General features: G+C 42.3%; 1 protein-coding gene across 3 annotated transcripts; it reads right to left on the bottom strand.

The window, feature by feature from the left end:
• Window positions 1-19,557: 19,557 nt before the first annotated feature.
• On the bottom strand, window positions 19,558-49,959 carry LOC126191037 (allergen Tha p 1-like). Of its 3 annotated transcripts, XM_049931745.1 has the most exons (3): window positions 49,737-49,959; window positions 46,840-46,910; window positions 19,558-19,830 (listed from the first exon to the last, which is right to left on the bottom strand). In XM_049931745.1, the coding sequence occupies exons 1-3, from the start codon at window positions 49,915-49,917 to the stop codon at window positions 19,711-19,713; spliced, it is 372 nt and encodes a 123-aa protein (XP_049787702.1). In that variant the 5' UTR covers window positions 49,918-49,959; the 3' UTR covers window positions 19,558-19,710. The 3 variants fall into 3 exon arrangements, with proteins under 3 accessions (XP_049787702.1, XP_049787700.1, XP_049787701.1); XM_049931743.1 differs by lacking the exons at window positions 46,840-46,910; window positions 49,737-49,959 and adding an exon at window positions 20,513-20,723 and having other exon boundaries at window positions 19,558-19,901; XM_049931744.1 differs by lacking the exon at window positions 19,558-19,830 and having other exon boundaries at window positions 46,606-46,910.
• Between the last annotated feature and the right edge of the window lie 22,130 nt (window positions 49,960-72,089).

Genomic DNA, 72,089 nt, shown 5'->3' with positions numbered 1-72,089 from the left:
TGATACAGACAGCCTTACTGCAGGTGCAGCCTCAACAAAGGGTTACAGTGGCAAGGGAGGACTAACCTGGGTTTCCTGAAGAACTTCAGTGGTATTTACAGTTATAGGGGCAGCAAGCTAGTAGATAGTTCAATCGTGCCTTGTGACATTACTCAAAATGCCCTTGCCGTGCTGGTACTGCGAACGGCTGAAATCAGGGGGAAACTACAGCGGTTTTTTTTTTCTTTAAGGCATGCAGTTATCCTATACAGTTTCATGATGAAGGCATCCTCTTGGGTAAAATATCCCGAAAGTAAAATAGTTCCACATTTGGGTGGTGCTACTCAGGTGGGTACTGTCGTCAGGGAAAACAAAATAGCATTCTAACAGGTGTACTAGAATGGTTAATAACTGATTGACAGTGTAGACAAACAATGTAGCTAAGGACTCTCTGAATTCAATACTATCTGAATTCTATTAGCAACATTACGTATGTAGATTGTGGACAGCTGGGAATGTGGGTTCACAGGAAGCGTGCAAGGGATAAGTCCCTGCAGTCCCGCTCTTCATCTGCGTCCTCGGTGGCCCAGGTGGATAGAGTGTCTGCCATGTAAGCAGGAGATCCCGGGTTCGAGTCCCGATCAGGGCACACATTTCCGGCTGTCCGCATCGAGGTATATCATCAACACCTGTCGGCAGCTTAGGGTTTCAACTAATTATCGTTTATTCTGATAACAAGGTTTTAAAGTAATTGATATTCACAGACTGCGATCACAGAATGTCCAACACAAATTAAATGAAATCTTTTGCAGTCTATTCTTCACATAATAAGTCAATACATCTAGGTCGCGTAATAAGTGTAATATTCACTCTACCGCTTTCGGCAGTTTGTACTATCTTCACATATGAGTAATTCCCTAACAAGTTTACGATGGTATAAATATTCAAGTTGAACGCTCTAACATTACGAAATGGTATGGAATACCTCAAAGAACTGTGCATTATGTCGTCACACTATGCAGTTCACCAGCTTCAGTGATGGGGAGCAGTTATAATACTTCTAGGTGTCACAGAATGGGACGAGGGAACAGGAAATTGGTGGAATGTAGAAGTAGACTGCGCTTGACGGTCGTCGACAGAAAGGTCCCTATAGGTGGAGCGTAAGTTAGTCGGACAATAAATGGTAAGAAAACCGACCATGAAATTTCAGAGCAACATGCCTGAACTGCGCTTTAGGGACATCGTCGAAAATCTAAACGAGTATAGACTGATGGGGATCCGAAATTCTTCCATTGACAATCGAAGGAGAAGCAAAGGGGGACTGGATCCTTACCTTCGTATCTGACTGATAAGCGTTGGGACACGAACCAGAATGCTATTCCCCGTACCACGACACAGTAGTGTAAGGCAAATATTCATGACTTTCAGCGACAACAAATGTAAATGTACACTGAAGCAAAACTTTATTTCGCTCTAGGCGTTCGGAATATGTTCGTTATCGCACATTAGTTTCTTCATACGAAGGGACCTCAAAAAAAAAGTTACACGTGACTGCGGTAAGTCAGTAACTTTTATTGGATGCTGCACTACACTTGAAAGTGACAAAGATATACAACACAATTTTTCTCCACAGCAACAAAATCTTTGTGAACAAAGCTCGGAACGTTCTGCCTAGGAGGCCTAGTTCTACAAATCGTTCAATTTCTCGATGACAAAAATTTGCTCCTTGGTCACACAAAACTTTTTCATCTTTGGAAAATTTCTATCTCCTCAGATGTTCTTTCAGCTTGTTGAAAAGATGGTAATCGAATGGTGCAAGTTCTCGACTTTACGATCAGCGTCATCCACGTCTGTGTGGCCTAGACTAAATTGTTGGCATCTTTTTACAACAGTAGGGCGCAACATTGCATTTGGCCCATTCACCGCCAGAATTTCATGGTAGGTCTGTGTGCGATTCAAACGTTTTGTCCATAGCAGTCGTACTCTTCCGTGTGCCTCAGGTCTGCAGTACGTTTCCAGCTGCCGTGCCACATCAGCCCCACACAATGATGCACCTGTAGAAAACGCAGAACATTTTCTCTTCTGAGAACGCAACGCCCTTGTAGCTCAATGGTCTTAGCGTTGGTCGATATGTGCAGCTTACTTTTGTGAATTTCGTGCGTAAATTAATCATTTTTGAAAACTTCCTAAACCTGTGTCTCGTCTCTAAATATGCTTCGCAAAGTAAAACACTCAGTGAAAATTAGCTAAGGAAGTTTCCGTCGATGGTTTCATACATAGGGAGGAAAAGAGCAGTTAGAGTGTAGCGTTCAGGGAAGATCGCTGTAGACCAGATGAAAACTCAATTTTGTCGAGGATGGGAAATCTATCAACACGTTTTAAGAGATACCTATCTGGTATACCCCTTGGGTGATTTAGGGAAATCGAGTGAAGCATGAATCTAACAGTATGGCGATTTCAAGCCCATCCCTTACGACTCGCTTGTGTCTGATGTTTATCACAACTGGTGACAGCTTTTGATGGAAATAATAGCCAAACATAACACAGTCGCGACAATCCAGTGCGTTTTTGTTGTACGCTGTTACGGTAAAACGATAAGCGGCCACTGTGTGATATCCTTAGGTTAGTTAGGTTTGAGTAGTTCTAAGTCTAGGGGACTGATGACCTTAGATGTTAAGTCACATAGTGCTTAGAGCCATTTGAATTTACTTCACAAGTGGTGCAAACGGCTTGTAATCAAACTGCGTGCTTATGGAATACCGTCTTAGTTGTGCGACTGGATTCGTGATTTCTGTTCAGAGAGGTCATAGTTCTCATTAATAAAATGGCTCTGAGCACTATGGGACTTAACATCTATGGTTATCAGTCCCCTAGAACGTAGAACAACTTAAACCTAACTAACATAAGGACATCACACACATCCATGCCCGAGGCAGGATTCGAACCTGCGACCGTAGCAGTCGCGCGGCTCCGGACTGAGCGCCTAGAACCGCTAGACCACCGCGGCCGGCTTTCTCATTAGTAGACGGAAAGGTGATTTCAGGCATATCGCAAGGTAATGTTATATACCATCTGCTGTTCCTTATCTATGGAAACGATTTAGTAGACAATCTGAGCAGCCGTCTTACGATGTTTGCAGATGATACTGTCGTTTATTATCTAGCAAAGTCATCAGAAGGCCACAAATTGCAAAACTATTTAGAAAAGATAACTGTAAGGTGTGAAAACTGGCATTTGACCCTAAATAATGAAAAGGGTAAGATGATTCACACGAGTGCTAAAAGACACAAGTTAAACTTCGGTTACAAGATAAATCAGTCAAATCTAGAGACCGTAAAATCAACGAAATATCTAGGAATTACAATTACGAACAACTTAAATTGAAAAGAACACACGGATAATGTTGTGGGGTAGGCGAACTAAAGATTGCGATATATTGTCAGGACACATTGAAGATGCTACAGATCTACTGAAGAGAGTGTCTGCGGTACGCTTGTCCGCCGTATTTTGGAGTACAGCTGCGCGGTGTGGGTCCCTAGCCAGATAGGATTAACGGAATATATCGAGAAAGCTCAAAGATGAGCAGCATGTTTTGTGTTATCAAGAAATAGGGGAAGGGGTGACAGTGGCATGATACAGGATCTTGGATAGACATCATGGAAACAAAGACGTTTCTAGTTGCGGGGAGATATTCTCACGAAATTTCACTCACCAACTTTCTACTCCGAACGCGATAATAATCTGTTGACACCGACGTACATAGGGATAACGATCACCATGATAAAATAAGGGAAAACAGAGCTCTCACGGAAAGATATAGGTGTTTGTTTTTCCGCAGGCTGTTCGAGAATGAAATAATAGAGAATTATTGTGAAGGTGGTTCAATGAAACCTCTACCAGGCACTTAAGTGTGATTTGTAGAGTATCCATGTAAACGTGGATGTAGATGTTGTTTGTTGATGAACGGGAATGATGCGACACAGCTACGTAGAATCCACATTTTCAGCATAGTTAGATATTTACAGAGGAGAAATACATTTTAGTTAGAGATTGTGTAAGTCTTTCCAGTTTACACTGTTATGTCAGATATTTGCCCTCCTCTACAGTCGCATATTGTTAGTATTGCCGATTACTGAGACATGGGCTGCTCAATGATGTAACTAGAATGTTACAGGCAGTCAGAATATTCATAATATCAATATCTCTAGCCATAAAAAATCATAATAAATGTATAAACTTGTAACACATTTATGTAAAGAAATAGCGCAACCTCTGAATTACTGTACATGTTCTGTATATCAAACTAATGAGTTGTTTTACAACAGAAGCGTCAGTCCACCTTCGCCGCTCTCTTTTTGGAATCTATGCACAAACGGTTCCAACGAGCGGAAGTCTGCCATGTTATTACTGTGGGTGTTACGTGTTCAATATATGTGATTACAGCGAGCAATAAATTTGGGCTCCAAATTGAACTTCTTTTCGTAGTCACACGATCATTCATTTCAGAATGGGATGTTCGTGATTTGTCAGACTCTAGAGCTGCATTTCTTTAGTATGACCGGTTCTTCAGGCGTGGACTGACCGGTTATGTAACATGGACAGTCCAGGATCAAGCAGTATATCCTCTACAAGTAAAAATAGGTGAAACGCCATCGGTGCGTATATAAATGATTACATCTGAATTTATCTGTAACAGACAGAACGCTCACCAGAGTGCGTTAGTATTCTTGTTCAGTATTGTTCTCAAAACTCGCTGGATATATCAGTGTCGTAAAACGATCACAGTGGACACGGAGATGACGCGTAATCGTGTGAGGCAGTGTTACCAGCACCTCACCGAGTTTAAAGGGCCACATTCTAGGTCACAATTTGACCAAGGGGTGACACCGTGCAATGGCCATGACTTTGGGATATTCAGTAACAACTGTTGCTCAATGTATGACTGCGTCGATATGTGAGGGCATGCGTTGTCAACAATCTGGTCGACCGCGTCTGACCATCACAAAAAAAGTTCGTGGTATTTTGTACTAAACACATGTTTACCATATAACTTCTGCGCTTCCTATTCATGACGAAGAAGCGGACCCCATGGAACATGCTGTATCATCACGCACCATGAATCTCACACTAATAGCTACCCAACTTGGGAATTAACCTCCCAGGCGTATTCTGCCATAAACACTACAAAACACACGGGTGACTCCAGAACGAATTTTTCTCTCTGCAGCAGAGAGTACGCTGATATGAGACTTGCTGGACTCGAACCCAGACCTATGCCTTTCACGGGAGTGTGCTCAACCGACTGAATCATCCAAGCGCTGCTTACGACTGGGTGAGTCGTTCATATTTAGTGTCGTTAGTAAGCCTTTCAGGTTACATAAGGCGCGAGAACAGCGTCGTATGTTGAATGATCACAGTGGACAACGTGGAGATACCACTTACCCATGCGAGACAGCGTTATCAGCACCTGACTGATCGACAGGTGCTTGACTGTGGGTCGATACAGATCTGTAGGGCATTCAAATGTGGCAATGGCCCGATTTGGGACTGCATGGGGACTTGATTGCTAGCGTATTCGTCGCGTAGAGTCAATCACGTCTGACGACCATAAGGACAGCCCCTCCTATTGTGAACCAAGCACTCTGCAACCGTTTTGCAGCCCTGAAAACCATCCAGGAACAGATAATGGACTTCCTGTAACATCTGTCTACCCACTCAACTGGTCGGAGACTACCAACAACTGCACATGGGCATTAACGTCCCATGTGTGCTCTGCTATTAGTACCACAACGCTGACGTTTGCGTCTGAAGTGGCAACGTGACGGGAAAGCGTGGATTGCTAATGAATAACGTCGCACTGAGTTTAGCGATGAACTGCGATTCTCTACCACACAACGTGACCATTACTGACGAGTATGACTACAACGTAGAGTGAAGTGCTAGTCTTCGAATATTTTGGAAAGGCAAAGAGGTATTACAAAAAAAAAAAAAAATTGATCTGAGCACAATGGGACTCAACATCTGAGGTCATCAGTCCCCTAGAACTTAGAACTACTTAAACCTAACTAACCTAAGGACATCACACACATCCATACCCGAGGTAGGATTCGAACCTGCGACCGTAGCGGTCTCGCGGTTACAGACTGAAGCGCCTAGAACCGCTCGGCCACATCGGCCGGCTGAGGTGTTACATCTTGCGTGAAGGTGTATGGAGCCATCAGGTATGACTTCATGCCGCGACTAGTAACGATTGAAGGAGCTCTGACGGTACAATGGTACGTTAAGGATGTCCTTTGTTCTCGTGCTTTATTTCTCATGCAACAAAATCGTGTTGCCATTTTTTAACAAGACACTGCTCGTGGACACGTGGGACGTGCTCCTATAAACTTCCTGCGCAAAGCTGAGTTGCTTCCGTTACAAGTAGAATACGAAGATCTGCCACTAATAGAAGAAGTGTGGGACCAGCACTGACGTCAACTATGTCCCCACGCCAGTATCCAAGACATCAGTAAATATTTTATGACAGTTGTGGGCCAACTTGATTCAAGAGAGAATACAACGTATTTTTGACAACGTTGTCCGCAGAATCAAAGCATGTATTCAGGCCAGAGTCTGCCCTCGGTCATAATGGAAAGTTCTTTGTAACTTTGACTGGATTATGAAATCGCTGAAGTAACAGCCCATACCCTTTTAAACTCGTGAAACTTCAGTGCGTCTCTTCCTCTTCTTGTGTGTGCTTCACTTTCTGTCTACTTCATGTGGGTATCTCTAGCCTTCAAAGAACATGATAAAATTGAAAGTTCTTGGCAGATTAAAACTGTGTGCTGGACCAAGACTCGAACTCGGGACCTTTGCCTTTCACCGGCAAGTGCTCTACCATCATTTTTAATGTCATTTTGTTCTATATTGTTCGTTGAATTTGTTCGGGGCAGACGTCCGATGACACCCATTTAGGTTCTTCGTTGATTCATTCACTCAGCTTTTGTGTTACAAAGGGTAGCTAACTCTCTGACCGAACATGCTGACCTACCGTGCCGGCACCATCTGAACTACCCAGGCACGACTCACGCCCCGTCCGCACTGCTTTACTTCTGCCAGTACCTCGTCTCCTACCTTCCAATCTTCACAGAATCTGTCCTGCGAAACTTGCAGAACTAGCACTCCTGGAAGAAAGAATAAAATTACCATTTCACAACACATATACATGTTAAGAACTAGCGTAATCTCTTAATTACTAAACGTGTTGTACATCATCAGACCAATACTCTCTTTTCGGGCATGTTACTATGGAGGTGCGGTACCCATTGCGCTATCCGGGACCCAGCCCTATCGCCACTGCAGTAACTACCTCGGTACGCCTCACGGCCGATCCATACTCCCACTGAGCGCCACGTGTCTATTGTGAGTGAAATCTTATGGGACTTAACTGCTTAGGTCATCAGTCCCTAAGCTTACACACTACCTAACCTAAATTATCCTAAGGACAAACACACACACACATGCACGAGGGAGGACTCGAACCTCCGCCTTGACCAGCCGCACAGTCCATGACTGCAGCGCCCTAGGCCTCTCGGCTAATCCCGCACGGCTGTCTATCGTGTTCCTGATTTTATGCTGCATCAAAGTTTATTTTGCAGTTACGTAATTAACGGTTTATGAAGCTCTCGGAATTTCACTTGAACGTTTACAAACTCTCAAAAACTCTACTATTCTGGTATGGAGTGTTGAAGCAAAACGCCCAGCTCTCTCGGTTTTGTTCATGGGTATTAGAAATTAGTTCAGGATAATACATCAACTTGTGTAAGTTACCTATTAGCTCAGGAATGTTCTGATACTGTGATCATCATGATAAAACGATGATACAGATCATTCAACATAAGAAACTGTATCCAGCTAACGGGATACAGAGTTATAGGCGTTGCTGATAGTTTTCACATTTAAATTCATGTTCCTGATAGTTAAAGTTTGAAGTGGAACAGTAGGCACATAGAACAGACCTTCACCTAGCTAGTATCTGGGACCAGACAAAGTCTTAAAAAACGTTACCATTGCATGAAATTTCGTTCCAGGTCTAATTATCGTGTTATATCAGTCACTTATGATAGCTAAAAACTCACAACCGTGCCTTGCTGGTACTTTATAGTCTGAAAAAAATCGATACAATATCGACCTTGCATTACCCATGAGTCTTAGGATAATTTAGCAGTTTTTTTTTCCCATATGAGTCGTATCAGCCCCCTGTAATATGGTGCCGTTATTGATTTTGAAATTTAAATTTGTCTTCAGGTCAATCTAGTCGCCTCCCTGCCCACCACGGAACCTTCGTACTCCACAAGGAACAGCTCTTCAGAGCCGCAGCGTCACACGCTGTGTGTGTAGGGTCGTCGTTGTCATCTCGGCTTCGAGAGGAGGCTGCCAGGCTGCTAGACTGGCCGAGTTCGAAACTGCGGTCAGTGTCGCTAGGATCCGCGATATCCGATGTAACATATATGCGGATTGATGAAACGACATGGTCTCATTATTTTATTCCGAGGAAGTTGGTGACGTGGTAACACAAGACGACCGCATTCGGGTTGACGGTTGTTCAAGGGCCCTTTCGACCATGAAGCTGTTGATTTTCGGAGGTTTTTGTAAGCAAGTTAAAGAAAACTGTTGGATAGTTCCTTCCTAAAGATACACAATTTTCTCTCCCAATAACAGCACCATTTGTTACTCCATCTTCGTTGATGGACGTTAGTTCCCAATATTTCGTACCGTCTTTATTTCCCGTATTTCAGTAAGAAACTGATTTACAAAAAGTTTTTTTAATATCATCACTCCATTGTCCTCTAGTTACACCAATACAACAATTACGAACTTACAGGAATAACTTTCCTAAATTTCCTAAGTGATTAAAAGACAAAATTATATACACTAAATACAATATTTAAGACATTAGTGTTCATAAAAGGTCTCGCATCTAAGGATAAGAAACTAGTTTCTAAATAAGCGGATTCCGCAGGAGCATATACAAACACAAAGGTATACCCATCCACCCATCCATTCATACACATATGCACATACACACACACATACACACACACACACACACACACACACACACACACACACACAAACACACGCAGTAGAAATGCGCGTTAAATATTTCTGTTGTATTAGTGTATATCAGCTGAGATACAAAACCCTTGTAATCCCGATGCCTATTTATTAAATGATTAATCTACATGGAATGTAAGCCTAAGCCATGCAGCAACCAAACCGCAATCAATATTTGACACAACAACACACAAAGTTCACGGCACATTTACTCGTAGGTAGTAAATTTTATGGGCGTGACGTAGTAGGTAGGTGGAACCAATCAGCATCTGGTCACTGTAGAAGCTTGAGGAATGTGTTTCCATTCAGAAAAAATAGGTTATAACACCCTTATTGTAATCAAATTGATGCTGGTTTTCACTGAAAGCCATTGTGCGAAATACACGTACGATTAATTAGCACAGCGTTACAATATACATCTACATCTACATAGATACTCTGCAAATTACATTTAAGTGCCTGGAAGAGGGTTCATCGATCCACCCTCACAATTCCCTATTATTCCAATATGTTATAGCGCGCGGAAATAATGAACACCTATATCTTTCTGTACGAGCTCTGATTTCCCTTATTTTATCGTGGTGATCGTTCCGCCCTAAGTAGGTCGGTGTCAACAAAATATTTTCGCATTTGGAGGAGAAAGTTGGTGATTGGAATTTCGTGAGAAGATTCCGTCGCAACAAAAAACGTCTTTCTTATAATGATTTCCAGCCCAAATCCTGTATCATTTCTGTGACACTGTCTCCCATATTTCGCGATAATACAAAACGTGATATCTTTCTTTGAACTTTTCCGATGTACTCCGTCAGTCCTACCTGGTAAGGATCCCACACCGCGCAGCAGTATGCCAAAAGAGGACGGACAAGCGTAGTGTAGGCAGTCTTCTTAGAAGGTCTGTTACATTTTCTAAGTGTCCTGCCAATATAACGCAGCCTTTGGTTAGGCTTCCTCACAACATTTTCTATGTGTTCTTTCCAATTTAAGTTGTTCGTTATTGTAATACCTAGGTATGTAGTTGAATTTACGGCTTTTATATTAGACTGATTTATCGTATAACCGAAGTTGAACGAGTTCCTTTTAGTACTCATGTGGATGACCTGACACTTTTCGTTATTTAGGGTCAACTGCCACTTTTCGCACCATTCAGATATCTTTTCTAAATTGTTTTGCAGTTTGTTTTGGTTTCCTGATGACTTTATTAGTTGATAAACCACCGCGTCATCTGGAAACAACCGAAGACGGCTGCTCAGATTGTCTCCCAAATCGTTTACGTAGATAAGAGACAGCAAAGGGCCTAAACACTACCTTGGGGAACGCAAGAAATCACTTCTGTTTTACTCGATGACTTTCCGTCAATTACTACGAACTGTGACCTCTCTGACAGGGAATCGCAAATTCAGTCACATAACTGAGATGATATTCCATAAACACGCAGTTTTACTACGAGCCGCGTGTGTGGTACAGTGCCAAAAGCCCTCCGGAAATCCAGGAATACGGAATCGATCTGAAATCCAATTACTTGTCAATAGCACTCAGCACTTCATGTAAATAAGGAGCTAGTTGTGTTTCACAGGAACGATGTTTTCTATACCCATGTTGACTGCGTCTTAATATACCATATCCTTCGAGGTAATTCATAATGTTCGAACACAATATATGTTCTAAAATCCTGCTGGATATCGACGTTAACGACATGGGGCTGTAATTTAGAGGATTACTCCTAGTACCTTTCTTGAATATTGGTGTGACCTGTGCAACTTTCCAATCTTTGGGTACGGATCTTTCGTCAAGCGAACGGTTGTATATGATTGTTAAGTATGGAGCTAATGCATCAGCATACTCCGAAAGGAACCTAATTGGTATACAGTCTGGACCAGAAGACTCGCTTTTATTAAGTGATTTGATTTGCTTCACTACTCCGAGGATATTTACTTCAACGTTACTCATGATGGAAGCCGTTCTCGATTGGAATTCTGGAATATTTACTTCGTCTTATTTTGTGAAAACATTTCAGAAGGCTGTGTTTAGTAAATCTGCCTTGGCAGCACTGTCTTCGATAAAATCTCCACTGTTATCGTGTAGAGAAGGCATTGATTGTTTCTTGCCGCTAACATGCTTCACATAAGACCAGGATCTCTTTGGATTTTCTGCCAGGTTTAGAGACAAAGTTTCGTTGTGGAAACTGTTATACTGAACAAGATTACTAACGCACTCTGGTGAGCGTTCTGTCTGTTACAGGTAAATTCAGATGCAATCATTTATATACGCACCGATGGCGTTTCACCTATTTTTACTTGTAGAGGATATACTGCTTGACCCTGGACTGTCCATATTACATAACTGGTCAGTCCACGCCTGAAGAACCGGTCATACTAAAGAAATGCAGCTCTAGAGTCAGACAAATCACGAACATCCCATTCTGAAATGAATGATCGTGTGACTACGAAAAGAAGTTCAATTTGGAGCCCAAATTTATTGCTCGCTGTAATCACATATTTTGAACACGTAACACCCACAGTAATAACATGGTAGACTTCCGCTCGTTGGAACCGTTTGTGCATAGATTCCAAAAAGAGAGGCGAAGGTGGACTGACGCTTCTGTTGTAAAACAACTCATTAGTTTGATATACAGAACATGTACAGTAATTCAGAGGTTGCGCTATTTCTTTACATAAATGTGTTACAAGTTTATACATTTATTATGATTTTTTATGCCTAGAGATATTGATATTATGAATATTCTGACTGCCTGTAACATTCTAGTTACATCATTGAGCAGCCCATGTCTCAGTAATCGGCAATATTAACAATATGCGACTGTAGAGGAGGGCAAATATCTGACATCACAGTGTAAACTGGCCAATGATTTGTTCATGGAAAGACTTACACAATCTCTAACTAAAATGTATTTCTCCTCTGTAAATATCTAACTGTGCTGAAAATGTGGATTCTACGTAGCTGTGTCGCATCATTCCCGTTCATCAACAAACGACATCTACATCCACGTTTACATGGATACTCTAAAAATCACACTTAAGTGCCTGGTAGAGGTTTCATTGAACCACCTTCACAATAATTCTCTATTATTTCATTCTCGAACAGCCTGCGGAAAAACGAACACCTATATCTTTCCGTGAGAGCTCTGTTTTCCCTTATTTTATCGTGGTGATCGTTATCCCTATGTACGTCGGTGTCAACAAATTATTTTCGCCTTCGGAGTAGAAAGTTGGTGAGTGAAATTTCGTGAGAATATCTCCCCGCAACTAGAAACGTCTTTGTTTCCATGATGTCTATCCAAGATCCTGTATCATGCCACTGTCACCCCTTCCCCTATTTCTCGATAACACAAAACATGCTGCTCTTCTTTGAGCTTTCTCGATATATTCCGTTAATCCTATCTGGCTAGGGACCCACACCGCGCAGCTGTACTCCAAAATACCGCAGACACTCTCTTTAGTAGATCTGTAGCATCTTCTATGTGTCCTGACAATATATCGCAATCTTTAGTTCGCCTACCCCACAACATTATCCGTGTGTTCTTTTCAATTTAAGTTGTTCGTAATTGTAATTCCTAGATATATCGTTGATTTTACGGTCTCTAGATTTGACTGATTTATCGTGTAACCGAAGTTTAATTGGTGTCTTTTAGCACTCGTGTGGATCATCTTACACTTTTCATTATTTAGGGTCAATTGCCAGATTTCACACCTTACAGTTATCTTATCTAAATAGTTTTGCAATTTGTGGCCTTCTGATGACTTTGCTAGATAATAAACGACAGTATCATCTGCAAACATCCTAAGACGGCTGCTCAGATTGTCTACTAAATCGTTTCCATAGATAAGGAACACCAGATGGCATATAACATTACCTTGCGGTATGCCAGAAATCACCTTTCCGTCTATTAATGAGAACTATGACCTCTCTGAACAGAAATCACGAATCCAGTCGCATAACTAAGACGGTATTCCATAAGCACGCAGTTTGATTACAAGCCGTTTGCACCATTTGTGAAGTAAATTCAAATGGCTCTAAGCACTATGTGACTTAACATCTAAGGTCATCAGTCCCCTAGACTTAGAACTACTCAAACATAACTAACCTAAGGATATCACACAGTGGTCGCTTATGGTTTTACCGTAACAGCGTACAACAAAAACGCACAGGATTGTCACGACTGCGTTATGTTTGGCTATTATTTCCATCAAAAGCTGTCACCAGTTGTGATAAACATCAGACACAAGCGAGTCGTAAGGGATGCGCTTGTAATCACCATACTGTTAGATTCATGCTTCACTCGATTTCCCTAAATCACCCAAGGGGTATACCAGATAGGTATCTTTTAAAACGTGTTGATAGATTCCCCATCCTCGACAAAATTGAGTTTTCATCTGGTCTACAGCGATCTTCCCGGAACGCTACACTCTAACTGCCCTTTTCCTCCCTATGTATGAAACCATCGACGGAAGCTTCCTTAGCTAATTTTCACTGAGTGTTTTACTTTGCGAAGCATATTTAGAGACGAGACACAGGTTTAGGAAGTTTTCAAAAATGATTAATTTACGCACGAAATTCACAAAAGTAAGCTGCACATATCGACCAACGCTAAGACCATTGAGCTACAAGGGCGTTGCGTTCTCAGAAGAGAAAATGTTTGAATCGCACACAGACCTACCATGAAATTCAGGCGGTGAATGGGCCAAATGCAAGGTTGCGCCCTACTGTTGTAAAAAGATGCCAACAATTTAGTCTAGGCCACACAGACGTGGATGACGCTGATCGTAAAGTCGAGAACTTGCACCATTCGATTACCATCTTTTCAATAAGCTGAAAGAACATCTGAGGAGAAAGAAATTTTCCAAAGATAAAAACGTTTTGTGTGACCAAGGAGCAAATTTTTGTCATCGAGAAATTGAACGATTTGTAGAACTAGGCCTCCTAGGCAGAACGTTCCGAGCTTTGTTCACAAAGATTTTGTTGCTGTGGAGAAAAATTGTGTTGTATATCTTTGTCACTTTCAAGTGTAGTGCAGCATTCAATAAAAGTTACCTGACTTACCGCAATCATGTGTAACTTTTTTTTTGAGGTCCCTTCGTATGAAGAAACTAATGTGCGATAACGAACATATTCCGAACGCCTAGAGCGAAATAAAGTTTTGCTTCAGTGCACATTTGCATTTGTTGTCGCTGAAAGTCATGAATATTTGCCTTACTCTACTGTGTCGTGGTACGGGGAATAGCATTCTGGTTCGTGTCCCAACGCTTATCAGTCAGATACGAAGGTAAGGATCCAGTCCCCCTTTACTCCTCCTTCGATTGTCAATGGAAGAATTTCGGATCCCCATCAGTCTATACTCGTTTAGATTTTCGACGATGTCCCTAAAGCGCAGTTCAGGCATGTTGCTCTGAAATTTCATGGTCGGTTTTCTTACCATTTATTGTCCGACTAACTTACGCTCCACCTATAGGGACCTTTCTGTCGACGACCGTCAAGCGCAGTCTACTTCTACATTCCACCAATTTCCTGTTCCCTCGTCCCATTCTGTGACACCTAGAAGTATTATAACTGCTCCCCATCACTGAAGCTGGTGAACTGCATAGTGTGACGACATAATGCACAGTTCTTTGAGGTATTCCATACCATTTCGTAATGTTAGAGCGTTCAACTTGAATATTTATACCATCGTAAACTTGTTAGGGAATTACTCATATGTGAAGATAGTACAAACTGCCGAAAGCGGTAGAGTGAATATTACACTTATTACGCGACCTAGATGTATTGACTTATTATGTGAAAAATAGACTGCAAAAGATTTCATTTAATTTGTGTTGGACAGTCTTTGATCGCAGTCTGTGAATATCAATTACTTTAAAACCTGGTTATCAGAATAAACGATAATTAGTTGAAACCCTCAGCTGCCGACAGGTGTTGATGATATACCTCGATGGGGACAGCCGGAAATGTGTGCCCTGATCGGGACTCGAACCCGGGATCTCCTGCTTACATGGCAGACACTCTATCCACCTGGGCCACCGAGTACGCAGATGAAGAGCGGGACTGCAGGGACTTATCCCTTGCACGCTTCCTGTGAGACCCACATTCCCAGCTGTCCACAATCTACATACGTAATGTAGCTAATAGAATTCAGATACTATTGAATTCAGAGAATCCTTAGCTACATTGTTTGTCTACACTGTCAATCAGTTATAAACCATTCTAGTACACCTGTTATTGCCCTTACACATATTAATAACCATTTGTTTGTTAATACATCAGGGGAATTATATCTGAATTTAATGAATACTAGTTGACGAACCTGACTTTGTCTGGTTATTCTTCTACCGATTTTCTATTAGAAATGGGAAGAAAACATGAACTGTGTTTGGAGTACAATCTCTAAAAGCTTCATTTACATGTAATCATCTTTTTAATTACAACTAAACGAACACCCTTCGCTGCTTACAGGCGTTGACATACGTCAACGGGGACAGGTGAAAATGTGTGCCCCGACCGAGACTCGAACCCGGGATCTCCCGCTACATGGCAGACGCTCTATCCATCTGAGCCACAGAGGACACAGACGATAGTGCGACTGCAGGGATTTATCTCTGGCACGCCTCCCGTGAAACCCACATTCCCAGCATATTGTCCCGCACTGTATTCGTAGTGCCCCCACCCAGTATACACATTGCTCGCGGCGCGTTGCCGATTCCCGTAAGAGTTCGGGAACTGTTTGTGCACTCGCACAGAAGAAGAAGATGGTCAAGTGGCCGGTGAGCCTTAACTATATATATACTAAGATGGTATCTGTTCATTCGGACAAATCCGAAAGAACAGATTCCATCTTAGTATACAGGGTGTTACAAAAAGGTACGGCCAAACTTTCAGGAAACATTCCTCACACACAAATAAAGAAAAGATGTTATGTGGTCATGTGTCCGGAAACGCTTAATTTCCATGTTAGAGCTCATTTTAGTTTCGTCAGTATGTACTGTACTTCCTGGATTCACCGCCAGTTGGCCCAATTGAAGGAAAGTAATGTTGACTTCGGTGCTTGTGTTGACATGCGACTCATTCCTCTACAGTACTAGCATCAAGCACATCAGTACGTAGCATCAACAGGTTAGTGTTCATCACGAACGTGGTTTTGCAGTCAGTGCAATGTTTACAAATGTGGAGTTGGCAGACGCCCATTTGATGTATGGATTAGCACGGGGCAATAGCCGTGGCGCGGTACGTTTGTATCGAGACAGATTTCCAGAACGAAGGTGTCCCGACAGGAAGACGTTCGAAGCAATTGATCGGTGTCTTACGGAGCACGGGACATTCCAGCCTATGACTCGTGACTGGGGAAGACCTAGAACGACGTGGACACCTGCGATGGACGAGGCAATTCTTCGTGCAGTTGACGATAACCCTAATGTCAGCGTCCGAGAAGTTGCTGCTGTACAAGGTAACGTTGACCACGTAACTGTATGGAGAGTGCTAGGGAGAACCAGTTGTTTCCGTACCATGTGCAGCGGGTACACTTCTGCGAATGGTTCATCCAACAATGTGTCAATCCTCATTTCAGTGCAAATGTTTTCTTTACGGATGAGGCTTCATTCCAACATGATCAAATTGTAAATTTTCACCATCGACATGTATGGGCTGACGAGAATCCGCACGCAATTGTGCAATCATGTCATCAACACAGATTTTGTGTGAACGTTTGTGCTGGCATTGTTGGTGATGTCTTGATTGGGCTCCATGTTCTTCCACCTACGCTCAATGGAGCACGTTATCATGATTTCATATGGTATACTCTACCTGTGCTGCTAGAACATGTGCCTTTACAAGTACGACACAATATGTGGTTCATGCACGATGGAGCTCCTGCACATTTCAGTCGAAGTGTTCGTACGCTTCTCAACAACAGATTCGGTGACTGATGGATTGGTAGAGGCGGACCAATTCCATGGCCTCCACGCTCTCCTGACCTCAACCCTCTTGACTTTCATTTATGCGGGCATTTGAAAGATCTTGTCTACGCAACCCCGGTACCAAATTTAGAGACGTAATGTGGACGGCTGTGATACAATACGCCATTCTCCAGGGCTGCATCAGCCCATCAGGGATTCCATGCGACGGAGGGTGGATGCATGTATCATCGCTAACGGAGGACATTTTGAACATTTCCTGTGACAAAGTGTTTGAAGTCACGCTGGTATGTTCTGTTGCAGCAACGTGATTTTGTAAACGTCTGTATGGAAGCGCCTCTTTAAGGCTTTACAGACAGCTGTTGTTTTCGGCTACAACCGTTTGCGCTTCTCATTTGAAAGTTGTCAAAAGTGCTGCCAACCGTCAGGGTGTTCCTCAGTTAAACTCTACTTTAGGAGTGCATTAATAAGAATAAATATGTTAGGACTTCATGCACGATGCTGCATTTTTTCAGACATCTCAGCGTTTACAGTGCATTTTATCTTGAGCTATTTGTTGTACAATGATCTATTTGTGTAGATACATTCGGCGACATGTGTGAATACTGTCTGCGAAATATGTTGCGAATGGTGTTAGTAGCAAAGAAATAATAAATTTAAACATCGTGCAAAATGCGGCGGTTCTTCACCCATTTCACTGTTTATTGCATACTATCTGCTGATCTATTAGAGGTAGATGGTTCTTAAGCCGACAGAAATTGCTGCCTGGCAGTAGGGGATATGTGTAAGAAATTTGGTTGAAATGGGTACAGTGGTTTAGGACGAGATCTGGAAACACACACACACACATATTTTTTTATAACATGTGTGGACATGCTCCAGGAAACGTCAGCATGTAGCATCCTAGAGATATTCTATAGAATTGTTTGCCGTTTGCAACTGGCTTTCGTCATACTGATATATGTCCACTGCGTCAGTGGCTGATGTCTACAGTGGTGTTGCTGGCTATTTCCCATCACCAATGTACGTGGTCTGAATTGAACTGAACTGTATTCAGTTTCCTGTGACCTTGTAAACTTCCAAAGGACAGATATCACTTACAAGGTTAGGGCACGGCATTGTGTTCATGGATTTGCTTCAAACTTTGTACATCTTTAGTAGGCCATTAATATAACGTAATGTTCAAGAAGTAAGGTGTACTATTCAGAGAAAATCGCAAGGGAAGTTTTACGCATCTTTTATGTAACGTGTATCCTTGCGAATGGGCTGACTGCAACAAGTCATTGTGGTCAAGTGTTTAGCGTTCACACGTGGTAAGCAAGTCATTGGCGAGGTGACGGTTGAAATTCTGCGAACACATATGTTTCAGTCTATATCTCTTTCATCACTGCTGACATTTAATTTATATGACCTTTGAGAGATAATATAATGAAAAAACCCAATTGCATTTACATGAAGTTGTAGTGAATTACGTACGTTATTTCACTACATAATAATTGGAATTAAATTTTCAAGGAATATGGACAGGCTTAGAAAGGCGAAGTCAAACTTCGATAAACAATGGTGCGAATGACACTATTCAGTAGTATAGTAAGTCACAATGTGCTATACCGACTAATACCATCAAATGAAACGGCATCTACTACATGGAATGAACACAGTTTTCCCGCATCTGCAGGGGGTGTTCAGAGTTTCTAAGAGAAAATACAGCTCGTTGACATCTTGAAAAAGTTCTGTCTTTCAATAGTATAGATTGAAAACTAAGTTTGCGGGACAACCGAACCGTCTCCTCATAAACATTCGGCTTTCGTAACTCTAACGCTAAGCATTGACCACCATGAACTCAAACGGGCAGCACCTACACACAGATACGTAAGCAGGTAACAGACGCGTAAAACATCTCTCGATTTTCTCGAAATTTTCAGCTAGTGAATCTTACTGCTTACACATTATGTTGTTTTCGTGGCCTACCAAAAGTGTACGAAGTTTGAAGTAAATCTGTGATCTTAACGTCGCGTCCTCCCCTTGTTAGACATGGAATGGAAATGGTGCTTCTTGACAGAGCGTAGGGGAACGATGGGGGAGACGCGCACCACCTTACTACGCAAGGTCCTAAAGGAGGTAGTAGGCCGTTGATTTCTTGCGACCGTAAGTGGTATGAATGTTGATGAAGAAGACGACACAACACCCAGTCATCTTAGGGCAGGTGAGAAGCCCTGACCCGGCCGGGATTCGAAACCGGGACCCCGTGCTCAGGAAGTGAGAACGCTACCGCCACACCAAGAGCGGCCGACCTTGTTAGACATAATGAAGGTAATTTGTTAATTTGTTGAATATGTCGTGATGGGCCTGTTTTTGGGTTGACATGGTTTCTACAAGTTCTTATATGTGGTAACTGCAATAATGTATTTTGCATTAATAGGGTGTCACATTTTGAGAACTGTTCAGAAACAATGTTTCCGTTTTTTCTTACAATATTACAATTAAAGAGACTTGTATCAAGTTTAAGATCTTGGAATGAAATTCTGCAAGGTCTTTAATTTTGGAAGAGGAATAAAAACTATTCTTATTAAAACACCTTTATTTTAAAATATGTTGAACACAACAAATGTTAACAATAATCAAATAAATTAAGGTTGTTTGGTTGTATCACAGAGACTCAACCCGAAAAATGTTCTGGAGCTGCCACAGTGCAGTGCAAAAAGTGTCCTAGTGTTTAGGCGGAGACCCTCTTGAGCTCCTCGCCGTACTTCTGCCTGTAGTTGCCGGTGGGGTCGTACTTGCTCTCCAGCGGCGTCCACAGGTCGGGCTTCTCCTTGATGAGGAACCTGATCACCTTCTCGGCGCCAGCCTTCTGCTTCTCGTTGCACTTGGAGCACTCGTTCGTCAGTGCATCGGGAATGGCAGCTGTTAACAGACACGGCATACAATCAGAAAAATAACGACCATCAAAATATCTCCAAATTAAAAGCATCGCGAGATCCATATCCGGTGCAAACATCCGCTTTTTGTTAGAAGAGAGTAAGAGAGTTCATAACGATTCTCCCAGCTTGCTTTTTGAGGATGTAGCAACACACTGATAGGAACTGTCGACGTTAAGGTGTTTCTCACAGGTAATCTGTAGCAAATATACGGTGCAGCACACGTAGCCATAAAGTTAGAATTCATAAACTACTGAAAGCGGTGTACACTAATGGTACCCCTTCTAATTGTCTGAACAATAACGATTTTAGCAAGATGTAATGAAGTAATGTATGCATCGAAGTTAGCTTTTGCCTTCAACAAAATTTGTAATGTATGCAGTGCAATCTAATTGCTGCCTATCAGCAATATAACTGAAGTTGACACGTCATTTAATTTAGTGCAAGAGGTGTTACGAAACGTAAGAGGTTGTATGGAATAAATTCCTAAAATTAGTGAAACAAATTGATAGGGACGAAAGGTATTTAGAGGTATTGCAGAAAGATAAACGCCGTGCAGAAACTGACATACATTTTTAGTAGAAGAACTACACTCACCCTTCAGCTCCTTTCCGTCTGGGGTACAGGATGTGTCGCTGTCAGAGAGGAGGCACTCGTGGTACTTCTTGAGCAGGCGGTCGTTACGCAGGATGTCGTCCAGGTCGATGTTGTCATACTTGGTGGTATACGCAGCGGCAGCCGCCAACAGGCAAGCGAGCAACAAAGCGAGAGTGCACTTCTGCATCGTGGCTGTAGGAAAGTTTGACGACTGCGGCTATCCAGTGATGTGCCGACAACAGCAACAGCGGCGTCATATATACCTGTGCATGACGTCACAGCGACAGGCTACGCAGACACTGGGCAGTTGCGGCACCTCGGCTGGTCCACGCATGTGATCGTTTCTCAGAGCTGCTACCGGTTCAGTGGGCAGCCGCTTGATTCCCGGGAACGCCGTTACCGTCATGGCTTACTGGGAATTCCTTCACCTCCTCTGTAGGATAATAAAGCACTACTACATTTACAGTTTTGATTTTTCCGCTGACAACAAGTGTATCAAAACAAGCCAGACGGAGGAAAAATTTTGTATGCCGAATTCAGCAGAATTAGTACTAGTGATGATGTATTATTGAGTGCCACAATACTGTACAACTGCACTAACAAGTCAACAGGAAATAAAGAACCTTATATGCGGCATAAAACATCTGACAGTAATTCATATTTACAATACGTTATGTAATATCCGTTTTCAGATGAAATACGCTAAGCGACATAAGCTATTATCAAGTATTAATTACATGGAAGACAACTGCTCGCTAAAACAATTATTAAATTAAATTTTATGTTTCAGAAAAAATTTCTCGATATAAAATGTGTTGTTTTCTATGTATTTTTATTGCTTGATTTCCACTCTGTGTAAGACTCCTTTGCGGTAGAGCTAATAGGCCACTATCGTTTTCCAAGACATTTCTAGAGTTTAGAAATGGAATCGGATCATCAGTACTCATCTATGGAGTAGCACTGCCTCGTCGGCTCTCGATCCTGTCATTTGTCATTATTCTTTAAAGCAGACGTTCTATTTTGTGGAGCAGCATTGTCACAAACTGTGGATGCTCTCATAAACTGCATTACTACTACATTCATAGCTGTCTCAAGGAATGCACTCGTAAAAGGGTGTCATAAGACCAAAGGAATGTGTATTGATAATCTGAGTGAAAGTGTCATGGATGACTACAGATCTACGAATATAAAACTAGTACTGTTTCATGGGGTTTGCTTTACAAACTCATGGTATATTAAATTCCATAATTCCTTTCCACTTACCATGTACTTTTAAAGTAAACTAAAAATTTCATATACGATACATACACTTGTGACGGCATTAATCATGAGAAGTATAAACCAATTCATGCTAATAAGTATAAAGATGTAGCAGACGTTTAGTATGTGAATAGAGCACTAATGACACGAAAAACGAAAACATAGCTAGACTAATGAATAAACGAACGCCCGGTATGAGAATACTGAATGGTTAATGGAAATGAAGCTGACCTACGGAAGAGAATCCGTGTGAATCTCTTCCTGTGTCTCTGCAGCAACAGTGATAAGGTCTGCAAAAACAGCGGTTACCTAACGAGTAACAAATAAGCACAGTGCAATTTCTCACTTACAATACATCAACAATACACCACTTCTGTAGCCGTTAAATGTATATATTAACGCAACGAATTCTCGGAATCTGCTTGTTCCTTCTTCAGGTGGTAGTGAGGATGTTGCACGTGGAGCACGGGTGGTCTGCTTACAGCACAGAAAAACTGACAGACTGCTCCCACACAACGTCCTCCTGTACCATGACAGAAATAAAGCGAAATTTGTCTTCGTCTCATGGATGTATTGACAACTGAACAAGCTAACTCCTGGAGGAAACCAACAGATTCTGCGTCTGGTATATGATGGAGCAACTTTCACACTTTGTCCTAGAATGTAAATACCCCTCAAGTAGGAAGCGTGATGTCAGAGTACCACATTAAAGAAATTGTATAATTTCATTTTCACCAAACCGACGTGTTCGCTACTGGCAGCTACAAATGGACAGCTCAGGTAGAGAGGAACCAACTACATTTTATTGAACACAATCACCCCATATACAGAGTGTGAATTTTAAATTGACAAACCAGAATAACTCGAAAAATAAACTTCACACGAAAAAATGTGTAGAATCCAAAGTCGATTATTTTCGAGGGGGACATCTTCTGGTGCTAAAATTAGCCCGCCACCCCAGCCCGCAAATATTTGGGTCAACCTTCGTAAAACTCTAATTCGTCTCTTTGAAACGCCATCCTATGGGGAGAGAGGGAGATTTTAGTTTGAGCGAATCAAAATTTACGAAGTAAATAAGTACGTTTTATTTATCCGTAAAATGAGAACTTGGATTTTCTTGAATTACAGCGCTAACTACCAAGAATCAAGACAAATGTTAAAGATAACATGTACGTAGGTTTTTTTATGTAGAATCTGATTCTGCAATAAAAGAATGGGGGTTCCCATTTGAAATTTTAAAGTTGCCTCCCCCCCACCTCTATGGGGCTGGGGTGGCGGGCTAATTTTAGCACCAGCAGATGTACCCCTCTAAAATAATCAACTTTGGATTCTATACATTTCTTTTTCGTGTGAAGCTTATTTTTCAAGTTGTTCTGGTTTGTCAACTTAAAGCCTGCACCCTGTATATTCTCCACAATGAAACAAAGGAAGGATGGTTCTTCCATATGTGAAACAAAATAAATGATGGTTAGCAAATAATGGGTCTCCTAGATCCAGAATTACACTTTTAATTAAAACCTTCGGTGTTACTTGAATGATCTACACACACTTCAGTGAACACTATCCTATATTACATCAGAAACAGTGAGTTCAGTTTCTATAGTCACATGCTCTTCAATAAGCGGAGTCTTGAAGTTGTAATAACCTTAGGTTAAAACGGAAAAGTAAGTTTCTCACTTCGGGTTTAAAACTAAAGACAAAATATGAGCTTCAGTCAAGAAGAATAAATACTGAACTGTTCTTTTGGTGTAATTCGCTGAAGAAGTACTGAGAGCCAACAGTAATGAAATACTGAAGTCCGTCACCGACAAAGAGAGAAACTTACATTCTGACACTATTCTGTCAGCTAGAGCAAATATTCATTATACCAAATCGCTACGGCCATATCGCTGATAGCTTAGAGTTCCAGCTTAGAAGGCGAGGTGCTTTCCAGAAGCCGATGGCCCGGCGTTGTGGAGATTTTCAGGTTGCTGGCTGCGATGGCATTCTGCACTCCGGATCACGTGCCCTAGCTAGCCCAAGCAGCCGCCTTGCAGGCAGATATGTGCTAGCCTACTTTTGGGACATAACAAGGTGGATACATGAAGAGGTACGGTTTGTCAGCGACCTCTACTGTCGCCATGTACGCCATCAGGTAATATTGATGGAGTTATGTTAACGTCCGCCACTGGTCGGGCTGTGGATTTCTGGAGTTGTGAAATTCCATGTCGTCTGCACTGTAGGCGCTGAGCTAATGGCCTCCCGCATGATGAATAAGTTTTGCGTGATGTGTACGACGCCTAGTTTCACGGACTCCAGCAAAAATAACACTCCACGGAGTGGTATATACTGAAGCGCCAAAGAAACTGGCATAAGCATGCGCATTCAAATACAAAGATATGTAAACAGGCAGAAAACAGCGCTGCGCTTTGTAACGGGTATATAAAACAAAAAGTGTCTGTCGCAGTTGTTAGGTCGGTTACTGCTGCTACAATGACAGTTTATCTAGATTTAAGTGAGTCTGAGCGTGGAGTTATAGTTGGTGCACGAGCGATGGGACACAGCATCTGTGAGGAAGCGATCTAGTGAGGATTTTCCAATACGAACATTTCAAGAGTGTACCGTGAATATCAGGAAACACGTAAAACACCAATTCAACATGTTTTATGGTAGTTTTGGAGACCCAAAACCTATTGTATGAAGATCAACACAGATTCCGTAAACAGTCACCTTGCAAAATTCGTCTCACTGTCTAAACAGTCACCTTGCAAAATTCGTCTCACTGTCGTTGTCCACGAGGTAAAGAGTGCCGTAGACTACGCGTTCATTCACTTCAATGCAGTCGTGCACTGTCGTTTTGTGAACAAAATACTCGCTAGCCGAGTAGCGGACCAGATGGATGGTTTTAGCACATGCTAAAGATAGAACTTAAAAAGTGTATCTTAAGGGTATGCTGTTTTCATTAGGAAGGTTCCAATGCCAGGAAATTATACTCGAGTTGAGGAAAACCTACAATCGATTGACGAATGATGCATCGGCCTTCATAATGAATTGCGTATGCCCATACGAAAGACCCATTACTTCTCTATTACACCATCGCCGATTCAGTAACATCCGGAAATGTTGCGAATAACCATCCAGTGCAACCGAAAGCGGAATGACCTTATAAAATTGAAGTAGGAAAAGCAGATGGCAGGCTGAGATTTCCTGCAGTAACAATAACCTGAAGAGAATGTTAACTCATTTACGGAAGAACAAGTTTTGGAGTATCGTTTATCAGCATTGGACAATTTCCGGGTAGAGCTACTAGCATCGATCTGCGGCACATCTCGTCACTGGTTCGATGGTAAACGCCAGAGCGTTACGGAAATATTCCAGGAGCAGACACTACAAGAGAAGGGTTTTGTGTCGAAGAGAGGTTTACTGTTAAAATTTCGAGAGCGTACGTCCAAGAATAGTTGGGTGCTTTGTTAGTTTATCCCACAAAAGTATCAAGATATAATGAGCAACGTAGAGAAATTACCTTTACCGACAGACGTTTTTTCCATGCGCATTTTGCAAATGCCACAACTAACAGGGGAACCGATAGATGTACCACAAGTACCCTGCGCCACACACCATAATGTGGCTTGCGGAGTTTAGATGTAACTGTGTGTGGTTTGTCCAGGCTAACTTGTATTATACAAATTTTATAACGAGCCGCCAAACAGTGGGATGATGTGGGCTCAGTGTGACACTGCTATTCGGATAGAATAAGCTAAATAAGAAGCTTCTCACCAGCAGTCTGTCACTTTATTAGTATTCTACGCTGAAATGCTGTTCTGATGTCACAGAACATACACAGTTGTAACTGGGTATAAAGCTGCAATCATGAAACGGGATTTTGTTGGTTTCAGTCAACCACTGAACACATTCCTGGCAGGGATTATCGTAGGGCGAATGTTACCAGCAGACTACTTCAGTGGCGATTTTGACACACACACACACACCCACACACACACACACACACACACACACACACACACAAACACACTCACTCACACACAAACACACACACATACACACACACACACACACACACATACACACACACACACACACACACACACAGAACGGTTAAGGTTGGTTTGAAAGTTATTGTGCGTTGAAAGCCGATACGTATTTTACAGGCACACGTGCTTTTGTAGCGTTAGAATCTGTTCTCACTAGTAGACCACGGCTCGGTGCGAGCACAGTGGTACACGTGGTTCTTTCTAGCACAATAGACACAGCTCTGTTAGTAGCTTTATAGGTGTCCGACTGGTCACAGTAAACACTTTTATATTAATCTCACGAATATTCATACAATATTACGTGATTTAGAAGAAGCAAACATCCCCTGACAGCTCCATCAGTACAAAGCAATTATCTCACGCTAAATGAAACACGTTCTCTAAAATTCCTAGCAGACTTTCTCGATAACAAGATACGTGGAGTCTGCACACAGATAAACAAAAGCTCAGTTCAGGTTGTTTTGCCATTAGAAACATCTCTCACTGAACTGAGGTAATGATTAATATGCTGTCATATTTTGCGTATGTTCACTCTCTCATGCATCATAGAAGTATCCTCTGGACAATGCCCCTAAAGCAAAGAATATATTTATTAATCTGAAGCGAAAAACAATAAAATTATGTAAAACAGATAATCGCACATCTTCCAAAAAGTTTTTAAGGATGTTTCAACTCTTGCACACAGTTTCCAGGACACTGAGTCGTTAATGGGTATTGATATTGACAATAAAAAATGATTCAAATGGCTTTAAGCACAATGGGAGTTGACATGTGCGGTCATCAGTCCGCTAGACTTAGAACTACTTCAACCTAACTAACCTAAGGACATCATACACATCCCGAGGCAGGAGTCGAACCTGCGACCGTAGCAGCCGCGTGGTTCCAGACTGAAGCGCCTAGAACCGCTCGACCACACAGATTGGCTTATTAACAATAAGTCAGTTTAAAATGAATTATGATTTACACATTCATAGAGCAATGCCTCCTTGTCTAACGTTTAAAATAGAATAATGTGCTGTGGTGCAAAGGTATTCGCTAAGCTCCCATACAATATCAAGTAAGAAATAAGAGTACCTGACGCCTCAAAACACAATATAAACACCAGACCTGATCAGTAACTCTCTTCTGAATATTTGGTTTCAAGGAGGAAAGTCCTCATAACAACGTGAACAAGTAGCAATGAAAATATCTATGCATGAGCAAATACCACCGTCGTACCTTAGCAAAAGATTTGGCCTTGAACCTGATAAAATTCTCGTAACGTTAAATTGCAAAGCGTGTCTAAGGCTTCCATGAAATCACTAATGGACCAATTTGGTGTGGCAGTAGTAGTTAGCAAAACGAAAGCCGAAGTTTTCAATTTCGCGTTTAAGAAATCGTTCACCAGGGGAATCGTACAAACTGAAACGGAACTTGCTGTCGCGTTCCATATTTGTCTCAATAAATTACGGTACAGGAGAATAATAGCTAGACTGTGTTCCACTCTGCAGAAGTAAGTCTTAGTAACAAGCAGAAGAGAATGGACCACGCGGTGTTTATTTCTTTATTTATTGATTTTTTATTTCGTGTGTGCCACATTTCCTTGCATTCTTTCGCTTATGCTATCTTGAACTGTATGAATGAGATATTACGTGAAGTAGCAGAAAGCTTTGGTCAGAGGTCGTAACATTGCATGAGTAGAGTCGTTCTGTGGTAGGATAGTACCATCCCCAAAACCCGAACAAGTTTGGCTAAGACAGTGTGCAAGTCAGGTCAGAGAAGTCGCGAAGGCACGAGTATTGGCTTCGCCAGGTTGGCGAACCATCCCCTCCACCACCTTCTGAACGAAAAATGGTTAGGCGGTGTGTTCGCAGGCCCACTTGTTCCTGGGTAGCGGCGTTGGACACACTTGGAGACGCAGCTCTCGAGTTTGGTAATGTTAACCAAGGTACCGGAATGTCTCAAAACTGCTTGTTAACAAAGTCCAGATGTTGAAATCAGGTGTGAGATTACCACCAAACCCCCATAAGAGAGTTTATTTTCATAATTTAGTCCAATTTCAGTAAGAACTTTGCGTTTGTGCCTTGGTCAGACCACGCACCATGGGCCTTAAGCTCACAATCGCATTATTGCTCTGTCTTTAACGGAAGTTCACTCATTAATTTATTCCAATGAGGTCTATTTTTACAGTAATATTTTCGGGGATTTTTTATTTTTCTTATGTTTCATTTGTGTACTTCCTTTCCCGTCACGTGGTCGGTTGGAGCAACTGCCACATTGGTAACCTGCAGTTTCGGTCTGAAAATGTATAGTAGTCGAGTTAATAACCATACGGTAGTGGGTGAGTGTAAGATAGAGAAGGAATAAAATTGTGGGACCGTATTTTTTTTTTTTTTTTTTTTTTTTTTGGCATTTGTGTTGACTACCGCTATTTGGCCACGTGAGTGGAATAGTATTGACGTGATAGTTAATGTTTCTTATGCTCCCCATAACTATTTGATTCACCTACAATGATGTGCATTACGTAAAATACAAGGTTTAAACTGTTGTATCTTGCAAAGTTTAGATTTTAATGCCCATTGATGGAATAAAGACTTGCAAAGTTTTCCCGCCAAATGGGCTGTCCCCCAGCTCAGTAACTTGGTGTTTCTGAAAGCAAGATTCATTCATAGTTAAGTGCACCACTTCCTACTCTTTCTTCATCGTATGTTTTAAGGAAACTTGAAATATTTAGATAAATACTCTTCCACCCTGACCGAGTTCGTTTGTAGTGTCATTGCTGAATTGGTTCTGGGTGACCTTTAGTAATTGACTGTAATAAGCATGGGTTTAGGTATAATTGTGTGCCCACATAAAATTACATTGAAGTCAGGTCTGCACTCCTTTCACATAATTACGTGGCGAAAGTAAATCATGTTAACTAGAGAGACCAGTTGTGATGATGCATATTCCAACGGACACACGGCTAGTTATTGAAATGCGATCGGTATTGAATAAATATCAATTAACTAATACCCTCCACTGAGTATTTCCTCCATCATAAAGCATAGGTGAAAGTCAGTACCACAGTTGAATGCTGGGTCATCAAAGTAAATAATGGCTCTATGCTCCCTATTAGGCCCTGCATGGGTGTCTTCTGTAGTGTTTCCAGAAAATATTGCGTTATCCGTTGCGTTCAAATTTTTACCGGTTGGTTAAACCCACCCGGTAGAAATCATTTATACCCAAACAGTAACTCGCAGGGGCCTGTAATTTCGTGGACCACATGAATTTGTTAAGCCATTACTACAGAGGGTAGCTTGCTGGAGCTGTAGCACGTGACAAGTGACTGTAGTCTTCGTACCAGGTCGAGTTATAACATTAACTACACCACCGCCAGTAGGAAGGTTACTTTGCAAAACATACCGTCATTTTACCATCAAACACAGTCCACTTTAGACGACATAGTAATAAGCATCACTGGCGTAGAGAAACAATTGAAAGACGTGAAAACAAATAAATCGTCTCGTCCGGATGTCATCTCAGTTTGGTTTTACGAGCATTCTACGGCATACACCCCTATTTTATCTTGCATTTATCTCGAATATCTCTCACAGCGCCAAGTCCCAAGCAATTGGAAAAAGCGTAGGTGATTGCTGCATACAATAAGGCTAAAAGAACGAATCCGCAAAGTTACAGACCTATATCCATAACATCGTTTCGCTGCAGAATTCTAGATCATATTTTGAGTTCAAATATAGTGAATTTTCTAGAGATTAGAAAGCTTACGTCCAGTATCTCAAGTTGCCCTTTTCTCACATGATGTACTGCGAACAATGGGTAGGGGCAACAGGGAGATTACGTATTTCTAGTTTTCCGAATAGCATTTGACAGGTGCCCCACTGCAGACAGTTAACGAAGGACGGGTATATGGAATATGTTGATATGTGAGTGGCTAGAAGCATTCTTAAGTAACACAACGCGATAAGTTTTTATCGACTGCGAGTGTTTACCAGGAACAAGATTAATACCAGGAATGCCCCTGAAAAGTGTGATAGGATCGCTATTACTTTCTGTATACATAAATGATCTTGCGGAGAAAGTGGTCGTATGCTGATGATGCTGTAGTGTAGGGGGATATGTCGAAATTGTGTGATTGTAGGAGGATAATAGTTGACTTAGAGAAAATTTCTAGTAGGAAAACAGAGCATGAGTAGTGTTCTGCTTGACACAGTCACTACGTTGAAATATCTGGGAGTAATGTTACAAAGCGATCTGAAATGGAACGATCATGTGACGTTTGTGGTAGGAAAGGCAAAATGATCGACTTCTGTTTATTGGGACAATTTTAGGAAAGCCTGGTTCATCTGTGAAGGAGAACACATATAGGATGCTAACGTAACATATTCTTGAGTACTGTTCGAATTTTTGGGATCCACACCAGGTCGGATTAAAGGAAGACAACAAAAAAATTCAGAGAACGCTGCTACATTTGTTACCGGTAGGGTCGAATAATACTAAGGTATTTCGGACATGCTTCGAGAACTCAAATGAGAATTCCTCGACAGAAGGAAACGTTCTTTTCGAGTAACGCTATTAGGAAAATTTCGAGAACTGGCATTTGAAGCTGACTGCAGAAAATCTCTCCTTTTGCCAACATACACTTCGCGAAAGCACTACTAAGATGAGATACGAGAAATTACGGCGGATACGGAAGCATATGAATAGTCAATTTTTCTTTGTTCTGTTTGCGACTGGAGGAGGAGAAGCAATGACTAGTAATGATAAACGGTACCTTCGGCCACACACCGAACAGTGACTTGCGGAGTATGTATGAAGTATAGATGTAGATTGTGAAGTTGCGTGACAAGCCATAATGAACTGTGGATACCTCTGTATTTCCATATGTTGGTAACTATTTATATGAAAATGTCAATGTAATGAAGTAAATATTTAGCTACCAAGAGAAAGGAAGAGCAGCAATTCAATGTAACTTAGGGAAGTATATTTTTTTTTAAGTAGCTTTCTCTCTAATTTCTACATCAGATGTACCTGGCGTATCAACGGAAATCTTTCCACAGTGTACTATCGTACGGCTAGCGCCTGCGGTTCTACTAACCTTCATACAGCTGTGTATAGCGAGCGGCGGCATCTGCCTACACGGGCTCGGGCGATCGCAGAAGCATCCGACGTTCTCAAAAACATTTCTGTGCAGTCTCCAGCAGTAGCCATCGATCCGGACGGGGCGAGTCTTGTCACAGGTGTCGCTGCCAGCGTCGGCACCACATGGTTGCCGCCAGCCACGCGCCCCCAAGCGCTGGTCCCTGTATCCTACCGTCACCCGGCTATATTGTACGTCACTGCTCGGCCAAAGTGAGTTGACTGCGTAGCAGCGAGGAGAGCTCCGCCTACCATCCTAAGGGAGCCATGGGTCTTATGATGGTTCTGTAGAAAGAACCGAAACCGGTTACCTATATCATTAAAACATACATGAGTGATCAAGACTGAACTTTAGTCAAAATATAACAAAGTAAGTCATTTGCACGTTGGGAGTCGCTCTGTGACCAAGTGCCTCACTTCGCCGAGCACCCAGACTCTCTAAATTGACTTTCGCACACAACATACAAATGCAGACAAAATAACATACCTTTTTGCCACCAAACAACTTGCAGATGACCTTACACAGCGAGACAACTTAGGCAGACGTGATGGTCTTTCTCTCTCCCAGGTAACCCTCTGTAAGGCGCGCCTTAGAGCAAATGTACGCCGTAAGTTCCCGCCTGTGAGACTGGCTTGGCTGAGCTGTTGAACAACATGTAACATGAGCAGACCTTTTCCCAGTAACCAGACAGCTAAAGCACATCGTTATGAAATCAGTACCTAATGTGCAATTTTTGCTACGGAATCATCTAACAGTTCCTCTATATTACGCAGTACGATTTCAGTTTGACGAAGTACGCCAGTCATCATACATATCGGTATATTAAAGAAAGTTTTCCTGAGCAGAAAGTAAATAGCATCCTGGCAACAACGCTGTGGTGTTCCACCTGCCAACATGGTCAAGACATTTGTCTGCAAGATCTAACATCTTGCTCCCTCGTAATAATAGTGCCAGATGTTAATGTACTTGTCGTTCCCTCAGAGCCCATAAAAAATACAAGGCAATATGAACATTAACTAAACTGAACCAGTTAATAGAAAGTTAATCCATTCACTGTATTGACAGTAAACTGCCACTACACTGTGATTTGTGTTCCTGACCTCTTGCGAACGACAGGCTACTGCATATGAATCCAGTTAGCCTGGAGAGTCAGCTTTATTAAGCCATTGAAGAAATAGAAAGTAGTTTCCTGTTTCGTAACTTGGTATAGGTCCGTCACTCTGGAGTGGAATGTCCTAATAATTGCTGTAGGTGACCGTAATCAGTGATAGGATACAGTCGCCCGAGGTAGAGAGCATTGAGACGATGACGGAGGAAACGGCCCACGAAGAGATACAGAGGAGGCCCATGGCGATCGCCCGACTGGTTGACACGGGGCTTGGGATGTGCTCGTCGGTCTTCGATTACGGGCGAAGTCCGTAGTAGATCGTGTCTCGTAAGGTGGTAGCTCGGAGTCGATGACGAAGATGGCGTATGTGCTGCAGAGGACGGACTCGGTCACGACACAGTGGTTCCATCATTGCTGGTGATGTGCTATTTTGTCTGCACTTGTATGTTGTAGGCGAAAGTCAGTGTAGAGAGTCTGGGTGCTCGGCGAAGTGAGGCACTTGGTCACAGAGCGACTCCCAACGTGCAAATGACTTACTTTGGCCGAGCAGTGACGTACAATATAGCCGGGTGACGGTAGGATACAGTGACCAGCGCTTGGGGGCGCGTGGCTGGCGGCAACCATGTGGTGCCGACGCTGGCAGCGACACCTGTGACAAGACTCGCCCCGTCCGGATCGATGGCTACTGCTGGAGACTGCACAGAAATGTTTTTGAGAACGTCGGATGCTTCTGCGATCGCCCGAGCCCGTGTAGGCAGATGCCGCCGCTCGCTACACACAGCTGTATGAAGGTTAGTAGAACCGCAGGCGCTAGCCGTACGATAGTACACTGTGGAAAGATTTCTGTTGATACGCCAGGTATATCTGATGTAGAAATTAGAGAGAAAGCTACTTAAAAAAAACTATTCTTCCCTAAGTTACATTGAATTGCTGCTCTTCCTTTCTCTTGGTAGCTAAATATTTACTTCATTACATTGACATTTTCATATAAATAGTTACCAACATATGGAAATACAGAGGTATCCACAGTTCTTTATGGCTTGTCACGCAACTTCACAATCTACATCTATACTTCATACATACTCTGCAAATCACTGTTCGGTGTGTGGCGGAGGGTACCGTTTATCATTACTAGTCATTGCTTCTCCTCCTCCAGTCGCAAACAGAACAAAGAAAAATTGACTATTCATATGCTTCCGTATCCGCCGTAATTTCTCGTATCTCATCTTAGTAGTGCTTTCGCGAAGTGTATGTTGGCAAAAGGAGAGATTTTCTGCAGTCAGCTTCAAATGCCAGTTCTCGAAATTTTCCTAATAGCGTTACTCGAAAAGAACGTCTCCTTCTGTCGAGGAATTCTCATTTGAGTTTTCGAATCATGTCCGAAATACCTTAGTATTATTCGACCCTACCGGTAACAAATGTAGCAGCGTTCTCTGAATTTTTTTGTTGTCTTCCTTTAATCCGACCTGGTGTGGATCCCAAAAATTCGAACAGTACTCAAGAATATGTTACGTTAGCATCCTATATGTGTTCTCCTTCACAGATGAACCAGGCTTTCCTAAAATTGTCCCAATAAACAGAAGTCGATCATTTTGCCTTTCCTACCACAAACGTCACATGATCGTTCCATTTCAGATCGCTTTGTAACATTACTCCCAGATATTTCAACGTAGTGACTGTGTCAAGCAGAACACTACTCATGCTCTGTTTTCCTACTAGAAATTTTCTCTAAGTCAACTATTATCCTCCTACAATCACACAATTTCGACATATCCCCCTACACTACAGCATCATCAGCATACGACCACTTTCTCCGCAAGATCATTTATGTATACAGAAAGTAATAGCGATCCTATCACACTTTTCAGGGGCATTCCTGGTATTAATCTTGTTCCTGGTAAACACTCGCAGTCGATAAAAACTTATCGCGTTGTGTTACTTAAGAATGCTTCTAGCCACTCACATATCAACATATTCCATATACCCGTCCTTCGTTAACTGTCTGCAGTGGGGCACCTGTCAAATGCTATTCGGAAAACTAGAAATACGTAATCTCCCTGTTGCCCCTACCCATTGTTCGCAGTACATCATGTGAGAAAAGGGCAACTTGAGATACTGGACGTAAGCTTTCTAATCTCTAGAAAATTCACTATATTTGAACTCAAAATATGATCTAGAATTCTGCAGCGAAACGATGTTATGGATATAGGTCTGTAACTTTGCGGATTCGTTCTTTTAGCCTTATTGTATGCAGCAATCACCTACGCTTTTTCCAATTGCTTGGGACTTGGCGCTGTGAGAGATATTCGAGATAAATGCAAGATAAAATAGGGGTGTATGCCGTAGAATGCTCGTAAAACCAAACTGAGATGACATCCGGACGAGACGATTTATTTGTTTTCACGTCTTTCAATTGTTTCTCTACGCCAGTGATGCTTATTACTATGTCGTCTAAAGGGGACTGTGTTTGATGGTAAAATGACGGTATGTTTTGCAAAGTAACCTTCCTACTGGCGGTGGTGTAGTTAATGTTATAACTCGACCTGGTACGAAGACTACAGTCACTTGTCACGTGCTACAGCTCCAGCAAGCTACCCTCTGTAGTAATGGCTTAACAAATTCATGTGGTCCACGAAATTACAGGCCCCTGCGAGTTACTGTTTGGGTATAAATGATTTCTACCGGGTGGGTTTAACCAACAGGTAAAAATTTGAACGCAACGGATAACGCAATATTTTCTGGAAACACTACAGAAGACACCCATGCAGGGCCTAATAGGGAGCATAGAGCCATTATTTACTTTGATGACCCAGCATTCAACTGTGGTACTGACTTTCACCTATGCTTTATGATGGAGGAAATACTCAGTGGAGGGTATTAGTTAATTGATATTTATTCAATACCGATCGCATTTCAATAACTAGCCGTGTGTCCGTTGGAATATGCATCATCACAACTGGTCTCTCTAGTTAACATGATTTACTTTCGCCACGTAATTATGTGAAAGGAGTGCAGACCTGACTTCAATGTAATTTTATGTGGGCACACAATTATACCTAAACCCATGCTTATTACAGTCACAGACTAAAGGTCACCCAGAACCAATTCAGCAATGACACTACAAACGAACTCGGTCAGGGTGGATGAGTATTTGTCTAAATATTTCAAGTTTCCTTAAAACATACGATGAAGAAAGAGTAGGAAGTGGTGCACTTAACTATGAATGAATCTTGCTTTCAGAAACACCAAGTTACTGAGCTGGGGGACAGCCCATTTGGCGGGAAAACTTTGCAAGTCTTTATTCCATCAATGGGCATTAAAATCTAAACTTTCCAAGATACAACAGTTTAAACCTTGTATTTTACGTAATGCACATCATTGTAGGTGAATCAAATAGTTATGGGGAGCATAAGAAACATTAACTATCACGTCAATACTATTCCACTCACGTGGCCAAATAGCGGTAGTCAACACAAATGCCAAAAAAAAAAAAAAAAAAAAAAAAAAATACGGTCCCACAATTTTATTCCTTCTCTATCTTACACTCACCCACTACCGTATGGTTATTAACTCGACTACTATACATTTTCAGACCGAAACTGCAGGATACCAATGTGGCAGTTGCTCCAACCGACCACGTGACGGGAAAGGGAATACACAAATGAAACATAAGAAAAATAAAAAATCCCCGAAAATATTACTGTAAAAATAGACCTCATTGGAATAAATTAATGAGTGAACTTCCGTTAAAGACAGAGCAATAATGCGATTGTGAGCTTAAGGCCCATGGTGCGTGGTCTGACCAAGGCACAAACGCAAAGTTCTTACTGAAATTGGGCCGGCCGCGGTGGTCTAGCGGTTCTGGCGCTGCAGTCCGGAACCGCGGGACTGCTACGGTCGCAGGTTCGAATCCTGCCTCGGGCATGGGTGTGTGTGATGTCCTTAGGTTAGTTAGGTTTAAGTAGTTCTAAGTTCTAGGGGACTTATGACCTAAGATGTTGAGTCCTATAGTGCTCAGAGCCATTTTTTTTACTGAAATTGGACTAAATTATGAAAATAAACTCTCTTATGGGGGTTTGGTGGTAATCTCACACCTGATTTCAACATCTGGACTTTGTTAACGAGCAGTTTTGAGACATTCCGGTACCTTGGTTAACATTACCAAACTCGAGAGCTGCGTCTCCAAGTGTGTCCAACGCCGCTACCCAGGAACAAGTGGGCCTGCGAACACACCGCCTAACCATTTTTCGTTCAGAAGGTGGTGGAGGGGATGGTTCGCCAACCTGGCGAAGCCAATACTCGTGCCTTCGCGACCTCTCTGACCTGACTTGCACACTGTCTTAGCCAAACTTGTTCGGGTTTTGGGGATGGTACTATCCTACCACAGAACCACTCTACTCATGTAATGTTACGACCTCTCACCAAAGATTTCTGCTACTTCACGTAATATCTCATTCATACAGTTCAAGATAGCATAAGCGAAAGGATGCAAGGAAACGTGGCACACACGAAATAAAAAATCAATAAATAAAGAAATAAACACCGCTTGGTCCATTCTCTTCTGCTTGTTACTAAGACTTACTTCTGCAGAGTGGAACACAGTCTAGCTATTATTCTCCTGTACCGTAATTTATTGAGACAAATATGGAACGCGACAGCAAGTTCCGTTTCAGTTTGTACGATTCCCCTGGTGATCGATTTCTTAAACGCGAAATTGAAAACTTCGGCTTTCGTTTTGCTAACTACTACTGCCACACCATATTGGTCCATTAGTGATTTCATGGAAGCCTTAGACACGCTTTGCAATTTAACGTTACGAGAATTTTATCAGGTTCAAGGCCAAATCTTTTGCTAAGGTACGACGGTGGTATTTGCTTCAGGCATAGATATTTTCATTGCTACTTGTTCACGTTGTTATGAGGACTTTCCTCCTTGAAACCAAATATTCAGAAGAGAGTTACTGATCAGGTCTGGTGTTTATATTGTGTTTTGAGGTGTCAGGTACTCTTATTTCTTACTTGATATTGTATGGGAGCCTAGCGAATACCTTTGCACCACAGTACATAATTCTATTTTAAACGTTAGACAAGGAGGCATTGCTCTATGAATGTGTAAATCATAATTCATTTTAAACTGACTTATTGTTAATAAGCCAACCTCTGTGGTCGAGCGCTTCTAGGCGCTTCAGTCTGGAACCACGCGGCTGCTACGGTCGCAGGTTCGACTCCTGCCGCGGGATGTGTGTGATATCCTTAGGTTAGTTAGGTTGAAGTAGTTCTAAGTCTAGCGGACTGATGACCGCACATGTCAACTCCCATTGTGCTTAAAGCCATTTGAATCATTTTTATTGTCAATATCAATATCCATTAACGACTCAGTGTCCTGGAAACTGTGTGCAAGAATTGAAACATCCTTAAAAACTCTTTGGAAGATGTGCGATTATCTGCTTTACATAATTTTATTGTTTTTCGCTTCAGATTAATAAATATATTCTTTGCTTTAGGGGCATTGTCCAGAGGATACTTCCATGATGCATGAGAGAGTGAACATACGCAAAATACGACAGCATATTATCATTACGTCAGTTCAGTGAGAGACGTTTCTAATGGCAAAACAACCTGAACTGAGCTTTTGTTTATCTGTGTGCAGACTCCATGTATCTTGTTATCGAGAAAGTCTGCTAGGAATTTTAGAGAACGTGTTTCATTTAGCGTGAGATAATTGCTTTGTACTGATGGAGCTGTCAGGGGATGTTTGCTTCTTCTAAATCACGTAATATTGTATGAATATTCGTGAGATTAATATAAAAGTGTTTACTGTGACCAGTCGGACACCTATAAAGCTACTAACAGAGCTGTGTCTATTGTGCTAGAAAGAACCACGTGTACCACTGTGCTCGCACCGAGCCGTGGTCTACTAGTGAGAACAGATTCTAACGCTACAAAAGCACGTGTGCCTGTAAAATACGTATCGGCTTTCAACGCACAATAACTTTCAAACCAACCTTAACCGTTCTGTGTGTGTGTGTGTGTGTGTGTGTGTGTGTGCCTGTGTGTGTGTGTGTGTCAAAATCGCCACTGAAGTAGTCTGCTGGTAACATTCGCCCTACGACAATCCCTGCCAGGAATGTGTTCAATGGTTGACTGAAACCAACAAAATCTCGTTTCATGATTGCAGATTTATACCCAGTTACAACTGGGTATGTCCTGTGACATCAGAACAGCATTTCAGCGTAGAATACTAATAAAGTGACAGACTGCTGGTGAGAAGCTTCTTATTCAGCTGTATTGCCATCCACGATAAAAACATTGGAAGTAGGTCACTGACAGTCGAACGTCGACAAATGGTGTCACCCATCCGTATAGCAGTGTCACACTGAGCCCACATCATCCCAGTGTTTTTCAGCTCTTTACAGAATTTATTCAATACAAGATAGCCTGGACAAACCACACACAGTTACATCTAAACTCCGCAAGCCACATTATGGTGCGTGGCGCAGGGTACTTGTGGTACATCTATCGGTTCCCCTCTTAGTTGTGGCATTTGTAAAAGGCACATGGAAAAAACGTCTGTCGGTAAAGGTAATTTCTCTACGTTGCTCGTTATATCTTGATACTTTTGTGGGATAAACTAACAAAGCACCCAACTATTCTTGGACGTACGCTCTCGAAATTTTAACAGTAAACCTCTCCTCGACACAAAACCCTTCTCTTGTAGTGTCTGCTCCTGGAATATTTCCGTAACGCTCTGGCGTTTACCATCGAACCAGTGACGAGATGTGCCGCAGATCGCTGCTAGTAGCTCTACCCGGAAATGGTCCAATGCTGATAAACGATACTCCAAAACTTGTTCTTCCGTAAATGAGTTAACATTCTCTTCAGGTTACTGTTACTGCAGGAAATCTCAGCCTGCCATCTGCTTTTCCTACTTCAATTTTATAAGGTCATTCCGCTTTCGGTTGCACTGGATGGTTATTCGCAACATTTCCGGATGTTACTGAATCGGCGATGGTGTAATAGAGAAGTAATGGGTCTTTCGTATGGGCATACGCAATGCATTATGAAGGCCGATGCATCATTCGTCAATCGATTGTAGGTTTTCCTCAACTCCAGTATAATTTCCTGGCATTGGAACCTTTCTAATGAAAACAGCATACCCTTAAGTTACACTTTTTAAGTTCTAACTTTAGCATGTGCTGAAACAATCCATCTGGTCCGCTACTCGGCTAGCGAGTATTTTGTTCACAAAACGACAGTGCACGACTGCATCGAAGTGAATGAACGCGTAGTCTACGGCACTCTGTACCTCGTGGACAACGACAGTGAGACGAATTTTGCAAGGTGACTGTTTCGACAGTGGGACAAATTTTGCAAGGTGACTGTTTACGGAATCTGTGTTGATCTTCATACAATAGGTTTTGGGTCTCCAAAACTACCATGAAACATGTTCCACAATTCAACAATCGAATAACATTGTTGATACAGGCATTTAATTTTGTGCGTTTTCTTGAAAACGAAAATTATCTGCGCTTTTGCCTCAATTGCTTCGTATCTTCCGTTTCTCCAGCGATCTACAGTTATGTGCTGTTAAAAGAAGTACTACCATCCTTACTTCACTCGTCGGATAAAAGTGTTCTTGTGTGTCATTTTTGTTCTAGAAGTATTAGAAATAAGCATGCGGTAAAGACATCCCGTGGCTCCCATCTGTTAGGTGTCATCACTCTTCACAGTAGTACGGAAGTAATGCTATAGAGAAGCTTATATTGAAACTGAGTAATCACGTGAAGAATGTATTCTCCTGCTGACAGTTTCTTTTCTTTGAGTCTGGGGTCAAGCAGTATAGCTTTTTCCTATTTAACACCTAACACAGTAACCAAATTAATTAGTTTGGTTCATAAAAAAAAGACTTCAGTTTGAAACTGTCCAAACTACACTGAAACTTAGGAGCTTGTTCATCTACATCAGATCGGGTATCGTTACAAATATCCAGGGTAGTGTCATCAAAATCTCCAGACAGAGCAGTATCAGCAGCATTACAAAAGTTTACTTCCTCAGTCCGGAACCCTATATTTGACTATTAACTGAGATCTTCAAGACATACATAGCGTATTATATGAAGTGGGGAGCACTTATCATGATGGGTTTATTCCTAAGGTATGAGAAGTGAATTTCCTTTAAAAAATCTGTAATGTTCCTCTACCTTTCTTAGTGAAGAACTCACGATAAATGCAAGAAAAATCAGAGGATAGTTCTTACAGCGACAAGTGCATAAAAGGTAGAAACGTGGGGCTGTTATGTTACAAAATGAACAGTTGTAAATACGAAACAAGAACCGTAGAACGTGTTATAGTAGTTGCAGTATACAGTTTGGTCAGGAACAGCCTGGAAACTTTGTAAGGGTGTAGCAGGGTAGGTAGTTGTTAAGAAAAAATTCGGTGTGTTTCGCCGTTTCCGACTTAAAATAGCTTTGAAGTTAGCCAATCTGGCCGTTGCGCCAACAAATTCAAGAGACCCGCCAGATATAATTACTATCAGTTTTTCTCACAGCGTAGATGATAGCATACGAGACTGCTCAGGCTTTGGCTCGGGTTCGAACCTTTGTACTGTCCCAGGTCAATTTTTGTACTGCTCTCGTTTGACGGTTTTAGGAAACCAAACGAAGAACATGTTTATCGATACCACCTCTGGAGGGCTACTCGAAATTGCGAGTGTTACAGCCTGATTGGCTACCATAATCAATCCTAATCAAAGTGGTTCAATTTGCTCTGAGCACTATGGGACTTAAGTTCTGAGGTCATCAGTCCCCTAGAACTTAGAACTACTTAAACCTAACTAACCTAAGAACATCACACACGTCCATGGCCGAGGCAGGATTCGAACTTGCGACCGTAGCAGTCGCGCGGTTCCAGGCTGTAGCTCCTAGAACCGCTCGGCCACTTCGGCCGGCAATATTAGTCAACGCGGTAACGGTGCAACGTATAGAATTTATTTTTCTTAACAATTATTTCACAACAAAGCCTTTCCGCCGCGTCCTTATGAGCTTTTCAGATTGTTACCGACCACTCCGAATGCTATTCGCAACAACCATTGGCACTGAAATTTCTATTTCATATTATTAATCGAAATAATATATCAAACTGTACCTGTCGTCTTATTTCTGACCGCACAGAAAGCAAGTGTGTTGCTCTTGTAGTAAATCTGTACTTGACTACTGCATCTCAGACGATACAAAACCAACAGCAGCGAACGCCAGTTGCACTCAGATGATCTATAGCTTTAAATTCTTCATTTCAGTGCCCATAGTGTCTGCAGTTGCTTTATAATTTTTGCGTGATTTTTTTACCAGACGCGTTTCACTTTATTGAGGTAAAGCATCACCAGTAGTCTGTAATTAAGTTATTTACATTTTTATTTGCTTTCGGATGAAAAACAGTTCGTAAAGAATAGATTGCTATGTACTTACGGTGTTTTTTCAGCTTATTTTTCGCTTACATCGGGAAATGCTGTCTGCTAGCACATCGTTGCTTTTCTGTGTTGGACACTGATAATTTTGGTCTAATTTTTAGATGTTCTGCAGCACTATGCATTTCTCATGTTTTTCACAACGCATTTTTATTCACATCACTGTATTCTGTTAGTTTTTGTACTTCTAATATGTGTTGTCGTTTGTCTTTTGCAGTGTTTCCAACATAACCTTTCCACTACTTTGTCTTTGACATACAACATTTTTCAATTCTTTTTTATTTTTTTATTTTATTTTATTTTTTATTTTCTTTTTTTTTTGTGGGGCGGGAGAAACCATATTGAGTGAGCATAAGTATATGGCAGTGTGATGGAGTGTGAGTTAGAGGAGAAGGTGAGGAGCGAGAAGTGAAATGAAACTGTGAGTGGAGGGGGGGGGGGGGCGTTGTGGGAGAGTGGGAGGTGCTAAAGGATGGAATAAGCTCTTTTCTTTTTCATGTAATTTTGTGAGTACGTTCAGTTTTGCTCAGCTGTTTGAAAATCAAATAACGTAAGAGGTTTAACAGCACTGTAATTCATAAATTTTTCTAAGGGGAGTTTTCAATTTCATCAATTATTCTATACAGAGTCTAGTTTCCAATATTTATCTGGTGGTTGAGCAACTGTTTACTTTGTGTTAATGCTTTTTGTATAAGGAAATTTTCTTGGGAAGGGAGAAGGTATCTGTCTTTACTGATTTTTATGATATTCATAACGTTTTCAATATTGCTTGGTCTATGATGTTCTTCTTTTAGATGATCAGCAAACGTTGAATGATTTGTACCGCATTTAAATGCTCTGACGTGTTCTTTATATCCTGTGTCGACTGTACTGCCAGTCATTCCAATGCATATCTTCTCACAATCTCTGCAACTGGACCGAGCGATATGGCGCAGTGCCTAGCACACTGGACTCGCATTCGGGAGGACGACGCTTCAATAATGCGTCCGGCCATCCTGATTTATGTTTTCCGTCATTTCCCTAAATAGCTCCAGGCAAATGCCAGGATGGTTCCTTTGAAAGGGCACGGCTGGCTTCCTTCCCTGTCCCCATCCGATGAGACCGATGACCTCGCAGTCTGGTATCCTCCCCGAAACAACCCAACCCACCCTGCCACTGAGCTGATAGATACTACATTGTTGGTATCTGTTTGATTTTTATTTTTGTTTTGGGGTGTGCTTTTGTAAGGAATTGTTTGCTTTGTAAGCAATGTTAATGCCTTGTATTTTGAATATGTTACCTACACACCTGGCCATTAAAATTGCTACACCACGACGATGACGTGCTACAGACGCGAAATTTAACCGACAGAAAGAAGATGCTGTGACATGCAAATGATTAGTTTTTAAGAGCATTCACACAAGGTTGGCGCTGGTGGCGACACATTCAACGTGCTGACATGAGGAAAGTTTCCAACCGATTTCTCATACAGAAACTGCAGTTGACGGGCGTTGCCTGGTGAATCGTTGTTGTGATGCCTCGTGTGAGGAGGAGAAATTACCACCATCACGTTTCCGACTTCGATAAAGGTCGGATTGCAGCCTATCGCGATTGCGGTTTATCGTATCGTGACACTGCTGCTCGCGTTGGTCGAGATCCAATGACTGTTAGCAGAATATGGAATCGGTGGGTTCAGAATGGTAATACGGAACGCCGTGCTGGATCCCAACGGCCTCGTATCACTAGCAGTCCAGATGACAAGCATCTAATCCGCATGGCTGTAACGGATCGTGCAGCCACGTCTCGATCCCTGAGTCAACAGATGGGGATGTTTGCAAGACAACAACCATCTGCAGGAACAGTTCGACGACGTTTGCAGCAGCATGGACTGTCAGCTCGGAGACCACGACTGCGGTTACCCTTGACGCTGCATCACAGACAGTAGCAATGGTGTACTCAGCGACGAACCTGGGTGCACGAATGGCAAAACGTCATTTTTTCGGATGAATCCAAATTCTGTTTACAGTATGGTCGCATCCGTGTTTGGCAACATCGCGGTGAACACACATTGGAAGCGTGTATTCGTCATCGCCATACTGGCGTATCACCCGGCGTCATGTTATGGGGTGCCATTGGTTACACGTCTCGGTCACCTATTGTTCACATTCACGGCACTTTGAACAGTGGACGTTACATTTCAGATGTGATACGACCCGTGGCTCTACCCTTCATTCGATCCCTGCGAAACCCTACATTTCAGCAGGATAATGCACGACCGCATGTTGCAGGTCCTGTACGGGACTTTCTGGATACAGAAAATGTTCGACTGCTGCCCTGGCCCGCACACTCTCCAGATCTCTCACCAATTGAAAACGCCTGGTCAATGGTGGGCGAGCAACTGGCTCGACACAATACGCCACTTACTACTCTTGATGAACTGTGGTATCGTGTTGAAGCTCCATGGGCTTCTGTACCTGTACACGCCATCCAAGCTCTGTTTGACCCAATGCCGAGGCGATCAAGGCCGTTGTTGGTGGTTGTTCTGAGTACTGATTTCTCAGGATCTATGCACCCAAATTGGCTGAAAATGTAATCACATGTCAGTTGTAGTATAATATATTTGTGCAACGAAAATCCGTTTATCATCTGCATTTCTTTTTGGTGTAGCAATTTTAATGGCCAGTAGTGTATTTTTCGAGGGACTTTGTTGTGGTACGTCATTGTATGCCATTTTCTTGCTGTAGTGAAGTTGTACGAGTTAGTGTGGTTTGATCTGTGTTTGGAGTATTATGATTGTGAAGAGGACGTGCTATACATCGTGTCAAAGGCTTTAATTCTTCGAAGGTGTACTCGCATTTCATTACGAACGTGTCAGAATAATGACATCTTTCTGTCAATCTTTCCGCCTCCGTAGTGAAGTGGCCAGCGTGGGTGATCGCCGTGCAGAGGCCTCGAGTCAATTCCCGGTACTGTCAGGGTTCTGTGCTTGGTGGGATGACTAGACCCGTGTCCACCACGCAGCCTCTTGATGCGATCTGAGGAGCTATTTGGAGGAGAAGCAGCGACTGCAAGGCGTACAAAGCCGACAACGGCCGGGAGAGCGGCATGCTGACTCCACGCCCATCCATAACCCATCCAGATGAAGCCATTGGCTGAGGATGACACTACCGATTAAACCCTCTGAGACCAGAAGGGTGGAGCTTTTCTTTTTCCAAATTTCAACTAGTGTGGTGAGTGAGTGGATCTGTGAATAATGAGCTACTTGCAGCTGAAGACAGTTTAGTTACAGGAAATCATGCAATGTGTGGCAACATGTATAAATGCTATACGGAACGGTTTTTGGTTGTATTAAGTTTTTTTAGCTCACATACAGTCACTTACGCTTCATGTGTCAGTCATACCCACAATGCATTGTGAATAATACTTACTTTTCTGTTTCACACTTGTAGTTGTGTTTTATTTGTGTAATATATTAATTAACCAAGGAAACTAATGACCTGAAATGTTTCTTACACATCTGAACAACATGGACACAATTGAACTTCAGCAAAGCTTTTGACATATTAAAAAAAAGTACGACATCTAAACGTTTCAGATGGTGTGCTAAAGTGGTGTGAAAGTTACTTGAGAAACAGACAGAAGCGTATTGACTGTGGTAACGGAAAGTCTTCCACGAAGCATTCGTTCGCAGGAGTGCCTCAGGGATCAGTCAGGCTTACTATTCTTTCTGTATTTCAATCATATCTCCTAGGTTGAGTCAGCTCCCTACTTTATAAGTGTCATTTCAATGCCGACGACCACCAGCTTTACTCTTGTACCAGACCTGTCCTGTAGACATCAACACTGCCACCATCCAGAAGTATGATGATTTGTCATCATCGCTTAAATGGGAAAAATACACAGGACTTAAACTAAATGTGAAGAAGTTCGAAATAAGTTTAGTAGCCCATCAATTATTACATAGTCCTGAATTTCGTTAATATTTGCCTCCCATTCCCCTCGAAGGTATCCTATCACTAGAGCTGAAAACGGAGAACTTGTGTGTATCGATGGAATAACATACAGGGCAGAAAGTATTGTCAACATATGCACGGAGACTACAGAAAACTTCAGAATGTATTCCTACGCGATGTGGAATGTCCACATGAACATCATTAGTTCTGACAAACCTCTTCTATTACGTAATCCAGTATTGCACGAGTACTGATAATGGACGAGGGTTTTCTCCAACCACGTATGATTGAGTCCATTATATCTGCCACATTCTTGTATATGATCATGTCAGTATTTCATACATCTAATTAGAATGCTTGTATGCCTGACACATTTTGCGACTACCGTAAGCTGTGTCTACTTCCTCTGGTCCTCAGAGTCCACGTCCCCCAGTAGCTCGAATTAGAGATTGTGTACCTATCACCTCACCATCATCGGAAAACAAGGACTCACATATGTGGTACCCAACATGTGCCCGCTCGTGAAACAAAAACATTCTCAAGATCCTAATTTGCTGCTGCTTTTCGCCTCTGGAAGAAGATGCTCTGCACTCTGCGCACGGTTCAAAACACTGTTACATTCAAGAAATATAGGAAAATATGAAGCACTTGCTGTCATCAATGTAACATTTTTTCCCTAAAAAGTAACACTTATGGCCAGTTTTCTATCTATCAGGCAGTAAAACAAATGCCTCCATTATCTCCTAGTTCTGCTTCTTTCTCGGCGATTTTTCCCCTCTGTTCGTTACCTTTATTTCTATCACGCCTTCCCTTCACTTCCTCTCCTACTCCGCTCTCACGTCCATTCTCACTCTGAATCTTTTTTATTATAATCTGCCTTTGTTTCTCCAAGTTCCATGAACCACAATTATCTCTGCTTGATTATCGTAGCTGTTAATGTTTTCTACTTTTTATGATACAATTTCTTCTAAATGTTGCATTCCACATTAGTGGAAAGCCTTTCTATAACATACGCATCATCGTGTGAACATAATGTAAAAATATTGAATGCTAGGATAGTTAAATGAATGAAATATTCTGAGCAACGTAAGTACTCTGGAGCTAAAACTTTCACTATGTTTCTTTCAAAGTAAACGACTGTGGTTATTTGGTTTCCTTTTCACACGAGAAACAAGATAAAAATTTCGGTAAATTTGTTTATTAGAAAAGAGGAACGAACCGCATAGGAAAAAAATAGTTTACATGAGATATTGATTACGAGATATCACAGTTGTGCAGTCTAGCCACTGCAGGAGTTTAGGCGGAGACCCTCTTGAGCTCCTCGCCGTACTTCTGCCTGTAGGTACCGGTGGGGTCGTACTTGCTCTCCAGCGGCGTCCACAGGTCGGGCTTCTCCTTGATAAGGAACCTGATCACCTTCTCGGCGCCAGCCTTCTGCTTCTCGTTGCACTTGGCGCACTCATTGGTCAGCGCATCAGGGACGGCGGCTGTTAACACACAGGTAACACAATCAGAAGAGTAAAGACATCAAAAATACCTAATATAGAAATACTTAAATACAATTTTATGTGAGTCAAATCGTTTCGTTTTGAACCTGCGTCGGTTGTTTGTGTTTCAGTTTGGCCCCACGTGCTTCAGCGGACACCGTTACAGACTACCACAGACAAGAGAAATCGGAATATATTTCCTTTTTTTCCTGCGGACATGTATATTCTTCTGCATATTATTCATTCCTTTCATTAGTAAACGAAATATGGGGACTGGGGGCATTATATCATATTCTCACGGTATGTATGCTAACATTATATCTATAAACAAAGATCTGACAGTTCCCTGACGGAGAAGTTCGGTCAGGTGCATACAGTATAAAGAAGAGCTGCATCACGATTTTGCACAGTCGCGCAGGCTCTAAGGTATGGCATAAGAAGTTTCGGAAATACGAATTACTGTGGCAATATGTGCCTCCATTTTCAGGCGTTTGCATTTTGCCATACTTCACATACAGCACGGCCGGACAGCTTGTGGATAACTATTTCACTTGGGCAGTTGAGGAACTTTTGACCGTTGGAAATGGTACACTCTCTTCTAGAAAGAGAGAGAGAAAGAGAGAGAGAGAGAGAGAGAGAGAGAGAGAGAGTGAGAGGAAGGCATGAACTGGGAAGGGGGCAGGGGAAGAATGAGATTTAGACACTATCAAGGAGTGAGTTAAGTAGTTCTCTGGTATCCTGATGAGACAAGGAAAAAAGTATTAATGAACAAGAGACTTGTCAACTAATCCATTCGAAGACCCTTGCTTCCTAAGTAAGCTGAAAGCTATTCCTCAGGTAATATATTAATTAACAGTTAAATAAGCAAGACCCGTTGCCTGTATCGTACCTCACCAACAATCAAGCCGCATAGGTATCTCGTTAAACGTGAAATTTCAGCGAAATATAGAAGAGGAAATGAAGGTATCAGATATGTGATATGGACTTTGGAGTAAATACCCTAATGATGGAATGAGAACAACAGCGAAAATTTTACAGTAGAAAGAAATATGTATTACTGAGTACGTTGTGGACCATATTGGAATGTGACAGCTATGTAAATATGGGAATATTGGTTCAAGGCACAAGAGACGGAGGCTGGTATCAAAGCAGTGACTTTTTTTAAGATTTATTTCCAAAGACCAACATTCTACACTAGTGAGGTAGTTTCGTCACAAAAAATAGCACTCCTGGAGTCTACGCTAACAAAAAATGAAAGTTCATTTATGGAAGAACAGAGAAAAGTTGTGGCAGACTGTTGAAAAAGTTAATGTTACTACTAACAGGGGAAGCATACACCTCTCAGGTCTTCGATTTCACCGACCTTTCGCGCGGCTGCAGAACACAATTACATGTAAAAAATTATTCTGTGGTACGATACGCTTCATAAACGTTTCCGAGATATCAGTGTTCGAAGTTTTACGAAACTTTTAAAACCCATTCGAAGCTGCCAGTCGCAGAGCAGTGGTGATTGCGCAGTGGGTTAACACAGCTCTCTAGACTTTCGACCGTTCTATGTTAGAGTCGATTTGGTTCCAAATTTTCTGCCAAGCAGGCTTACTAAAGCCAATCATGTTTCTTCGAAGAATAACAATAATAATTATGATGTGACTGCAAATGTAGAAGGGCATTGCTGGCTGGGGTGAATACGGCCGCCTATAGCAAAGGACGTCCTCCACGGCAATCACTAGCCCCTTTCAATGCAGATAGGTGAGCGTTGTATCATATGCGTGTTTGTAGAGTGTAGGTGAGCGCAATGGGCGTATGTATAGCGTTTAGGTATTTGTGTCGTATGATGATGATGATGATTATTATTATTATTATGAGAAACCAGAGAGAGTGAAGCCCAGCAACAATACATACCCTACTCCTCTGGAATAGCACCAAGGAGGCAGCCGAGTCTAATGTCCCGATACGATGGACGGATCACTATAAGCAGTGTCAGATGCCCTCACTTCATGAGACACTAAGGACAGGTTTCGAATATAATCCGGATCATTGCCGAAAAGAGTGGCGATCAGGATATTCACGTCACCAAATCTCCTCCCGGTGCCAGCCAAATTCTGGAGGTGAAAACTTTATCCAGCACTAGTTTTCGAACCAGCTTGCCTCCGAGTCGAGCGCACATGTGTACGATAGCGAATTCGACTACAGAGGTATGTCACAATGCTACTGACAGTGGTGCATTAGATGCGAGTTATAACAGGGATTCGTGGTTAAAAAAAAGGTATATCAGGCTATACATGCTTCAAATAGTGTCCATTACTTTCATATTACTTTCGGAACATCAGTAGAAAGTAGCTGCGGTTTCTTTCTATGTAAAGGCGACGACATTACGAACTTTCATATCTGTTGTATTGCACGCAGCTTCTTTTGGATATTAGAAGCGATTGAGTTGTTAGTCGACAGTTGATGACCGCGTACATGATCTTTACATTTTGTTCACTGAAAAGATACCTTTGCGTTTGTGAAGTGGAACTGTTACCAGCGCTTGTCGGCAGACTAGGGGGAAAAAACGGTTTCCAAAGGTAGCTGGAGCACACAGCCGCCTTACCCTCATGATATTCAATAGGCCGCTAAAACTTTGAAGCTGAAATCTCGAAAACGCCTGAAAAGTTCATCGTAGCAGAGCAATATTTGTTACATTAAGTGTGTGCTACAGATGTGTGCGTGATGAGCAAAATCGGTAACACTTTGGATGTCTGCTTCCCTCTTAAATCAGGTGTAAGAAAGATAACGTATATCAATAAAGAGGCAAGCAAGTTGTGTGGCCAGCACTGCACTCACCCTTGAGCTCCTTCCCGTCAGGGGTGCAGGAGGCGTCGCTGTCAGAGAGGAGGCACTCGTGGTACTTCTTGAGCAGGCGGTCGTTATGCAGGATGTCGTCCAGGTCGATGTTGTCGTACTTGGAGGTGTACGCGGCGGCAGCTGCCAACAGACAAACCAGCAACAGAGTGTATTTCTGCATCGTGACTTCTGCAATGCGCTGCTGATGTGGCGTGTGGGGTGTGATCTGCCGGCCTCAGTCTCCGCTGCATTATATATACGTGCGTTCGCCGGCACGCCTGACGTCACTGCGAATGTCTACGCAGGCGCCGGGCAGCGGACGCTGACCTTGACCGGTCCACGCACCTCGCCGTTTCTGAGAACAGCTAGTCGCTCTCACGAGCACTCGTGACCGTTCTCTGTAATCCAGTTTCCATGATGCCTTACTGGAAATTCCTTCTTCTTTTACTGTCCGTACACAAGTAAATAGTTGCCTCGCCAATAAACTCGGGCAAAATCATTCCCAACGACGTACTCTGGAAAAGTTTGTAACGCGGATTATGTTTTCTTGGGAGTCATAGCATAGCCGACTTCTCTGGATTGTGGGTCATGAGTAAAGGCACATAGGAGCCTGAAAAATCTGGTTGAAACGTCTTGTCCAAACAGTGTTTTAAGAAAATGAAACTGGCTATGTATCCAGAACGAAGTGTTACCGAATCTGATGTATACCGTATCAAATCTCTTGCAGGTCATGTGTTCCTATAACAGTTATGGAAGAACGGAGACGCCGGCCGGAGTGGCCATGTGGTTCTAGGCGCGACAGTCTGGAACCGCGTGACCGCTACGGTCGCAGGTTCGAATCCTGCCTCGGGCATGGGTGTGTGTGATGTCCGTAGGTTAGTTAGGTTTAAGTAGTTCTAAGTTCTAGGGTGCTGATTAGCACAGCAGTCCCATACTGCTCAGAGCCATTTGAACAATTTTTTTTAAGAATGGAAACAAAAATCAATGAGACAGTGCCAGGAAATCTGTTTCATTTAGGAAAATAATCTCAGAGGAGGCATTTTGACCTAATGGTTTCGTTTGTTAGATTGCTCTGCATAAATAAATCCGTCTAAATCGACGATATCACGCACAATAGCGAGAAATGTGCAGTCATTTAACGTAGTCCCTCATATTTTCTTTGCTCTGGTGCGATAGTTAACGGTCTTTCCGGAATAGAGTTTTTATTCTCGACTGAATCCGCCTACCAACAAGTATCTTGTGTATCTGTGTGAAAAACAATGTTATGGAGAAAGGAAGATATGCTATTATATTCCCTAAATGAATGATCAGACAAGTAATGGGGTCGCTCTTGAAGGAATACTCTGATTTTCAACGAACCTGTTGATACTGGATGCAAACAGTTCATGCAGGATCGTTTCTAACATGGACACAGTTTGTGGGAATACGCAGGTGGCAATTTCTCGATCTAACCTTGAGTTATGTATCACTGGTAAACAATGTAAAATTTTTGTTCGTTTTCTACTTTAGTCTCTGAACGACCTATTAAACAATCTTTTAAAAATAGTATACATACTCCATGGTAAAAAGGACCTAGTGATAAAAAGTTTTCAACTGTCAAACGCCCTACATACTCGTGTTATCTCGGCACCATGTAGCTTCTGAGTTGTACTTTGATTTAGGAAGCTCTTTATCAGGCATAACCGGGACGTACGCAGGCGTGCTGAGAGGTAATGCCCCATATTTTTTATTCCGTTCTCAATATAGTTTGAGCTGTTGCACTACTGGCCATTAAAATTGCTACACCACGAAGATGACGTGCTACAGACGCGAAATTTAACCGACAGGAAGAAGATGCTGTGATATGCAAATGATTAGCTTTTCGGAGCATTCACACAACATTGGCGCCAGTGGCGACACCTACAACTTCCTGACATGGGGAAAGTTTCCAACCGATTTCTCATACACTAACAGCAGTTGACCGGCTTTGCCTGGTGAAACGTTGTTGTGAAGCCTCGTATAAGGAGGAGAAATGCGTACCATCACGCTTCCGACTTTGATAAAGGTCGGATTGTAGCCTATAGCGATTGCGGTTTATCGTATCGCGACATAGCTGCTCGCATTGGTGGATATCCAATGACTGTTAGCAGATTCTGGAATCATTTGGTTCAGGAGGGTAATACGGAACGCCGTGCTGGATCCCAACGGCTTCGTATCACTAGCAGTCGAGTTGACAGGCATCTCATCCGCATGGCTGTAAAGGATCGTGCAGCCACGTCTCGAACCCTGTGTCAACAGACGGGGATGTTTGCAAAACAACAACCATCTGCACGAACAGTTCGACGACGTTTGCAGCAGCATGGAATATCAGCTCGGAGACCATGGCTGCGGTTACCCTTGACGCTGTATCACAGCCAGGATCGCCTGTGATGGTGTAATCAACGACGAACCTGGGTGCACAAATGGCAAAATGTCATTTTTTTTGTTGACCGAGGTTCTGTTTACAGCATCATTACGGTCGCATCCGTGTTTGGCGACATCGCGGTGAACACACGTTGGAAGCATGTATTCGTCATCGCCATACTGGCATATCACCCGGCGTGATGGTATGGGATGCCATTGGTTACACGTCTCGGTCGCCTCTTGTTCGCATTGACGGCACTTTGAACAGTGGACGTTACATTTCAGATATGTTACGACCTGTGGCTCTACCCTTCATTCGATCCCTGCGAAACCCTACATTTCAGCAGGATAATGTACGACCGCATGTTGCAGGTCCTGTACGGGCCTTTCTGGACACAGAAAACGTTCGACTGCTGCCCTGGCCAGCACATTCTCCAGTTCTCTCACCAACTGAAAACGTCTGGTCAATGGTGGCCGAGCAACTGACTCGTCACAATACGCCAGTCACTACTCTTGATGAACTGTGGTATCGTGTTGAAGCTGCATGGGCAGCTTTACCTGTAGACACCATCCAAGCTCTTGTTGACTCAATGCCCAGGCGTATCAAGGCCGTTATTACGGCCAGACGTGGTTGTTCTGGGTACTGATTTCTCAGGATCGATTCACCCAAATTGCGTGAAAATGTAATAACATGTCAGTTCTAGTATAATATATTTGTTCAGTGAATACCCGTTTATCATCTGCATTTCTTCTTGGTGTAGCAATTTTAATGGTCTGTAGTGTATATGTCATGTATATTAATCTGTCGAGTTTCCCACTTCTGTCGATAGAGGACTCCAACTTGCGACGTATACCAGTGTGTAACGTAAGTATGTCGACACGTGAGGAACAGCGTGCTGTACTCTAATTTAGAATTCGAAGAGTTCCTCCACACATGGAGCACCCTTTCCTTCAGGTAGATAGTGCGAGATCAGACACGAGCACTACGACATTTGCATCAGTCTGACATCTTCGGTTCCCTGTCATCGATCTTCCTCCACAGAGTGATAACTTCGCCCCATCATACTTTCATCTGCTTCCAGAACTTGAAAAACTTCACCGTGGACTTCGTTTTGATAGAGACGGTGCCGACAGAGTTAAGGTTGTGACTCAATAGTTGCGGTATCTACAAACATTCTACTGTTGCGGTATCTACAAACTGGTCTCTCACTGGGAGAAACGTGTTCTTCACCAGGGTGATGTCATTGAGAAATAATTACATTGACATGAAGGATAAAGATATAGAATGTTTTATTTAAAAAGCTTTCAGTGTTTCAGATAAAAAGTTCCGAGCTATTACTTTTCAGCCTACCCCCATATTTAACTGCACTTTCTATAAGTAGTATCCTCACATTAGCTGAGTGGTCAGCATGTGTGACTGCCATGAAGCAGACCCAGGTTCGAGTCCCGTTCAGGTCGGAGATTTTCTTCGTTCGAAGACTGGGTGTTCTGTTGTCCTCGTCATCGTCGACATGCAAGTTGCCCAAGGTGGCGTCCACTGAAAAGACGTGCAACTCGGCGGCCGAACAACCCCATGTTGGGACTCCCATAAATCAATGACCTATCATACTTTCATTTCAGTCTTCCCAAATTAAGATTTATAAGGATATATTTAATAACGGTGATTAGCGAGAAACTTAGCAATCTATAACTGCTGGCTGTAGAGACAGAACTGTCTGGAAGCTTGGAATTTCTAACTGTTATTGACGATTCAGTAACGGCGGCGAGTAACATGTATAATGCAGATGTCTGAAAATACATAACCGGCATTGGCTCCAGACATAACGATTTTCTTAAAAACTGAGTAAATGACTGTGGGCTGCAGGCCTCGGATTCGTTGGAAGTGATGTACTTTCTCCCTATTCGAATGGACATTTAAACCAATAGAGCTCAGACTGGGCAGTCATGAACAGTTCTTCCGATGTTACAACTTCATAAAAACAGAACCGCCTACAAGAAGGCTGATTTAACAACAGATAGAGCCAAGTTTTTAAAATACGAGACGAGCTATAAAATAACATTAAAGTGCCTCAGACTCTCTGTCGTAACATTTATTGAATAATTTTCCTAGGCAAAATTGTAGCTATACATTGTAACTGCGTATTCGAAAATATTGACACCAACAATAAAAACGATCTCAACAACGACTCAACGGGATTTTCTTACAAAAAAGATCAGCAGTACAAATACATTGTTACTTCCTTGTTGAAATGAATGTGCTGTTTGTTAATAAGAATAGGTTAAAAGACGAACTGTACTTATTTTTGCTTGATCAGCTCTGCTACAGATATTATGTCCTCTATGCTTGCTTTTAAGGGAGTTTGTATTCGTGTTAATATGTGCTCGTTTGGGTGGAAAGGAGGGGCTAGGCGGCGGGAGCGTGGCAGTAGGCAGTGTTTAATTTACTACCTTGTAGACAGATTAAGCACTATCAAAGTGTAAGTTAAAATCATCTATGAAAATGGTCATATGTTGCTACTGAAATGATGTGGTTCTGTAAAAAAATTGACCTGTTCCACATCACAGCGAGCTACAGAGAATATGATGCGGCACGCCACGAATTCTGCTCCTATGCCAAGCTCTTCACACCAGAACGGCACCTACAGCGTACGCCCTCAGTTATATGTTTGATGTGTTCCAATCCCTTCCTGTATCTACGGTTTCTGTCTTCCACAGCTCCTTTTAACAACATGGAAGTTATTCCCTGACGTTTTAAAACAAGTCCTATCATCGGGTCCCTTCTTTTGTTAGTATTTTACGTAATTTCCTTTCTTCTCCGATTTTGAGGAGAATCACCTCATTCCTCAGTCCTCCTAATTTTCAATATTCTTCCATAACACCACATTACAAACACTTCGATCATCATTTGTTTCTGTTTCCCCACAATCCATGTTTCATTATTATACAATGCTGTGCTCCAAAGGTACAGTCTCAGAAATTTCATCGTCAAACTTAGGTCTATGTTTTATATCAATAGAATTCTCTTGGCAGCAACGCCTCCTTTGCTTGTGCTAGTCTGCTTTTCCGTTCTCTTTGCATCGTCCGTCACAGGTTATTTTGATACCAATGTAGCAGAATTCCATAACTTCGGCTACTTTGTGGTCACCATTTGTAATGTTAAGTTTTTTGCTGTTCTCATTTCTGCTACCTCTAATTACTGTCGTCTTTCTTCGGTCTCCTCTCAGTCGATATTCAGTACTCACTGATTGTTCATTCCATTTATCAGATCTAGACAATTTCTTCTTCACCTCCACCGAGGATAGTAATGTCATCAGCGAATCCTGTCGTTGTTATCTTTTCACTCTAAATTTTTTTATCTATTTTCGTCACTGCTTCGTCGATGTATCGAATGAACAGTAGGGGCGAAAGACTGCATCCCAGAATTACCCCATTTTAATGTGAGCACTTCGTCATTGGTTTTCCTGTAATATTATCCTCTCTTGGTTCTTCTACATACTGTGTACTGCTCGTCTCACTCTACATATTACTCCTATTTTCCTCAAGTTACGAATATCTTGCTCTATATTAACTGTCCAATGCTTCTTCCAGATCGAGAAATCTTGCGAACGTGTCTTGGTTTTCTTTAGTTTTGGTTCCATTACCGACGGCAAGACCAAGACTGCAGGTCTCGTCTCTTTATGTTTCCTAAAAGCAAACTTATCTTCAACTACCAGATACTCAATTTTCTTATCCATTCTTCTGTGTATCATTCTTGTCATCAACTTGGATGAATTAGCTGTGAAGCTGATTGTGCGACAGTTCTTGCAAATACCTGCTCTTGCTAACTTCGGAATTAAATGGACGATATGTTTCCGTAAGTCGGACTGCACGTCGGCAGACACTCGTCTCCATATCATGGAAGATTGCTTTGTGTTTTCTATATTATGACTCAATCCATCTGACGATTATCTTCCTTTAGATATCTTCACATTTTTCCTGCATCCACTTCGCCCTCGCTTCCCGGTACTTCCTATTTACACTGATCAGCCAGACCGCTTTGATCACCTACCTAATAGCTGATATGTCCTTCTTGCACAGACACCAGCGGCGACATGTCATGTTATGGAAGCAATGAGGCGTTAGTAGGTCACCAGAAGGAGTTTGCACCACGTCTTCACACGCAAGTCACCTGATTCCTGTAAATTCCACGGAGGAGGAGATGAGATCTGAGGCCACGTTCAATCACAACTCAGGTGTGTTCGATCTTATTCAGACCTGGCGAGTTGGGGCCAACACACCAACTGGAACTTGGCACCATGTTTCTCGAACCACTCCATCACAATTCTGGCCATGTATTATGGCACATTATTTTGTTGAAAAATGCCACTGCCTTCGGAAAACATGATCATCATGGAAGGGTGTACGTGGTCTGAAACCAGTGTACGATACTCCTGGGCCGTCATGGTGCTCACGTAAATGTTGGCCACAGCATAATGGACCCACCACCAGCCTGTCTCCATCCCGCAGATCAGCTGTCAAAGAGCTGTTTCCCAGGCAGACGGCAGATTCGCGCCCTCCCATAGGCATGATGAAGAATGTATCGGATTTCATCAGACCATGCAATGCCCTTCCATTGCGCCAATGTCCATTGCCGATGGTCAAGTGCCCATTTCAGTCGTAGTTGCGAATGGCGTCGTGGTAGCCTTGGTACCTGCATGGGTCGTCGGCTGGAGAGGCCCATTGTGCTGAGTTTTCAGACGCACTTACACTCAGTCCAGCACTAAAGTCTGATGATAGTTCCCCCACAGTTCCTGATTTACCAGTCTACCACATTACGGTGTCTGACATCTGTAGTGAGAGTGGCCACCCAACCTCACCTCGGTTTCGTCACGTGTTTAAGGCACTCACCACAGCGTTCCTCGAGCATCCGACAAGTCGTGCAGTTTCCGAAATGCTCGTGCCGATTGTCCGGGACGTCGCAATCTTTTCTCGGTGAAACTCAGATAGTTCGCATGCCTTCTCCTTCTACACACGGGCTGCACGGTCACTGCTACTACATGCACCGCGCGTGTGTCTGACTAGCAGTCATTCTTCTCCAGGTGACGCTGCTATCGCCTGGACGGGGCTTATATCGAGAATAGGTCGGTGTTCATAATGTTCTGGCTGATCAGTGTATTTCATCCCTGAATGATTGATATTGCTGTATTCCCGTCTTTCCTTCAACATTTTTGTACTTCTTTCGTCAATCAAATTAAGTGTTTTAAATGTCACCCAAGGTTTCTTCGCAGCTACGTTCTTAGCACCTACGTTTGTGCTTCCAACATTTGTGATTGCTGTTTTTCGAGAAGTCTACTCCCACTCAAGTGAATGTCCTTCTACACTGATTCTTACGTTCGGTTCTCTTAAACTTCAGTCTAATCATCATTATTACTAAATTCTGATCTGAACCTAAAACTACCCCTAAGTACCTCTTACAATCCAGTACATTTCGGAATCTCTCTCTGACCACGAAGTTATCCAGCTGGAATCTTCTGATACCTACAGGCCTTCTCCAAGTATACCTCCGCCTCTTGTAATTCTTGAACGAGTATTCGATATTACGAATTAAAAATTTTGCAGAACTCATTTAGACTTTCTCCACGCTTATTCCTGTCACCAATCCCATATTCTCCCATAACACTTTTTCTATTCCTTCCGCTACAACCCCTTTCACTACCTCCTTTTACAATGCGCTCATATACTTTCTCTATCTCCTCCTCTTCTGCTTGCGCCGTCCGCACCTGTACCTAAATAATTTTTGTAGGCGCTGGTTTGCTATAGAATCTGACCAGAGAAACACTATCACTAAACCGGTCTGGGTAACGGACTCTCTGTCCTAACTTCAAAATCATAGCGAATCGTACTCAAACCATACCAATTTCTGCTGCTGTTGACGCAGAGACCAATTTTAGCCCCTAATAGCCCAGAAAAAGAACAAAACGCTGTAGCTGAGATCACCAGCGTCACAAAGACTTCAGTGATCCATAAATATGCATTGAGAGAACCAGTTTGTATGGAGACTACAAATTTTAACGCCTCTTAGAACAGATAAATTATGAGTTATGGGTTGTGAACATGTCCGAAGAGGAGGACGGTGTATTTGGGTACTGTGAGAGACTGCTGTCGGGACCAATGTGCAACCCGGACGGAAATCAGTGTACGTAAAACTGCGCAATTTTAACGTCGCGGTTGCACCGAATTTCCCTCTCACACATACGGACTGCTTGGTCGACTGCAATAAGGATTATCTATGTCTCGGTAAGGTACTACGTCTAATGTAACGCTTTTAATAATATGCACCTGAAATGCGATGGTGAAGAATGAAACAGTGATTGTCGTGTCTCTCGATAACCCATGTACGCTTCTTCACAAAAAGAGTGAAGCAATGAGAAGGGAAGAAGCAAACTATATGAAACTTCACGGGCTGAGGACGTCTGTGACTTTGTTTTGGTCATCACAAAATCGAGTAAAATTTCCGAAGGACTTGGCGCTATGAGGCCATGTATCATTATGAGGATGTGTCACTTTTTTCCTACATCATGCAATTATTCGGTTGGGAAGCAAGTCACAGACCGTTATATCTACCTCAGAGGCTACGTTGTCCACAACTATTTGAACTAGTCGTTGTTATTCTGTATACTGGCATTGGGATAGAGTTAACGTGCGAGCTTGCCCCACACGTGTGGGACAGATTTGTCAGTCTTGCTGACAACGGAAGTACATCAGCATCACGGAGGTTGTTCGCAGAGACACTTCGCGTGTGTGGAAACTGGCACCATGATACCGTAGCATGAGGAGTAACACATGAGGACGCAGGATGACCGTAAAGTACCATGTCCAATCTCCCTTCTAACAGCTTTATCCAAAATTTTTGAGAAATTAATGTATTCAAGAGTAGCTTCACATATCTGTAAAAATGAAGTACTAACAAAATGTCAGTTTGGTTTCCAGAAAGGTTTTTCAACAGAAAATGCCATATATGCTTTCACCAGTCAAATTTTGAATGATCTGAATAACCGAAAACCACCCATTGGGATTTTTTGTGATCTCTCAAAGGCTTTTGATTGTGTAAATCATGAAATTCTGCTAGACAAGCTCAAGTATTGTGGCATGAGTGGGACAGTGCACAAATGGTTTAATTCGTACCTAACTGGAAGAGTGCAGAAAGTTGAAATAAGTAGTTCTCGTAACATGCAAAGATCAGCACATTCCTCAAACTGGGGAACTATCAAGAATGGGGTTCCACAAGGGTCAGTCTTGGGTCCTTTGTTGTTCTTATTATATATTAATGACTTGCCATTCTATATTCATGAAGAGGCAAAGTTAGTTCTCTTTGCTGATGATACAAGTATAGTAATCACACCTGAGAAACAAGAATTATCTGATGAAATTGTCAATACTGTCTTTCAGAAAATTACTAAGTAGTTCCTTGTAAACGGACTCTCACTGAATTTTGATAAGACACAGTACATACAGTTCCGTACAGTGAATGGTATGACGCCATTAATAAATATAGACCTTAATCAGAAGCATATAGCTAAGGTAGAATATTCCAAATTTTTAGGTATGTCCATTGATGAGAGATTAAATTGGAAGAAACACATTGATGATCTGCTGAAACGTTTGAGTTCAGCTACTTATGCAATAAGGGTCATTGCAAATTTTGGTGATAAACATCTTAGTAAATTAGCTTACTACGCCTATTTTCACTCATTGCTTTCATATGGCATCATATTTTGGGGTAATTCATCACTGAGGAATAAAGTATTTATTGCACAAAAGCGTGTAATCAGAATAATAGCTGGAGTCCACCCATGATCATCCTGCAGACATTTATTTAAGGCTCTAGGGATATTCACAGTAGCTTCTCAGTATATATACTCTCTTATGAAATTTGTTATTAACAACCAAACCCAATTCAAAAGTAATAGCAGTGTGCATAACTACAATACTAGGACAAAGGACGATCTTCACTATTCAAGATTAAATCTAACTTTGGCACAGAAAGGGGTGAATTATACTGGCACTAAAGTCTTTGGTCACTTACCAAATAGTATGAAAAGTCTGACAGATAACCAACAAGTATTTAAGAAGAAATTAAAAGAATTTCTGAATGACAACTCCTTCTACTCCATAGAGGAATTTTTAGATATAAATTAAGAAAAAAAATTATTAAAAAATAAAAATAAAAATAAAAAATAAAGAAAAATAAAAAAACACACAAAAAAATAAGGTTGTTATATTAACTTAAGTATATTGTTAAATTAACCTAATTATGTCATGTATTGGAAAATTCGACTCGTTCCACATCATTACGAAATATCGTATTCACGATCCATGGAACTAGTATTAATCTAATCTAATCTAATCTAATCCATTCTGACAAGAGCTCACCGCCAGTCGTGATGCATAAAGTCATACCCCAGTGCTCCCCCACACCATAACGCACCAGCCATAAAATTATTTCATTACGCAATTCTAAGATTGTTCCATTGAACGTTAGTCTCACTTTTACTGTAGAAAAATAATAAGTACCTGTGGGGTTCTTGTCATCGGAGTTCAAATGTTGTAATATCGATAGAAAGAGTTAGTGTCTGATTATTTCTGCAGTTTAAAGTGCCGCTCCATACGCTCGCGTATTGGCGACAAACAAAGCACAGTCTGGACTGCTGCGGACACAAAACTTAACACACTCATAGTTGGTTATTTAGTTACAAATACAAGTCTGTACACTAGAATTTCATTGTAAACTTTACGTTGTATTTTTCCTTTGATCACTTATGACTATCTTTTACAATATTTAAAGGAACAAACCTCAGCTTATTTTCGATATCATCCGCTTCATACAACATAGAAAAGAAGAACATAAGAAGGAAGAATTCCACAGAAAATAAAAGCCAATACACTCTTCTGGTGGTATTACCTTTTGTTATGTAGTTATTCTTTGTAGGAAACTGGTTATAAAATAATTATTTCATAATGTAATAATAATTCACAATACAATCATAAGTCTTTTCTCAGTCAAAAGTCCTGTTTCAAGAAACATTCGTTAACTGATAAGTCTCGAGCACTGTCCCATACACTGGCGACACAAAGTATTCGCGTTGACATTACGATCTCTCCACATATCTCTGCTGCAGTTTCCGACGATGGTCAGTCTCGTTACTGTTGCACCACGATTCATTGTTGTACACACTGCGTCATCATTCATCAGCAGCCCATGCTTCCCAGTCTCTTCACCACTCCCAAACACAGCCGTTTGTATTGTAATCTTAGCAACAGCCTACACATGTCATGGTAATGCCCCAGTCCGGCTGCTGCTGGTCTCTGACGAATCGATCAGGATCATACAGTTTGTTGCAGGGAATCCATTACTTGTTCTCTAATGACAGGTCAAATGTGAAGTGATTGCGGTGTGCTTGGTGCGCAGTACAGCAGTCCTTCTCTGTGGTGGTCAGACTCAGTCGACGGGAATTTTGAGATGAATCTACCTCCACTCACGTTCCCCTGCAATCCAGCATTGGGCAACTGGCACATCAGAATGCGTGACAAATCTGGCTATTGCACGATTCGACCAGCTGGCCAAAAGGAGACCCACTATAGGGTCCCTTCAAAACTCCTTCAGATGCTGATAACGCTGTCTCACACGAGAGCGCAGCATGTCTGTGTCCTTCACAGTGATCATTCAACGTCTGACGATGTTCATGCTCCTTGCATACCCTACCAGGGCTGGTGACAACGTTAACCGTTAGCAACCTTAATCCTCTCTGGTTGCCATTCTACCTGTCAGAGAAAATTCCAACTCATAACATACATACGCTATGAAGTTTCATAGACATTTGACCATATTTCCTGAGTGATTCAATTTTATTGTCAGGCTGTGCAGAACATATCAAGCTTCCTGATGTAACATGATTCCTACAGGCAAAATTAAAATCGTTTGCATTTAGCTAGCCAGAAGTTTTACATAGCGCTGGGGGATAACTATGTCCCCAGCACCATATGAACCTTTGTTAGCATACGATGAAACATCGCATTACACAGAAAAGAGGATGCAGTAACTACAATGATCTCTCTGACGAAAGAATATGCAACAGCAAGAAAAAGTTGCACGACATAATCGACAGATGTATGCATGTTTTTACATCTGAAATATGATGTCTACCCAGTTTGGCGATAGCCGCATAAGAGTGGCACTAGCAGCGCCACTATGTGAATGCAAATCAGGTTTGCTTTAAATACGCGCTGTAACGTTCGTGAGCTTTACTTAACTTTGAGACTGAACGTGCTGAGTCGAGTAACTGGTCTATGAGAAGCTGGATGTTCCATCTGCTGTACTGAAGAAAGACGTTGCAGGAATGTGGCCAATGTACATAATTTCGCGGTGGTCACGAAAATGTACTGTCGAAGGAGGAGCAGTCTATAGACAGCCATGTTGCACTACCTAGAGTTAAGATTGCTGGCCGCGCTGGCCGAGTGGCTGTGGGCGCTTCAGTCCGGAACCGCGCGACTGCTACGGTCGCAGGTTCGAATCCTGCCTCGGGCATGGGTGTGTGTGATGTCATTAGGTTAGTTAGGTTTAAGTAGTTCTACGTTCTAGGGGACTGATGACCTCAGATGTTAAGTCCCATAGTGCTCAGAGCCATTTGAATCATTTGAACCTCACGCAAAAATAACAATCAAATCCCATGGTACTGTATACGTGCAAAACATTCATACTAAAGTTGCAAATTTGTCTGTATGATCACCACTCCGCATTCTCAGACTGCATCGAGTACATGCGTTAATTCGAACATGCGACCGTAGCGGTTGACCGGTTCCAGACTGAAGCGCCTAGAACCGCTCGGCCATTACGGGATTTTTTGTGATTTTGTATGTACGTGCTATTAGGTGAAAATAATGTCCTAAGTGAGATGTTAAATAAATTTTAATCGTTTGCATTACAATTCAGTGTATTCTCATTCCGGGTATAACCTAGTGGTGGCCTTACATTCTAGCTTTGGCACATTGTAAAGAGTAACGTTTCTTCTCTCTGACGTGTTTACAGTTGGTTTCCCTTATGATAAACTCATCCCACGTGAAACATTCAGTTCTTACAGGTATGTTTCCGGTATTTTTCCTATCATTATAATGTTTGCCAAAGGGCTTTGGGAGATGTAGTAAACTTGCCATCTCTTACGGCGTCTATTTCCACACATGTCTCTCACTGGGTGACTCTTCTATGATGTGAGAAACATTTTACCAGAAGAACTGTATTAAATTGTTTTGGTATGTATACATCAACGAATACTTCTACTTAACTACTGTGGGCCGGCGGGTGTGACCGAGAGTTTCTAGGCGCTTCAGTCTGGAACCGCGCGACCGCTACGGTCGCAGGTTCGAATCCTGCCTCGGGCATGGATGTGTGTGATGTCCTTAGGTTAGTTAGGTTTAAGTACTTCTAAGTTCTCGGGGACTGATGACCTTAGATGTTAAGTCCCATAGTGCTCAGAGCCATTTGAACCATTTGAACTACTGTACTCTGGAAGCACCTAGACAGTGATGTACTTTGCTTCCACTACACGTGGTACGGAGTAGTAACATCAGAAGGCGGCAGTGTCACCGTGGCACCATACATAAGGCTGCGTGAGGGATGTGTGCCCGACGGACTGATAAAACTTCTCACAGCAGCGCTACACCAGCGGCGGGACCTCGAAGTGGTTGCATAAGCAGGTGGCAGAGCTTCAGCCAGGCACGCTGGTTAGGCTGTTAGGTGGCAATGCACGTGACATCAGAGGTCGCTGGCCCCGCGGAACTGTTTGCCTCCGTAGATCATCTGATCGCGAATAGCTTCTCTTATATACTGACGCGGCCTGGGTATTTACAGAGGCAACAAGCCGCTCTGAATAAGCTCTGGGCCAGGTGCTGACTTCAGTCGCAGTCTCGATAGGAAACTTCTCAACGTACGACATCGTGCCGCAGTGCCGCACCAGACGCCGCAGATCGTCGGAGCCGCCAGTGTCTGCCTTCACCACCACCAGAACCTGGCTGCTGCATCAGAGACGATCAGGAACGTCAGTTCGGTTATAGAACTTCACTACGTTCTTTTGTTCTCTTTCTGAGTGCATAGTAAACTTTGCCTGAGTCATCATTATGCCCTTCAGCCTAAATTCTGATTTCTGAAATTCAGCGCTAATCGAGAACTTCCACAAACTATTGTAGTGATGAACTTTTCTGCTCCTGAAAATGCAGTTTAAGTATTTTTCGGTAAAACTGTCATGTGCTGTTTACCTTGGATGTGTTCACATTGTGCCCCTAACCGGCGCAAGCATGCCATTGTGGCCGGGCTGTCCTAGGCGCTTCAGTCTGGAACCGCGCTACCGCTACGGCCGCAAGTTCGAATCATGCCAAGGGCATGGATGTGTGTGGTGTCCTTAGGTTAGTTTAGGCTTAAGTAGTTCTAAGTTCTAGGGGACTGATCAGCTCAGATGTTAAGTCCCATAGTGCTCAGAGCCATTTGAACCATTTGAACCATTTGAACATAACCGGGGCAACGCATAGCACCCAGTATTTTCAGTAGCCTCCTTGTTATTGCATATATCAGGAACTACTTTATTCTTCCCCTACGAGAAGTTCAACTAGCCCATTCTTCCGCCAATAGTTAGGTCTGCCACCACAGACAGTCCTGGAACAAAATTTTTCAAATGGCTCTGAGCACTATAGGACTTAACTTCTGAAGTCATCAGTCGCCTATAACTTAGAACTACTTAAACCTAACTAACGTAACGACATCACACACACCCATGACCGAGCCAGGATTCGAACCTGCGACCGTAGCTGTCACGCGGCTCCAGACTGTAGCGCCTAGAACCACTCGGCCACACCGGCCGGCAGTTCTGGAACCTACAACTATTGGATGTATCCACCAGACAGATCGGCAGTGGCACGTTAACAAGCCAAGCACAATATTTAAGCACCCGCACGGCGGCGCTCGCCAGTCCTCAGTAGTACCATTTCCCGTTGTCATCACAATTCCAGTTGCCTACAGGTCCCACTTGTTACTGGACAGTTGTCATGTGCGGTCATCAATTTCCGGACAGTTCCACTCTTCAGAAACCCAAGGCCGAGTGTTGAAGACTGGTCGAAGTGATAGTCGAAGTGGTTATGTATTGAGAGACAGAACTTGAACTCTCTCTATTTAGTCAGTACTGAACATCACGTGGATTAGTTGTAATTGTCTACTGTTTTAGGCTGGATTAGAGTTAGAACTTTACGTCAGTGCCACACCTTCGCACTCACAAAACAAAACAAAGAACATCCGAACAGGCCTTTTCGGTCCAACCGTACGGACCAGCCGCCGTATCATCCTCAGCACTTAGGCGTCACATGATGCGGATACGAAGGGGCACGTGGTCAGCACACTGCTCTCGCGGACGTTGTTATTTTACGTGAGCGTTGTCGTCACTTCTCAACCACGTAGCTTCTCAGTTTGCCTCACAAGGGCTGAGTGCACCCCGCTTGCCGACATCACCGGGCCCTCCCGGACGTTGACCTATCCAAGTGCTAGACAAGCTCGACAGCCCTTAACTTCGGTGATCTGACGGGATACGGTGTTACCACTGGGACAAGGCCGTTGGCCCTAACTCATGAAAAGCTGTGAATTTATTAATGTACATTACTTTAATAAATGATTGCTCGTTTCACATGTGTAACCGCGATTATTCTGTCTTTGATATACTGCCCTGTGAAGTTACCGCGCTAAACAAGATAGTAGGCCACTTACTTGAGGCCACGAAACTTAGTAGCGGGGGATTCTCTTCCTGTTACCTTTACGTTGGGCAGGCGAGTTGAATACTGCATGAAGATATGCTGTCTTCCACGCTTTACGAAACACGAATCTATACAGACTGTTTATAAATTTGCCCACCCCCAAAGGTGAGTAGTTTGTGCGGCTGACTACAGTGCGGAGGAACCGAGTTCGTTTCCCATATTGGGTGCACTCAGTCTGTTGATGTCAATTGAGAAGCTACCTGACCGAGTAGCTGCGGCTCCAGATCACGAAAACAGACAACGACCGGAAGAGCGGTCTGTTGACCCCATACTCGTCCATACCGCATGCAACGACGCCATTGGCAGATGATGACGTCGTGGTCGGTCAGCGCCGATGAACTCGGCAGGACCTTAGGACGGAGTTTACGTTTATTTATTAAATGTCTTTACTCATTTTGACAGCGTATAACGGGAAACATGTGAGAACCCCGGAAAAGTCACATTATTATACTTTGGATGTTAAATGATTAAATATATTCTGTATTACCACGTCTGGGGAACAGTTGAGTGATAGTAGGTTAATGTGACTGTGGCATTTATTGTATTTCCAGCATGCTAACAAATGTGGCATTCATCCCTACTTCTAAGTCATAAGCTACATGATCAACATTAAAAGACCTCAGTTTCGTCTCTCGTGCTGGTAGTGCACATTCCTATCCAGGAATACCCTATCAATGTGAGTTACACTGTGTACCTTCAAGAAATAGCGTAATTTTTACAGTACTGAGAATCATACGTGCTTCATTATCAAGATCACTGTGCATGCGTTGCGAACGATGAATCGTTTATGGGCATAGTGATCAGATCACTGTGCCACAGTACTGTCCAGTGACCCTTTCACCAAGGTTGTAGTTCTTTAATGAGTTTCACTTTTCATAACTTCTTTACTTTACGTGCAGTATGAGACATTATTCCATAGATATTGATCAAAATTTGCTGAAGGTAGGATGGGACCTTAAAGATATCTAGTTGAAGGACCTATACTAGTAATTTCACCTTGAGTTATATCACAGTTTGTCACATACATCACGGCTCCACGACGCGCTGCTATTAAAACTGACACCGGCCAACATCAGAAACGACACTAGCGCCCTACACATCTGAAAATGTGGGAATGTCTTATAGTCAGATTCAACGTACCTTTAGTGCTTATTGAACATTCTTTTTGTATGTAATTAACAAAAAATCCTCTGAAGCGTTACTTAAACATCAAGAGATATGAATGAATGAAAATAAAAGTAAACAGTGTCAAAATTAGTTAATGCAATATTCTAAACTACGAGGGTTGGAATTTAAATAGTGGCAACTATATATTCACAACCGATACAAAGGAGTTACATGTTTGCATCTGTTAGTGTCCTTCCAAGTAGTCACCAACGTTGTGTAGAACCCGTTGCCAGCGACGTGGAAGCCGTAGTACGCCGTTAGCAGAGCCTGTTCTGTTGATGGTGCGAATGGAGCGGTCTACTGCCTGTCGAATCTCTGGAACAGTTCTTAAGCGAATGCCACGAAGTGGTTCCTTCCTCTTCGGAATCAAATCAAAGTCACAAGGCGTTAAGTCCGGGGAGTATGGTGGATGGTACAGTACTTCCCAGTCCCATCGACCCAACAGAGCAGTCACAGCTTGCGCTGTATGCACCCGCGCATTGTCGTGCAAAATGATGGGTGGGTTGCACAGAAAGTGTCGCGGCTTCTTCCAAAAGGCTGGTATCAGTTGATGCTCCGAAAACGAACAGTAATACTGTGAATTGACGGCCTGCCGTGGAGGACGTAATGCGCTAGGATAACACCATCACAGTCGTACACGAGAATCACCATAATTTTGACCATACGGGTTCTGACGCACTTTCGACTTTCGCGGTGACCCATGCCGATTCCCCGCAAGCCTCTCGAAGACCTTGATGACACTGTCGTGGTGTACGACCTCTGGCACATTCAATCTTGATCCAACTCCGTAGTTCCTGTTTCGAAAACATAGTGAGACCGTTACGTTAGTCCGCTCGCTCAGAAGAGACTGTGTTTCCCTCGATTGTGCGCAAGGCGGGACGTGGGACCGGAGAGTCCATTTTCTCGGAGGTAAGGTAGGTATGTCAACAACGTGTTCTATCAGCGACAATAGCACATTCCATTGCATAATGTCCCACAGCAGTGTTGCCGCTATTTAAGTTCCAACTTACGTTCAATTACTTAAGGAGGAGTATTCTTTAACTTCTTTTCGTCTTTCAATCTTCCCTATCCAGTAGCACCCAGACATAGATAAAGAGTGTATTTCTTTAAGAATACGGATCAAAAAAGATTTTAAAAAACTTGATCTTTGTCAATAAAAATCCTCTAAATATGTGATCGTGTTGCCAATGTGTAAAATTCGCTGACGTTTCAGCCACTGTTGGAAAAATACCATGAATAAGACCTTTTGTACCAGTGGCCGAAACGTCAGAGTATTTTCCTCACTTGAGGTTACAAATCCAGTATAACCCTATTGACTGCGGCAATGGCCGTGGAATCCTACACTTAAACTGATTTTCTTTCGTTAGTTTGCGTGTATGGTTTATGCGTTTCTCTTTCCTACTGTTGATGTGATCTTCAGTCCCAAAACTGGTTTGATGTAGCTCTCCTTGCTACCCTATCCTGTACAAGCCTCTTCATCTCCAAATAACTACTGCCACCTACAACCTTCTGAATCTGCTTATCGTATTATTCATCTCTTGGTCTGCCCCTACGATTTTAACCCCCCACAATTCTCTACAATACTAAATTCCTGATCCGTTGATGCCTCAGAATGTGTTCTGTCAACCGATCCCTTTCTCTAATCAGGTTGTGCCACAAATTTCTTTTCTTATCAATTCTGTTCAGTAACTCCTCATTTGCTACGTGATCTACCCATCTAATTCCATCATTCTTCTGTAGCTCTAAATTTCGGAAGCTTCTATACTCTTCTTATTTAAACTGTTTATCGTCCACTTTTCACTGCTACAGATGGCTACACTTCGGACAAATACCTTCAGAAAAGGCTTCCTAACATTTAAATCTCAATTCGATGTTAACAAATTTCTCTTCTTCAAAAATTTTTTTCTTGCCATTGCCAGTCCACGTTTTTTATCCTCTCCGCTTCGGCCATCATCAGTAATTTTGCTGCCCAAATAACAAATCTCATCTACTACTTTAAGTGTCTCATTTCCTAATCTATTTCCCTCAGCATCTCCCATCTAATTCGATTATATTCCACTACCCGTGTATTGCTTTTGTTGATGTTATATCCTTCTGTCAAGACGCTGTCCATTCCGTTTAACAGCTCTTCTAAGTCATTTGCTGTGTGTAACAAACTACATTGTCATCAATAATTATCAAAGTTTTTGTTTCTTCTCCCTGAAAGTAAATTCCTACTCCAAATTTGTCTTTGGTTTTCCTTACTGCTTGCTCAATATACAGACTGAGTAACGTTGTGGATTGGCTACAACCCTGTCTCACTCCCTTCTCAACCATTGATTCCCTTTTAATGCCACTCGACTCTTGTAACTGCTGTTTGGTTTCTGTCCAAGTTGTAAACAGCCTTTTGTTCCTCGTATTTTCCCCCTGCTACTACCAGAATTTTAAAGAGAGTTCCAGTCATCACTGTCAAAATTTTCTCTAAATATACAAATACTATAAACGTAGGTTTACCTTTCTGAGCCTAATCTCTAAAGCAAGTCGTATGGTCAGTATCATTTCTCGTGTTCCTGCATTTCTCCAAAATCCAACCCGTTCTTCCATGATGTCAGCTTCTACCAGTTTTCCTATTCTTCTGCAAGGAATTGGTGCTAGTATTTTGCAACCATGACTTATTAAACTGATAGTTCAGAAGTTTTGAGACCTGTCACCACCTTCTTCCTTTGGAATAGCAATTACTACTTTCTTCTTGAAGTTTGAAGGTGGTACGCCTGTCTCATTAATCTTGCACACCAGGGAATAATTTTGTCAAGGCTGGCTCTCCCAACGCTAAAGGAATGCCGTTTACTCCCAGGTCCTTGTTTCGACTTGAGTCTTTCTGGGCCCTGTTTCATTATTCTCGCATACATCGTATCTCCCATCTCATGCTCATCTAAGTTCTCTTGTCCTTCTACATTATTGTTTTCAAGCTCATCTTCCTTGTGAAAACTTTCTATAATCCGTCCATTCTTTGGTTAGGACAGGTTTTTCTTTTGAGCCAGTAATATTTATACAGCTGCTTCTCTTTTCTCATAAGGAGTCTTTAATTTCCATGTCGGCGGTACCTATCTCTCCCTTGAATATGCTTCTAAATCCATTAGCCACTTTGCACTTCCTATCAATCTCGTTTTTTGGACGTTTGTATTCGGTTTCACCTGCTTCATTGTGTTAACCTAGGATTTCTACTAGGCCTGGTCTTTTTTCCTATATGATCCTCTGCCACCTTCACTATTTCATCTCTTAAAGCTGCTCATTCGTATTCTACATTGTTCCTTTCACCTTTTCTAATCATCTGTTGCGTAATGCTCCCTCTGAAACTTCCAACGATCTGTGGTTCTTTCAACTTAGGCAGGTCCTATCTCCTTGATTTCCTACCGTTTTGCAATTTCTTCAGCTTTAATCTACAGTTCATAACCAATACATTGTGGTTAGAGTAGACATCTGCCTCTGGAAATGTCTTCCAATTTAAAATATCGTTCCAAACCTTCTGATGTCTCCAGGTCTTTTTCATGCATACAACCTTCTTTCATGTTTCTTAAACTAAGTGCTTGCGGTGATTAAATTACGCTCTGTGTGAAATTCTACCAGGCGCTTTCATCTTTCTTTCCTTTCCTCCATTCCATATTCACATAGTATTCGTTGTCCTAGTGTCGAATTCTATTCCCCCATTCTATTATTTCCTCATACATTTCTTCAATCTCTCCATAATCTTCGAAGCTAGTTGGCATACGAACTTGTACTACTGTCATAGGTACTGGCCCAGGGACCGAGAAGGGGGACTAGTTACCCCCGAAGTATTTTGTCTTGTTTCTCCTTAATATGATGGGCATTTTCCTTGTCACATAATAATTTTTCACGCGGATAATTGCTGCACTTATCCGTACAGTAAAATAATTTTATTTAATCTAATAACTTCAAGAAACATCTGTTTTGAATATTCTGAAGTTGGTGGGTGTCATGTTTCTGTCCATGAGGTAGCAGAAACTATGGAATTGGTTTCTTCTGTGAATTAATTTTTATTGCTATTGAAGTTGAACTAGACTGTGTGGCTGTTCTCTCTGCAGCCTCATTAATGAAGACGTTCAGACATCGATTTGGCTCGACTGTAGCGAACAAAAGGGTGATGGAGACAGTGTAGAGAGTGAGTTACCGTGAACAGTTCAGCGATACGGATACTCTCACCAGAGTGGACAGCACATTTCTACGACCAACAGTATCAGCCATAGGCGCAGACGTCACAAGGAGAAGGCAAAGGGACAGAGAAGGTACTTTAGGATATTGAACACGTAATTCACAATGTAAATGGACATTAAAATCTAGTAATCATGGAGGTCTACAAAGTGATAGTAGGGGAAGGAGCAGACAGATGAATTTTGAAATAATATGGGATTGGTAATAGGAATGAAGCAGAATAATGAATAACTGGGTCTGGTACTACATGTCAGCTGGAATGAGCGAATAAACTGTTCAAAAATAGAGAGAGGTGGTTGTACACTAGGGATAGATATACTTGAGGTAAAGCCAGAGACACGATAAGATTCGAGCTGAATTACATCATACACAAACAGAGATTGCGACATTACGTATTGGACTGTAATTTGTACCCATGAGTAAATATAGGTACGATTATAAATTAGTAATTATGAAGAATAGGATTCCTTATGAAGAGAGTCGCTCGGAAGACACAAATTAGAAAAAAAATTTGACGCATTTTAAGTTCTTTAAGGTAGCAGATATTGCGATAACGAATACCACCGTAGATATTTCAGTAGAAAATCGTCTGTTAGAGAAGATGGTCCGACTAATCTATGACGAAGATGAATGCGAAGAACTGTCGGGTAGCAGAAGAAACACAGCATCTGATCGATGAAGGAATGGAGTACATGAATGCGCAGCAAAAGGCAGGAATACAGTAACATAACGTGTCGCTTGAGCAGTGGACAGCGGTGCACGGGAAAA

Source organism: Schistocerca cancellata, chromosome 6, assembly GCF_023864275.1.
Source record: "Schistocerca cancellata isolate TAMUIC-IGC-003103 chromosome 6, iqSchCanc2.1, whole genome shotgun sequence".
Classification (NCBI taxonomy): domain Eukaryota; kingdom Metazoa; phylum Arthropoda; class Insecta; order Orthoptera; family Acrididae; genus Schistocerca; species Schistocerca cancellata.
The sequence above is the reverse complement of the archived record's forward strand: the minus strand, read 5'-3'. Positions and strand labels throughout refer to the sequence as shown.

Bases quoted from the DNA above. Each gene is read 5' to 3' on its own strand.
- LOC126191037 (XM_049931743.1), bottom strand. From the start codon at position 20,699: ATGCAGAAGTGCACTCTCGCTTTGTTGCTCGCTTGCCTGTTGGCGGCT. The intron at 19,902-20,512 runs GTGAGTGTAGTT...GTCTGTTAACAG, and splicing joins AGACGGAAAGGAGCTGAAGG to CTGCCATTCCCGATGCACTG.